The 72,089-nt window shown below is 40.8% G+C and overlaps 1 protein-coding gene and 1 pseudogene across 2 annotated transcripts; one reads left to right on the forward strand and one right to left on the reverse strand.

The window, feature by feature from the left end:
- Window positions 1-2,341: 2,341 nt before the first annotated feature.
- LOC309821507 (RE1-silencing transcription factor-like) lies at window positions 2,342-26,578 on the reverse strand. Its single transcript, XM_082652877.1, has 4 exons — window positions 26,444-26,578; window positions 17,846-18,749; window positions 13,743-13,826; window positions 2,342-7,928 (listed from the first exon to the last, which is right to left on the reverse strand). Exons 2-4 carry the CDS (start codon window positions 18,738-18,740, stop codon window positions 5,977-5,979), a joined length of 2,931 nt encoding a protein of 976 aa, XP_082509003.1. The 5' UTR covers window positions 18,741-18,749; window positions 26,444-26,578; the 3' UTR covers window positions 2,342-5,976.
- Window positions 20,105-20,624, forward strand: LOC309822006 (EKC/KEOPS complex subunit TPRKB-like; annotated as a pseudogene). The gene has a single exon. The product of its transcript is annotated as an EKC/KEOPS complex subunit TPRKB-like (transcript).
- Window positions 26,579-72,089: the final 45,511 nt, after the last annotated feature.

A 72,089-nucleotide genomic window follows, 5' to 3' on the forward strand; every position in this document is an offset into this window, starting at 1 on the left:
AGCCGGCGAGCCGCAACTAAAGAGCACACATGCTGCAACTAAGACCTGGCACTACCAAATAAATAAAATTAAATTAAAATTTTAAAAAATAATAAGAGGTACACAAGAATTCAGGGTACCATTTCTGTAACTTCTCTGTAAGTCTGAACCTTTCTCAAAATAAAGTTTCTTTTTTTTAACTTATTTATCTGGCTGCGCTGGGTCTTAGCTGCAGCACACGGGATCTTCATAGCAGCATGTGGGATCTACTGCCCTGACCAGGGATCAAATCCGGGCCCCCTGCATTAGGAGCACAGAGTCTTAACCACTGGACCACCAGGGAAGTCCCAAAATAAAGTTTCTTCACTAAGTCTCTTTCTCAAAACTTACTATTTCCTGCTACTTGGGTGAACTCTCCTTGACTTGTTAATGCACCCAGAAAAAAAAATCCTACTCTATGAACAGAGATTTCTGCATTATCAAAATCTTAAAATTACCACTACCATTGTATTATTAGTTGAAATCAAGGAAACACACACACACCAAGACACCACACACATAATTATCCTTGGCCTGGGCAATTAAAAACTATTTGCCTTTCCACGGGCCAGATACTGTTTTAGGTGCTTGAGGAAAGCAGTGCACACAAAAGCATTCTGACTGTTAATGAAGATTACAATATAGTTGAGTAAAGTAGCGGACACAAAAGCCCACATATAACATTAAAACTCCACTATTTTGCAAGACATGAAGACAAGCAGGTGGATTATACAATTTAATAATGTCAAATACAGGAAGCACACTATATATTTAAGGATACTTACTCTGTTATCTAGTGGAAAATGTCTTAATATTAAAACTACATGCCAAGCACTAGGCTAAGTGCTCAATAAGCATTTAACACTCAAAGCCACTCTATGGACAGAAGAACCATATGCCCCCATTTTCTGGATGAAGAAAGAGGTTTAATAAAGTTAAAAATGATTTGCCCAGTTATAGTAGTAAGGAAGAGAGGCCCATTGTGAACCCAGCTCTAATTGCAAGGGCCACAGAGCACCTCATACAGCAAACATCGAAATCCTTTAAAAAGGAAATTTCGTACCACAAACCTTCCCTGATTACTAAACATTAGCACATTGTTTTAGCAGCTTCACCAACCTGCCTTTTTGGAGCTGAGGATGAGAGCTGTAACGTACCCTAGAGATCATACTACTGTACCGTTAACTCTACCTACAAACTAGTGTTAAGCCCTGACTGAGACCATGGGCAGAATACAAAGAAAGGATGGCCAAAAGTTAAGCGTAAACGGATGATACATATAAAAATCATAACAGGGTGAGCCTCTGAGAAAGGAGTAGCAAGGGACTGGAGAAACACACTAATAACAATTCTTTCATTCCTTAAAATAACAAACCAAGTCACACATCAGTAACATTTATATATTCATAATAAATTTCCCATATATCCTTGCATTAGGCAGAAACTTACAGCTCCTCATCACTGATTCTACCATGCCAATAAAACAAATGCTTGGAAACTCATTTTGCTTTGTTCATGATAAGGACTCTTGCAAGAGGCGGAAGCAAGAGGGGGAAGAGAGTGAATCACACTCATCGGTTCAACAAGAAACATCTATCTTTTCCTGACAGCTTCCAGGTCACTTGCTGCATCAGGACAGGATGCAATCCAGTTGTTTTGATGCTTTGCATCGCTTTCCCTTTTCCCTAAAGTCCACAAAAACACCTAAGCCTTCAACATACAGCACCACTGTTCATGTGAACTAACAAAGGAAAGGGAACCTTACTAGAATGTGGCTTATCACTTTTTCATGGGTTTCATATTCTTCTCAGACTTCCACTGAATACAGTAAAATCCTTAAAATAGTGCCCGGGCTTTCTGTGAACATTCAGTGTAACTCATTTTATTTTCTCTTCAGTGCATCTTTTTCCAATTATGAGTCAAAATTTACTAATAGCAGGCCTGCAACTGAGAACGGATGTGTACATTAAAACTGTTAAAGGGACCTGTAGTTGGGAAGGAATTACTACGTAAAATCTCCTATAAACTGTCTGCAGGTTGTTTTTTCCCAACCTTCACCTCTGCCTCCCAAAAAGCAAATTATAGAAAGATGGGCTTTAGACTACTACCCACTGGGATTGTTAACTCAAACAAAAACATCTGCCACAACCTTTCTACCTACCATGGGTTATCTGGGGTAAAAGATTTTGAAAATTAATACACTTGCAATTCCAGCCAAATAAATTGACTTCCTTGATACTTGATGTACCAATAATAAACAAAGGCATAAAATGCTTTTTAAAACTTTATTTCAACATAACTATACTTACAGAAATACACTCATATTGGTTATTAGAACGCAATTTAACTTATCCTACACAATTTGGACCAAAAAACTTGGTACATGGTTTGCTTTAAAAAAGAAAGAAAAAGCATTTGCAATCTGGTTTATTTTTCCATCTATTACAAATGTATATAAAAGATCCACCATCAAATGCTGCTAAAGCAAACAGCATGAACCTTGAGAAATTAAACTTTGGTTTGTCTCTGAAAAATAACACGTATTGCACTGTAAAAGTTTATAAAATTGGTGCAACAAAACATTGTTGTAATGTTTCAATGCCAGTTCACAAAGTTCGATAACTAATGGATGTTGATGAGGGTGGGGAGAGCCTATGTGTACGTGTGAAAATATAAAAGCAATCCAATCTAGTTAATATTGCATGTAGATCACAAGTTTACTCAAATCAAGATTCAGATAATTTCTTAAATCTGAATTAACACTACCAGTCCAGTTCATCTGCTGAGGTCAACAAGGAAACTGCACAGTAGCTGTTTTTCTGATTTGTGCAAAAAAGAAAATGAAGTTTCTTCCCCCAGGTTTTCAGTCTAGAACTGAAACTACAGGAAAGGTATTCCTTCCACTGTCAACATTCATGGGGTGATAGGCGATGACTCAAGCTTAAATCTGAATTAGCACTCAGATGAGAAATAGTTCCCAAAGTTAAAGACCACATGACTTTAGAAGTGACTCTAGAGGGAATCTAAAGTCATGACAAAGATAAAATGGCCCTTCTTGGGAGACCAGAGTAAAACACCCAGCCATAGTCATAAGAAACCTTAACAAAAAATGCAGCCCTTTGTGAATGACACCTCAATTTAACTTTAAAAAAGAAAAAAAGGCAGCCCCATAGAAGCAGCTCTGAAAAGAGGAAGAAAATATAACTTAAAATACCTTGAAAACCAATGTGAATATAGGTTCAGAAGATAGTTAAAAGATATATTTTTATAAGACTACCAAGGATTAGGCTTATATTCTAATATTTCAACTTTTGCTCTAGTACTAAACATCAATCTACAAATAACATGTTCACTTTTCATTCCTTTATCAAAAGGGAAAATTCTAGCTTCAATCCTATCCAGTGGAGGGTATACTGAGAAAATAAAAAGATTCAAACAGTTCCATGCAAATATCACATTTTTCAAATGGAAGAACTCCCAACTAGACCAGAAGTTCTTATTACTAATGCACTTTTCATTGAAACAATTTTTAATAAGAACAAATACATGGCATTAAGGTTCAGAACCTAATATAGGCCTGACAATCAAGTCCTTGTTTTCTGGAAGAAAGGCCTCAAGTTCATTCAATTTCCAGTAACAATGTTTTCACAGATCATTTTCATAATAAGGAGTTTTAATTTCCTTCACATTTTTGTTTTTGGCATTCTAGTCTTAAAATCTAGACAAGAAAATTAGTCCAATTCCCCAGAAGTCAGATTTTTTTCTTTTGAAGTATCAAAAGAATCCACAAAACCTCTTCCCAAAACTGATTCCCAATCTGTAATTTGTACTTAACATGAATCTTTTCATGTATACTGTAAAAGGTAACTTATATAAAATGTACCCATGAATATTAAAAAATAGTTGTTAGAAAGATTTAACTAGCCTTATAATTTAAGTTTTAAAACATAAATATTTGCAGCTTAATCTTCCATTGACAATGATTGTCGGAGCTTAGAATTCAACATCATTTACAAATCCCCAACGTGCACACAAAACACACACCAGTAACACAACTTACTCCTCATGTCTTGAGAGAATCTTCCGCTTCTTTAAATCTTTGGCCTCCCAGTCAATTCCAAGTTCCAATGTCTTTTAACTTGGACTTCTCAGAATTTTAACAAGTTTTCCACCCATACTTCAATACTTTTCCTAATCTTTCCTGTTGCATTGCCAAACTCTGAAACCTGCTTCAGAGGTCATCAGACAGAAGAAAATCAATGAAATATAAAGTGGTTATTTCAGAATAGAACATGGGAGAACTGGAATTGTTCAGGGTTCCCTATGGGGATCATACTTTATTGGACTACAATGAATAACTGCTGTCAACAAGAAAAATCCTTTACTGGATTCTTTCACATTCTTTGGTGACTGGCCAAAGAACCTACCAACAAAGTTTGGAAGTACATACTCTTCCATACAAAGTGCCCCACAGGAACACGAGAATAGCTGCAGCTCATTTGAGTCCTCGCCTGTAGAAAAAGGCAGTCACAGGAACAGCTAGGACACCCACTAGTTGGTGGAGATCCCTGAGAAAGTGTGATTTTTTAAATCTGGACTGAATTTAACTTTCACCAGCCTTTTTCACTGTATTCACAGGAAGTAGCAGCTGGTCTACCAGCACTCATACTACCTTTCTCATCATAGGTTTTCTGTAAAATCGCTATGGCTTTGGAATCTCACAAACTGATATTCTGTATAACTTGAAGGAGTAAATTATGCCTCCTAATTCCAGATTTGCAGTTTCCAAATAAAAATTACAGTTCTTTATTCAGCGGAGTAGACATAAAAACACCAACCATCTATGAAAGAGGTTTCCCTCTAAAATACGATTTAACACTGTACATTTAGGAAGTAGATGTACTAAGACAGGCCAAAAGTTTACTTATGGTTGGTATTTGAGATAAAAATCCATTCAGAAAAAAAAAAATCCATTCAGTATAGACCTAGTGGCTTATTTATTGTAAAGTTCAAACTGAGAGCTATGAATTCATTATACGCATTTAAAATAAATAACTTATGAAATGCAGATTCTGGCATAGATATGAATATCAAAATCAATGAATTTAACCTGCATGTTTCATTTGCTCAGAAATTTGCACACATTAATATTCTGCAAAAACGACAATTGCAGCAAAGGAAAAAAGAAAACTGCCCTTTTGCAAACAAGATTAAAAGCATCCCTCCAAAGAGGAAAAAATAAAATGCAAATATATGTATAAAGTGTTACTGTTCAACAAAAATGCTAGTTCTAGAAAAAAATGTAACTGCATAGATTAAAAAACAATGTGCAACATCTTAAGCTATTAAAGCACCGAATAAAAAAACACACCAAAATCAATGTTTTTATGACAATTAACATATACACAAATAAGAAATATGTATTGATCAAAACTCAGGAAGTAAATACCTGGGCTGATACACTGTCCATTGTTGGCAGAACTTCTCTTCAATTTAAATGTCTCTTTTCATTTCTAAAACAATTTTAAAGTGCTAACTTTATATAAAGCAGGCAAATTCTTCAAGTAATTTGCTATTTAAGTATGCCAATTTTTACAGAGCTAAACAAGGAACTAAGAATAAACTAAAGTGAAACAGGAGTAGACATGGGGAAAAAACTCAATAGTTATAGTTGAACAAATCGACAGAATGCTCTAATACCACCTTGGCCCTCTTGGTTCAATTAAAAGCAAAAGCTAATAGATTTAGCTGGTTTATTACACTAACTCCCTTGGATTTGCTAAAATTTGTACATCATTAGGTACACGGATTCCTAAGGAAAAGAATGCCACTTAAAAATCAAGATTGGATACTAATTAAAGCAATTTTTTAAAAACAAAAGGCTGTCTACTACTACAAATGAATACAAAATGTCACAGACCTTACAAACTAAGAACTGAAGCCTTGCCCAAAGTTTATTTACTCCTGCCCTTGAGCTGCCTCTTCAAGGAAGTATACATTAACCAAATGGCGATTGAGGTGTTTGCTGTAATCTTTTTCCTTTCTAAAAGAACGATCACAGAAGATACAAACAAAATCTCCCTCGGCCACTTTGACTGCCAAGGCTTCCTTTCCATTTTTTCTACTAGTCTCTTGTGGAACTGGCCGAGCCCCATTCAATCCAGAGTCATCACTATCCTCTGACATGTTGTCACTTAGGTCACTTCCATCATGACTGTGGATGCCTTCGTCTTCATCCATTTCCTGAGACTCATTTACTGCCACGGTGACAGGAGGTGATGCCACAGTAGCTGTGGACACTGCTTCACATTTTTCTAGCGGTAGAGGAAGAAGTGGTGGTGAAGCTGGTTCTTCAACCGCCGAGTCTCTGCCGGGGGGATTCTCTGTTTTCTTCTCATCAGCGTCCATCTTCATTTCACAAAGCATAGCGTCAGCCTGATGTTTACCATCTGAAGTTTCACCCTCTGGCATATTCAAGTTTTGTTCAGAGGATGAAATACTGGCAGATGCCTTGGTAACAGCAGCAAGACCAGCTAGACTCTTATCTGCCTCTTCTGCTTCCACTTTTTGAAGAGGAGCTTCTTTATGTCCTTCCCCTGCAGGGACTAATTTTTGGTCTTCTGACTCTTCCTCTTTTAAGTCTTCCTTTGGCAGAGGTGGTGATGGTGGTAAGAGATCCTGTGCACCGGCACTTTCCTTTAGAACCTGCCTGTCTTTAACAGGCACTAAGCCAACTTCAATAAGGACTTGCTCCTTCTGCGCCATTTCACTCTGCATGTTGGTCTTTTCCTTGCCATTATCTTTGTGAGGAGACCTTTTGGGGATCGGCTCCACGGGAGGAGGAGGCTCCGCATGAACAGGCCCCTTCTGAACAACCTCGACCTCAGCATGCCCCCCGGGGGGAAGAGGTGGAGGAGGGGATGGGGGGGGAGGGGGAGGAGGAGGCGGCCGCTCCGTCTGAACAACCTCGACCTCAGCATGCCGCTCGGGGGCAAGGGAAGGAGGAGGAGATGGGGGGGCAGCGGGAGGAGGCTCCGTCTGAACAGGCCCCCCCTCAGCAGACTCCATGGGAGGAGGAGGCTCTATCTGAGTGGGCCTCCTCTGAGCAGGCTTGTCGCTTTTTTTACATGATTTACTTCTCAGAGTTTTCTTCTTTGCACTGTTTTTCATGCAACTACTTTGCTTTTTATTCTCCTCTACTTTGCTGTCACCCTTCAGCACTTCCTGACTATTTCTGGATTTGCTTTCTGCCTTCTTTTTCTTTTTTGTCACAGGTTCCTCATCATTCACACGTTCTTGTAAGGAACGGGCTTCAGCTTCTGTCTTCCTTTTGCTTTTCTTGCTTTTACAGCTTTTTTCTGCATTATTTCCTGGGTGCACATCCATCTCTTTAGCTTCCAGTGCCGATTTGCGAGTTCTGGTAGTCACTTGGCTTGAGGCATTACTACAAGGCTTTTTCTCTTTTGAAACATTATCTTTTTTCTCCACTTTTACAGACCTCTCGTTTTTCTTCCCAGTCACATCGCCCTTCATTTTTGTCTGCTCTGTTTCTGTTTTCTCATTGGTGATTTTGTTATCAGGCAAGTCGGCCTCTCGCTTTTTGGTTTTCTTTAGCTTCACTTTTGAGACATCCATGGTCTTATTAGGACAAGTAGGATGCTTAGATTTGAAATGATACTGCAGATTACACTTCTTGGAAGCTGCGTACTCGCATACAGGGCAGTTGAACTGCCGTGGATTAACATGTAGCTCCACGTGTTTTTTGAAGTTACTTCTATCTGCTGTTTTGTAGTCACAGTGTGGGCAGTTAAGAGGTTTAGGCCCATTGTGAACCTGTCTTGCGTGACGGGTTACTTCATGTTGATTAGAGGCCACATAACTGCACTGGTCACACTTAAATGGCTTCTCACCTGAAGGTAAACAAAAGATGTTGCAGAAGGCATACATTAAGAAATGAATTCAAGATTTACTCAAGCATACTTAAAAGGAATTGGATATATATTGAAAAACAAAAAACAAAAAAAACTGACAGAAACTATTTCTTGAAGACTTTATCATGCAACTCATATTTACCATATTTATTTGTATATCTTTTCTCTATCCCTTGACATAGATTCTCATATCAAATGGAGGAATAATTATCTCAGTTAATCATCATCTTCTAAAAAGTTCATCAAATACAGATTCATCAAGAAGTACACAACAGGACTTCCCTACCATTCCAGTGGTTAAGACTCTGCGCTCCCAATGCAGGGGGCACGGGTTCGATCCCTGGTCGGGGAAGATCCTGCATGCTGAGTGGCGTGGCCACAAAAAAAAAAAAAAAAAGAAGTACACAACAATTACTGGCAAAGTGACTTGCGCTCTTGATGTTAATTTGGGGACAAGGGCACTAAAAAAGAAGGTAATTTTAAAGTTTTCATGTTTAGATAAAACAAATGTATAATGGAGTAGAACATAAAACTCCCATACATTTCAGATAAACCTTGAGACTTCAAAAGAAATATTATACACTATAGGCTACACTCCCAGACCTTCCATGTGAAAGTTTTAAAACAATTCTTGGCCTCAGGGAACAAAAGGCTTTTTCTTTAAATTTAACCCTTTTGTCCATCGTGGCAAGAGCTGAGTCAAGTTTCACTCAGCAAACTTTTCCACTGCCAGAGTTGCTATTCCACAGCAAAAATAAAACAAGTGAGAAATCTTTTCTTGATTTTCTCTCACCTTCTTCTAAAGAATGGGCAAAGAAACTAGGTAAACGAAAAGGGGCATACAAATATATATGGTATATAAAATAAGCACAAAAAGTCATAATCACAGATACATACAAGACCAGAAGCCCACCCCCAACCCCCAAATTAAAGGCATTAAGATTAACTCATTCCACCTGAATACATACCCATCTAGATCACACTCTAGCAAATATTACCAAATGGTATCCATACCCCACTGGTCCAATGGAATGCATAGCAGAAAAATGGAAATTGACATTTATGAAAATTCATCTCTCAAACATTCTCAAATTCACATCAAATCTTATTTAATTTTTTTCATAAAGCAAAACTACTCAGACATGAAGTAAAACCATATAGATGGTAAGCTTTACATGATTAAAAAATGTCTGATGATAGAATACTCGATCACAAAAACAAAAACTTAACCACGTATGTCAGATTGTAAACGTAGCTAACTGGACAACTCTTCTCCACATGAGTCCACTAATAGATTCATAAATGGAGGTTTCTAACAACATGCTGCATTAGTCTACACCTGGCCCTATCTTGTCCTCTCCATTGAATGACTTCAAAGGAGACAAACATTTACTTAACATATATAGACACAGAATGGGGAAAAGATATGTGACATAACAGTTAGGAATTTATTCTACAGTAAGAATATCTGGGGGGATCAAATATGGGCTCTGCAAATTACTGTGAAGTCTTGAGCAAGGTACTGAAAACTCTGTAAGGCTCAATTTCCTCATCTGTAAAATATTCTTAAGTGTTGTGAACTATAAATAATCTAATCCACATAGAGCTCTTAGCAAAGGATAGATAGCCAAGCAGTCAATACACATTACCTGTAATGCATCACTTTTGGAATGGCTGGTAAGTTTTAGAATGGGTAAACAAAAGAGAAGATTTCACGTGTTTATCCTGCCTTACCATATAAACCCTACCTCTCAGTAAACAAAGAGCTGATGAATGGAGCTGATCTCTTTAGGAAAGTATTTGTGCTCATAAAGTAATTAAAATGAAAATGGTCATTTTTAAGTCCTAATGAATGAGGGTATTTACACAGCCAGCATCAAGCAAGGTGCAAACCTCCATCTGTGAAATGGTCAGGGAATGGGAGTTCGTAGGACTCTCTTTAAACAGTGATGGCATCATTTAGTTGCTTCATTCACCCTACCCACATTTTTGCTTTGTTGCCGTTAACCTTTCTTGTATTGAAAGATCTATTCATCAAGTTTAGTTTATTAATACCTAGCTGAATGAAAATTCTTTTGCCCTGAACCAACAGTAATATTTACCTGTTTTTGATCTTTATAAATGTGTCAGATGTCTATTTTATTCTTCCTAAATTAATTTACAGAGATAAGGGAAATTCAAAAAGGGAGTTTTACAAGCTTTACACATTCTTATCAAGAAGAGCCCAGAAAGAGTAACAAGGGAACTTTTAATTAAAGAGTAATAGGGGGATATTACTCAGCAATAAACACAAAGTTCTGATAATGCAGCATGGAATGAATCTCAAAAATACTTTACAGAAGGATGTTACATTTAAGTCAGAGTATCAGTTGAGGGGAGACTATGGGAGTATTGACTAGAAAGGGTAAGGAGGGAACTTTTCTGAAGGTGGTAAAACATTTCATGTCTTCACCTAGATGGTAGTCAAACAAGAGAAAACATACATAAGGTCACTGACCTGTATACCTAACATGTGTGCATTTTCATGTGTATTAATTAAACCTTAATACTATTTTTTAAATTATTCTAAAATTCACAAAAAGACCCTCAAACCATAACATGTTTCAAATACTTGGTGAAAGGAAAATAATTTTTGCCGAAAAAAATATTTTTCCATCTTAAAGAGTAGTTGATGGAGGTGGAACTTGGCAAGTTGTTAGTTTCCTTTAACAAACATCCATTATACTCATAATGGGAAAATAATCAAAATGAACTCCTATGCTGGCAGGACGGGAGAACTATCCAGTGTGATATCTACAAAAACATCATAAACTGGATGTATTTCCTCCAGGATGAAATGGTAGCATATCCACTCAGAATAGGAAATGGAGAGCTGTGGATTATGTCAGTATCTCTAGACTACCCAAGTGAGGATACTTGAAAACCATTAGTTACAAACACCAATAAAACGCAGAATAACACCAGATTAGGTTAGTGTGTCTGTATATTTCACCAAACCAATACTCTGATCCCTTCTTACTTTAGCCTCAGAAGACTTACCCTAATGGAAGTGCTCCAAGGAAATAACCAATGTGGTTTTGCTTTATAAACCAATTTGTCATTTTAGCTAAAATGTACCAACTCAGCAGAGCCTAGTCTCTTCCAGAAATAAGAGACTGAGCATACACTTCTCTTCCCTAAAATACATTCACATGAACAAGGAAGTGAATGCACAAGATGATCTATAAAGATCAGACTCAAGACCACAGAGAAAGCATCCAAGATATTCACTCCATGCAACCCAGTCAGAAAGACTACCTACCCAATTTGACCACACTTAGCCTCACTTAATTTGCAAGTGTTATCAGCAACTTCTAAGAGAAGTACTAAAACATAGGATCGGCTCGAAATAATTCAGCACACTTATACACAAAACAAACTAACCATGTTTGTGACTCACAAATTATTGGCATACAATAAAAGACAATGGCTCTGCTCTCTCCATACTCTGTGCTATGCTGTAGTTTCTTGAGCCATTTTCTGAGCCATAATATTCTTTAAACACTGCTGATGACTGAAAATGAGGGTGGGGGAGTCGAGGCCAAACTCGAGCTCTTCTAAATTGGAAGAATGACAATTAACCTTAGATAAAACACTTATCTTCTCTAAGCCAGTGTCGTAATCTATAAACTGGGATTTAAGTATTCTAGAGGTACTAAGATTATAGATAACAAATTCCAATTTTTCAGTACCCAGCATGCATACAATAAATAGTAACTGCTACTCATTATTATGACACTTTTTAAATACTTGCTGTACTATAACAGCAACTACTAAAAATCACCTTTAAAATATAGCAGACAAAAGATAACAGTAACCAATGCAAAATCATTCAGGCAATCATTATTGTCTGGTGTAAAACACCATAGATAAAAATTTATACAGTGACAAAAGTATTATCGATTCAATGAAAAAAATACAAGTGTGTTGTCATTCTGATCCAGTGACACTAATATTAGGTCAACCAGATATGACTTCAAGTGAGACACATTATTATCTACAATTCAAGCATTTAGATTTAATTTCCAGTGTACAAGTTATACAAGGCACAGGGACAGAGGAAAAACTAAATGATACCATGAGAAAGCAAATTAACACAAATCCAGAAGAGGGGACATTCCAGAGGAAAAATGGCCATATTTCTCCAAGGCCTTAGTTTCCCCATTTGTAAAATGGGGACAATAACAGAACTTACTCATCATGAGACAGTTATGAAAACGGAAATGATCCAACTCATGAAAAGCTCTTAAATATTTTATTTAAGGGTTAGAGCACAAGTATCAGTAGGATATGATGGCCTACCCTCAATAAAGCAACCATATTACCCACAGAAAATGAAACCAGGAAGCACCCAAAAGTAATACTAAAAACAGGTTTCTGGTTAAGTGACTCAATAGTTTAGGAGATTGAGAAGGAACATTCAAAGTATAAAACTTGACAAGCATGTAAGGTCAAGTTGAGCCAGTAAGCATGCTGTGAGCCCTCATAGCTGCTCAAATTAGAATTCATACTATAATCAAGTCTTACTCAATCACTGACTTAAAACAGCAATACCCAATAGAAATAAAATGCAAGCAACATAGGTAACTTTAAATTGTCTAGCAGTCACATTACAAAAGTAAAAAAGAGGTAACATTAACTTTACTACTTATTTAACCCAATATATTCAGTATCATGCCAACGTGTAATATTAAAAAATAGATATTTTACATAATTTTCTTCATACTGTTTAAATTCAGGTGTGTTATTTTATACATCTCAATTCAAACCGGCCACATTTCACATGTGGCTAGTGGCTATCCAATTAGACAGCACAAACTGTTAACTTAAGGTAATTGGTAATTGTTAACTTAAGGGAGTTGGGTCTACATACACTTTGGTAAACAGCAAGATTTTAGCATACCTCCCCCACAGGGGTATATATTCTAAATTTAGGAAGAGAGTACTCTGATCAGATGTGACTGTTCACCCAGGGTCAGTGTGGCCAAAATGAAATAATTATCCATTCAAGACCACTATGCTTTTTAACTTTGCCATCTACCTACATATTTCGACTTTTTACCTTTGCCATTTACCTACATATTTTGATAATGGGGACCAATTCTGGTGGTGATCATGATAATTTCAGTCACTAGAGGGGATATAAATCTCCCACTTGTTATAGCCCTGCATTTTATCTATTATAGGTTAATAAAATGGGATCCTGGATTATTTATCATTCTTTAAAGTTTGGCTTTTATAAATCAGTCCTCAGATGCCCTATCAATTGTCAAGAGAATAAAGCCAAATTTCAGGACCTGAGCAGGTAGCTAATAAGGAACCCCTGGAACCTGGCAACCACACACTATGAAACTTGGTGTTATACTTTGTTGGGGATGCGGAGGGAGAGTCGGGAAGGAGTATAAGAAGGCAGAGGTTGCTCTAAAAAGGATAAACCAGCCTTGGTCTATGATAGCAGTTCAACTTTTATTACATCATGGAACTTGATGAAGGTCTGATGAAAATTAAGGACACTCCTCCCAGAAAAAGTACACACATACATTTACATTTAGTTTTGGACATTCCACCTACAGACTCCCTGGTTAGGAATCTCCATTTAAATACAGCTTCACACTAGTAGACCACGAATTTTTAACTCTAATTTCAAAATCATATTATAAATGAACTATAAATAAGGAACCAGTTCCAAGTCTAGAAGAACTTTCTTATAATGGTAGTTTACCAATGATAGAAACGTTCCCATTTCTTACCAACCTGAATGAGTACGCATATGTCTGGTTAAATGAGTCTTCTGAGAACTTGAGTAAGGACAAAGTTCACATTTATACGGACGTTCTCCTACAAAAATATAATGATTAATGTTCAAATATGATAAAATAATGCAATTACGATTCTCACTAACAATATACACATCATTCAGTATTGAGCATTTTTTAACAAGGATTTCTTTTTTCCTGTCCCTGGCAAAATGATCGATTTTTATCATGTATTAGAAAGATTATTCAGAATACAACTAACTACATTATTTTAGCTTTGCTGACAAAAAATACCATTGGCTTTCTGAATTCTCACAGCCCTTTTAATTTTCACAGTAATGCTACATGTTATTACATTAAATATTAAGAACTGAAAAAGTATCTTAGATCAGGTATAAAATTAGAATTATCCTTTTAAAAAAATCCACAACATTGTAAATCAACAATACTTCAATAAAATTTAAAAAAATAAACTACCCAAATTTTCTGATGCTATGACTTAGGTAACTTTTTTTTTTTTTTTTTGCGGTACGCAGGCCTCTCACTATTGTGGCCTCTCCTGTTGCGGAGCGCAGGCTCAGCGGCCATAGCTCACGGGCCTAGCTGCTCCGCGGCATGTGGGATCTTCCTGGACCAGGGCACAAACCCATGTCCCCTGCATCAGCAGGCGGACTCCCAACCACTGCGCCACCAGGGAAGCCCAGGTAATTTTTTTGATCCTTATAAATGATAAATCTACCATTTGAAATTGTTAGCTTAAAGCAATAACATTTTTGAGTGGGGAAGCTGTTGTTGTAAGCTAAAAATTTCAAGTGGTAGATAAAACTTTTATAAAATAGTCAGCTCAGTGTTAAAACAAATTATAATCATAAGGCCACAGGGACTGAGAGCAACTGAAGATGAGAGGCCAGTGATTTAATAAAGAATTTAAGACTGAAAGGCAGGAAACGTGTATTTTTTGGAAACACGTGTCAACCACAAAACATATCAAAAAACCAGCTTGCTAATTTGTTTTCGTATATTCTTTAACCACAAGGTAATAATTATGACCTCAGGCAAGCTTCCTCATCTGTAAAAGTAATAGTACCTTCACTTCCTAGAATTGTGAGAATTTAAATCAAGATAATATATCCAGAGCATTTAACGTAGTGCCTGGCACATAAAAGCCCTCAATAACCATCAGTTATTATTTTGTCTACACTGTAAGTTACAGTAATAGATGTGTCTAAAAAATGGGATAAGGAAAAGACGAGTACAAAAAAAAAAAGAAAGAAAAAAGAGAATGTGTTGATGATGGGACTTCCCTGGTGGCGCAGTGGTTAAGAATCCGCCTGCCAACGCAGGGGACATGGGTTCAAGCCCTGGTCCGGGAAGATTCCACATGCCGCGAAGCAACGAAGCCCGTGAGCCACAACTACTGAGCCTGTGCTCTAGAGCCCGCGAGCCACAACTACTGAAGCTCGCGCGCCTAGAGCCCGTGCTCCGCAATAAGAGAAGCCACTGCAATGAGAAGCCTGCGCACTGCAATGAAGAGTAGCCCCCATTCATTGCAACTAGAGAAAGATAGCGAGCAGCAACAAAGAACCAATACAACCATAAATAAATAAACAAACAGAATGTGTTGATGACTGTGAAATGTGTTCCTAGTAACTATTCAGCTGTAACCTAGTAACTATTAATCTATAGCCAGCAGCTATAGATTAGCTGTAAATACATTATAGCAACAAAATGCCTACTTTGACCTAGAATAATTTTAAAACAGCTTAAAAATTGTTGAATGTATTTCTGTAAAGAAGATACATACGGACTTCCCTCGTGGCACAGTGGTTAAGAATCCGCCTGCCAATGCAGGGAACACGGGTTCAATCCCTGGTCCGGGAAGATCTCACGTGCCGCAGAGCAACTAACTACGCCCCTGTACCACAATTACTGAGCCTGCGCTCTACAGCCCACATGCCACAACTACTGAAGCCCGTGCACCCTAGAGCCTGCATGCCACAACTACTGAGCCCACATGCTGCAACTACTGAAGCCCAGGTGCCTAGAGACCGTGCTCCAGAAGAGAAGCCATCGCAATGAGAAGCCTGCACACTGCAACAGAGTAGCCCCCACTCACCGCAACTAGAGAAAGCCCACGTGCAGCAACAAAGACCCAATGCAGCCAGTAAATAAATAAATAAGTTAATGGAAGAAAAATTTAATACCCTTACAGATTAACATGAAGAATCCACTAAGGACAATTTACTTTAAAATTCTTCATAACAAAATAGATTGCTTCTATCTGTGCAACTCACCAAAAAAGGCATAAATACTCTAGAAACACTAGTAATTTTTCAGTCATACATATAGGCAAAAATGTCTTTTTTTTTTTAATGTCATCTTTTAAAGTAGAATTTGTGTACTCCAATAAAAACTGATTTTAAAAAAAGTAGAATTTGTGAACTGGTTAAATATCGAGACTACAAACTGAAAAATCTTTTGACTGAAGACTCAAATGAAAATCCTCAGCCCCCTACCATGATAACTACCTATAGAAATGAGATTTGGAACTTTGAATCTTAGTTGTATGTGACCCTGAGCACATCACTTTAGGCTTTCAGTAAACACTTACCCTGTTTTCCTCAGTAAATTGTTCTGAAGATTAGCAGAGAGTAGAAGAAAGCACCTAACACTGAGCCCTCAATACAGGAACATAAGAGACCCACTAAGTGAACTTGAAAAGCAGGCTACCTAAGTAAGAAATAAGAAACAAGCAATTCCTGTTGACGATCATTTCTTATCTCTGCTCTTCAGCACTAGCTGAATTTTTCAATAAATACAACTTCAGAACCATGCATTTAATACCACTGATACTCTCAGAATTTACATAATCAAAATACTATCCTTCTGTGTATACACCAACAACTTGTTTTGAAATTTTTTTCTTTTAAAAAAACCACAAATTAGGTAATACCGGGGGGAAAAGCTTTTAAAAAGTATTAAGACAGGGACTTCCCTGGTGGTCCAGTTGTTAAGAATCCACCTTCCAATGCAGGGGACATGGGTTCGATCCCTGGTCAGGGAACTAAGATCCCACATACCACTGGGCAACTGAGCCTGAGCTCCACCAACTAATGAGCCCGTGTACCACAAATGCAGAGCCCACGTGCTCTGGACCCCTGCACCACAACTAGAGAGAAGCCCACGCATGGCAACGAAAGATCCCACATGCTGCAACTAAGACCCAACACAGCCAAAAATAAGATAAATAAATAATTTTTTTAAAAAATGTATTAAGTCCAAGTAAGTTTAACACTAAAATGTGAAATGAGATATGTACAACCAATGTTAGCTATGTAAGTCATAACCTTATTGTGGAAATATCAACTTTAATGTGGAGAAAAAAAATGAATGATGAAGTATATAAAATACAGCTATTAAAATTAGTCACCTGGACTGTAAGTAAGTGAAAATAAACCACTATAAGAAAAAAAATTAAATGGCAAAAAGTAGAGATCCTATTTTAAAAAAAAAAGTATACATAAAGTATACATAAAAAATTGGAAATATACAACAAAACCGAAATTTTTCCAGTTCTCTCCATTTTCCTTTTTTTTAATTCTAAAAATGTCTTACAATTCTAAAAAGTCTTACATTTTTAAAATCTAAAAATATCTTACATCTAAAAATATCTTACATTACATTACATTGGAGTACATCTCAATAAAGCTGTTATTTAAAAAACTGAATTGCCAAATATGACAAAATATTAATAACCCTTGAGTATAGGTGATGGGGACCCATGGGTGCAGTGGGGCATTCTCTTTACTTCTGAGATGTTTGAAATTTTTCTTTTTTTTTTTTGCGGTACGCGGGCCTCTCACTGTTGTGGCCTCTCCCGTTGCGGAGCACAGGACGCGAAGGCTCAGCGGCCATGGCTCACGGGCCCAGCCGCTCCACAGCTTGTGGGATCTTCCCGGACCGGGGCATGAACCTGTGACCCCTGCATCGGCAGACGGACTCTCAACCACTGCGACATCAGGGAAGCCCTGAAATTTTTCATTTTTAAAGTGTTTTATTTGGGGGGTAGCATACACTTATAAACAAGAAAGGTCCTCTTACCTGTATGAGTTCGAACATGCTGAACATAATTGTTTTTTCTGTCTGAAAAATAGTTGCATTTTCCACATGTGTATACTTTCCTTGGAAAATGGTTTCTCAAGTGTTTCCTCCAGTGATATTCGCTTACTGTGGTGTACGTGCAAATGATGCACTTGTAGACTCGCTCATTGTCCCCAGCTCGGGTGTGGTGTTTCAGGTGAGCAGTATAGTGATCATAGCGATTGGTATTGTAGCCACAGCGGTCACAGCGAATGGGGCCCTTGGAGAAATCTCCCTCTTCCCCAGTGGAAGAGCCACATTCCCTGGCTTTGGCTTGCTTCTCTGCACTTTCCTCCACAAAAAATTTCTTGGCACTATGAACTCGGATGTGATGCACAAACTGTTCTTCAGATTCTGCTTCATACTGGCATGGTTTACAGCGAAAGGGCTTGGTCTTCAAGTTCTTGCATTTGTCCTCTGCTACAGGTGTTTCCCGAGGAAGATCTTTATTTGCGCTGTACGGTTCTGAGGCAGCTGACACCTCAAACACAGGCCGCGGTTGCACAACACTGAGTTCCAAACTCTCCAGTTCCATGTTTTCCAGCCCACTGGGCTCGCCTTTTACCTCAGGAGACTCCTCAAGTCCTTCTCCGTCACTATCTGAAAAGTTGTTATCCCCAACAGGCATCAATTCTGCCATCTGTCTTTCTTCGCCAACCAGGTAATCACAGCAGCCGCCGTTTACTTCCCCAGTTAAGGCCACATTTGCCAACATGATGAGCTGAGGCGCAGCCAGTTCAGCTCTGGAGAGATCAGGCAAGTCATACATGTCGTTAGGCAAGGCCATGCCCATGGTGCCACTGCCGGTGAACAGACCTCCTCCTCCGGAAGACTGCCCCATTACCTGGGTGGCCATAACGGTGTTCTGCATTCAAAACAAAACAAATAACACGAAAGCACCACTTTAAACACAACTTTTACTGGTCTAAAACCACAACATCACTGTAATTCTTTGTAATTTAAAAAAAATACATTTTCCCATATAATCTTTAAATTCAATCAGCCTCATTAACTACTGAAAATAAGCCTTTACAATATTTTTGTAATTCCAAATTCTCTTTACTGCAGTCATCAAAAAAATTTCTATGACCCCCTACAAAAAATTCTATCAAGCGTTTGACACAACTCATCCATCAACTAGGTTTACCACTAGTGTGCCTTCCCTCAAGCACTTTTAATTTCTCTGGTAGAAAAATATAAGTAACCTTCATTTTTAGTGTTAATTAAAATTATATTTTATATTCCATACATGAATTCCATACATAAATTCCAAACATGCTGTCCTCCCATCTCCTGCTTCAACAGCTTACTGGTCTGAATCAGAAAGGGGAAAAATTCAAAAGCCAACTGTGCACTTATTAAGTATAGTCTGGAAAGTAGAAGCCTGTAATAATTGGCCAGTGGATTAAATCTCATATGAACTCAACTACCTCCAAAAGAATAAACTACAGTTGACCCTTGAGCAAGGAGCTAGGGGCACTAACTCCCTGGTGTAGTCTTAAATCTGAGTATAACTTTTGACTCCACAAAAACTTAACTATCAACAGCCTACTGTTGACCAGAAGTCTACCGATAACATAAAGAGTAGATTAACACATACTGTGCATGTTACATGTATTATATATACTGTATTCTTACGTACTGTATTCTTACAATTAAGTGAGCTGAGAAAAGAAAATGTTATTAAGAAAATCAGGGGCCTCCCTGGTGGCACAGTGGTTGAGAGTCCGCCTGCCGATGCAGGGGACGCGGGTTCGTGCCCCGGTCCGGCAAGATCCCGCGTGCCGCGGAGCGGCTGGGCCCATGAGCCATGGCCGCTGGGCCTGCACGTCCAGAGCCCGTGCTCCGCGGCGGGAGGGGCCGCAATGGTGAGAAGCCTGCGTACCGCAAAAAAAAAAAAAGAAAGAAAATCAAAAGAGGGGCCAGGCCGGGCTAGGCTGAGCGGGAATAGGAGACTCAACCCCAGCACCCATGACCGTGATTTTCCAGGTGATGCCTGTGATTCTTGACGCCTTCATTTATCCAACACCTTCCGAGGCCTGGCCCTGGGATGCAGCCTGGCAATAATCAGCTCAGTCTCTCCCTTTGAGGGCTGACAGCATAGCAGCGATACATCATCCTGATAAGCCTATTGACTCACCAAAGTTGTGACAAAGTAGCCTGCAGAATAGGGAGCTAGTCCTGGGGTTCTGGGCCCGCTGAATCCTGCTTATGTATGAAATGCAGTTAACACATCAGCTGGACCTATTTCCCAAACACAGGGTGACCCTTCTGTTATTTAATGATGTAAAAAATGCTTGAGAATAAAGGCCATGGAAGGCGACATTGATGGCTCGTTAATAAACCCTACAGTGACTGTCGATCCATTTCAGATACTTGTGGCAGCAAACAAAGCAGTTCACCTCTACAAACTGGGAAAAATGAAGACAAGAACTCTATCTACTGAAATTATTTTCAATCTTTCCCCAAATAACAATACTTCAGAGGCCTTGAAAAAATTTGGTACCTCGGCAAATGACACATCAATTCTAACTGCTTATACTGAAGAAGGGGAAAAACAAATAAATCAAGAAGACCTAATATCTCTGATAGAAGGTCAAAAGTTTCTCTGAAAAATCTCCCAGAAATAACACATATTACAGAAGTCAAAAAGATATATGAACTATCTTCACAGGAAGAAAGTATTGGGACATTATTGGATGGTATCATTTGTAGAATGTCAACAAAAGATGTTTTGTGAAATGGGGACTTCCCTGGCAGTCCAGCGGTTAGGACTCTGCGCTTCCAATGGCGGGGTGCGGAGGCGCGTGGGTTCAATCCCTGCTCGAGGAACTGAGATCCCACATGCTGTGCAGCGTGGCCAAAATATAAATTGGAAAAAAAAAAAAAAGATGTTTTGTGAAATGACAGAAATATTAAAATTTTTCAGCACTAAAAAAAAGAAAATCATAAGTGAAAATATATTTAAAGTACTGTATTTATTGATACCATAAGTTTGTGTACAACATGTGTATAAGACATCTATCTTGTCTTATACGATACAAAATACTGTTGATGTTAAACATATTACTAACACTAGACATCAAAAATATGAAAAAGAAATTCATACTTATTTACAGGTATAACATTTATGCATTGACAACAAAGAAGCAGCAATATGATTGCTTTATGGTAACCTAATACCATCAACACGATTGCATCCCGGTAGTCTAGTGTACATGCAAATGAATCTTTATTAAAATTTATGGCATATAGTATTACAGTTATATTCATCATACAGCATTGGAAATGTCACATTTTTTTTAAAAAGCCACTTACCTGAGATGACAGGCTGATACATAATCTGACCAAGTAGGAGAGAGAAAGGCATACTGTATGGTACTATAACTTTTGAAAGCAAAGTTACAAAACAGTAGGAAAACTAACACATAATTAATTTTATATTAAATATCAGTCACCTCATACCAATGTAAGGATAGGCTATCCACGTCAATACAGGTTTTGCACACCATGTTCTACACAATGAACCTGTAGGCGATAAAGATGATGACACAATAACGTCTCAGGGTTCTTGCCATAAAGTTACTAGATTTTCACAAGTCTCACACACAACAGATTAGTTCATTAACTGTACAGTATGATGATTATTTACTATTCATTAAGTGGAAGTGGATCATCACAAAGGTCTTCATCCTAATAGTTGTCATTCACACTGAGTAGGTTGAGGGGAGGAAGTGGAGGGGTTGGCCTTGCTGTCTAAGGGGTGGAAGAAGTGAAGGAGATGAAGGGTAAGGCAGGAGAGCCAGGCACACTCATGTAACTTGATGGAAATACATCCTAATTTTTCTGTCTGACTTTTTTGCTTTTTTTATTTCTTCTAAAATGTTTCCATGTGGTACCAATCCTTCCACGCTTTGCTTTAGTTTTAGTGCCTGTATCACAGAAGGTCCATGCTGTGAAAGGAGTCAAAAACAGTCTTGAATAATCAGAACCCTTCGGTCAGATTGTCAATTTGTTTCTGACACTGCTTCTTCTGCATCTTATTCCTCATCACCTGGCGCTGGTTCCAAAGCACTCATCTCCATCAAGTCATCTTAATGCCTCTGATGTGTTTATTAGCTCTTGAATTTCTCCAAGATCCCTATCTTGACACCCTTCACCCTCCACCTTTTTTCTTTTTCTTTTTGCCATATCCAGAATCTCATGATTTCCTTGATTGGCTCTGTTGTAAATCCTGTAAGTCATGCACAACATCTGGACACAGTTTTCTCCAGCAGGAATTTACTGTTTGGGGCTTGACAGTCTTCACAGCTTTTCCTATAACAACAGCCAACTTCAATCATGTAATCCTTCCAGACTTTCATGATGTTCTATCAGGGTTCCCCTTCCACAGCACTGACAATCTTTCCATAGACTACCATGTGTAATGAGCTTTAAAGACTCCCTAATCTAGAGGCTGAATTAGAGACAGTTCTGTCTGGGGGAAAGCAGACCATCATTAATGTTGAACTCATGGGGTTCTGGGTGGCCAGGGGTATTGTCCAAATCAAAACTACTTTAAAAGGCAGTCCCTTACTGGCAATGTATTTCCTGACTTCAGAGACAAAGTATCAATGGAATCAATGCAGAAAAAGGGTTCTCATTGTCCAGGCCTTCTTGTTGTACAACCAAAAGACTGGCAGCTGGGGACTTCCCTGGTGGCACAGTGGTTAAGAATCCACCTGCCAATACAGGGGATCCCTGTATTGGGAAGATAGACCAGACCAGATCGATCCCTGGTCTGGGAAGATCCCACATGCCGCAGAGCAACTAAGCCCGTGCGCCACAACTACTGAGCCTGCGACCTAGAGCCCGCACACCGCAACGAAGAGTAGCCCCCACTCACTGTAACTAGAGATAGCCCACACGCAGCAACGAAGACCCAACGCAGTCAAAATATATATAAAATAAATAAATTTAAAAAAAAAAGACTGGTGGCTGGTGTTTATGCTTTCCCCTCAAGGCTCGGGGGTTAGCAGCTTTATAAGGGCAGTCCTGATCCTAAACCCCACTGCATTTGCACGAAACAGAAGAGTTAGCCTAACCCCTCCTGTCTTAAATCCTGGTGCTCATTCCTCTTCCTAATAAATGTCCTCTCATTTTTTTCCATAATAGGGCACTTTTGTCTGCATTAAAAACCTTGAGACTTGTGGTTGCCAAGGGGGAGGGGGCGGTTGGGAGAGGGACAGAGTAGGAAGTTGGGGTTAGCAGATGTAAGCTATTATATATAGAATGGATAAACAAAGTCCTACTGTATAGCACAAAGAACTACATTCAATATCCTACGATAAACCATAAAAAAGAATATTAAAAAAAGAATTTATATATATGTATAACAATCACTTTGCTGTACAGCAGAAATTAATACAACATTGTAAATCAACTATACTTCAATTTAAAAAAAAGTCATTGAGGAAAAAGAATAGCAGCCTGAACAGGTTTTTTTTTTAACTGAAGTATAGTTGATTTACAATGTTGTGATCAACGACTTTCTTTTAATATTTATTTATTTATTTATTTGGTTGCACCAGGTCTTAGTTTCAGCTCTCCAGCTCCTTAGTTGTGGCATACAAACTCTTAGTTGCAGCATTCATGTGGGATCTAGTTCCCTGACCAGGGATCGAACTTGGGCCCCATGCACTGATCTTATCCACTGTGCCACCAGTGGATTGGGAACTTGTCTGCTGCGTCTTGATTGGCAGACACTACTTCTGTTATCTTGACATGTTTTAAGCTAAATCTCTTCCTAAAATTATCAAAACAACCTTTGCTGGCATAAAATTCTCCAGCTTTAGATCTTTCACCTTCCTTTTGCTTTAAGTCATCATATAATGACTTTGCTTTTTCTCAAATCATATTTAGAGTCCATAGGTATGCCTTACTTATAGCAATCCTGCACCAACGTAAAAACTGAATTTTTAATTCGAGATAAAAAGATATTTCCCAAAACATGCAAGGTTTTCAGGCCTGCTGGCGTAGATGCAGTGATGACCTCACAAATTTCCTTTTTTTTCTTTTTTAACCATTGGTCCTTAGGGTCAATTCATTTATCTTGAAATGGTGGGCAACCTCAAGTGCGGATATCAATCTACCCCAGTACACATCAAACAATTCAACTTTTTCTTGTAAAGTCTTGACTCTACTCTGCTTCTGGGGAGCACTTCCAGCATCACAAGTGGCACTATGGGGTCCATGATGTTATTCAAGATTTCTGGTATTGCACTGAACAGGATGAAAAATATGCGAGAACCGTGAGTGGTGACTTTTTATTGCCACACAATTTACTGGAGAGACTGCTCACGTGGAGATGATTACCTCACCTGGCATTTTAAGCAGATACTTGCAACACTTGAGCTCACCAAAATTAACAAGAGGTGGCCACAAAATTATTACATTAGTACAGTATGTACTACAGTTAATTTTAAGCAATTATGATTTAATAATGAATCTTTATGTTTGCATTTCTGTGAATGGCACTAGTGTGGTTGGTTATGAGTTTGTGTGCGTTAAGCCTTGATAAATTTTACCTTTTATTAGAGTTTTGTTATTTTATGGCAGTAAATGATAAGAGACTAGTATCTACATATATTTTACATATTAATAACATCTATTTCCTAATTTTTTATATTAATAGGGTGCATGGTTCATCTGTTAATTTTTTCAAAATATTGCAAATCTCCAAAAAATTACAATATATTTCTTGAAAAAAAGCCACGTATAAGTGGACCCTCAGAGTTCAATCATGTATTGTTCAAGGATCAACTATATTATAAAAGTACCACTTAGTTTCTTTCCCTTTCTCTTTTTTTTTTTGTGATGACGACCTGTTAAAAAGTAAAAAAAAATTACGGACCTTTCCTCCTGTGAAAAGAGAAGTTTGGTGTATTTAAGAGATCACAAATCAAAGTAAAGAAACTTTCAAATCCCCATATAAAACAGCCGATCAAGTCATCTCCGCAATCAGCAACTTTCTTGCATTGCGCTTGACTTGGCTCACTTGCCTACCGGAGCCATTACAAGATCACCTTGAAAACATATTGGGCTTTTTATAAACCGTCTTCACACTTTACTTTCCAATCTAAAAGGTGTTATTCACAAATTAGGTGTTCTCCTGCAAAATAGGTGGCAAAGGCTAAAAAAAAATGTTAAACCCAAAATACAAAAAGTAATCCTGTCTCACCCAAGTGCATAAACACAAACCGGTTGAGTCACAGGTACCAACAAAAGTTGGAATCAAATGCCATCACACAAAGCAAACGCTGTCCAAGGGTTTAACAGCCCAGACTACTCGGTAATTTCTAATTCTTCCCAAACCCTAACTACCATCCCCAAAGGGATTTTAACGTTGGTCGGGAAGACTGTCCAAGCACAGTCCGAAAGCCCAACGTGCTACGCGAATTCCTACGTGCTGCTGCCACCAGAGCCTGCCTCGGCGGCGGCATTCCTAACTCAAATAGGCATTCGGCCATTTTCTCAAAATACGTACCAAACACAAAGCAGCTCTTTGCAAACTCGGGAGCTCTCGCTTCCTCTCGGCTCGGCCTGCTCACTGCACCACTGACACACCAGTTGCCGCCACACTCGTCCTGAACCTTTCCCTGGGCTCCCCAACACTAAAGACTGCAAGACGGGCAAACTCGGGGTGCCGCTGGGCCAGGTCAAGTCTTCCCCAGTTCAGGCTGCCCCCTCCTGGCCCGCGCGCCCGAGTCCGGGAAGAGGGAGGAAAGTTACCGCGTCGCCGCCGTCCCGGCTGCTCGCCGGCCCCAGCCTCGCCCTCCGCAGGGGGCCGAGGAGCCGCCGCGAGCGCCCTCCCGAGGCGCCGGGCCCCGAGCGCCGGAGGGGGCACCCCGCGCCCCGGAAGTTTGCGGGTTCACTCCCCCACGGCGCCCCGCGGGACGCGCGCCCCGACCCCGCCGACGGCGGCGGCTAGGTGGCCCCACGCAGAGGGCCCCGGCGGCGGGGCGGCCCGATCGCTGAAATCGCTGTCCAGCCCCATTGGCAGAACCACCCGAGCCCCCAGGCTGACTCAACCCTCCCGGCCGCACTCAACGGCGCCTTCCGGCGAAAGGGAGAGGCCGCAGAGGGAGGGGGCGGGAGGACCGCCGGCAAGCAAGGAGCTGCGGCGGGACCTGGAGCAGGAGCACGAGAGGAAGTTTCAGAACTAGGGCCCCAAGCAGCTCCGCTCCTGGCCTCAGGACAAGACTCCCAGAGACGCCCGGGCCCGCGCGGAGGCGGCGGCCCGGCCTCAACTGGGGAGGGGGTCCCGGCGCCGCGCCGCTCCCCACCAACGCCCCCGGCCCAGCCCCCGGACCGCGACGGTGTAACCCGATCCCGTTCAGCCGCCACTCCCCGCCCGACGCGGCCGCCACCGCCGGAGCCACAGTATCTGCAAATCAGCCCTGGACAGCGCCTCGCTCCGCGTCCTTCCGCGCCCTCCCCCTCCCGCGGCAACCGCCGCCACGACCGCCCGGCCGGCCCGCCGCCCCCACCCAACCGTCTCCCAGACCGCGCCACGCTTACCGTCCTTCCTGGGCGAGGAGGGGCGAAGACCCGCGTCGCCGCTCCTTCTCGGACTACTTTTCTTTGTTGCTGGAGTTTCGGGGGAGGGGAGGGAGAGGGCGGAAAAGTTGGACGCTGGGGCAGTCGAGGCCCGCGAAGACCCAGGAGAGGGGCTGCAGAGAGTGTTCAGGCCTCCGGCTCTCGCCCTGCCGTCCCGGCCGCCGCCGCCGCCTGGGGCCCCGGGCCTCGGCGGCGCTTGCTCTGCTCCTGCGCCGTGAGCTCTCGGGAGCCGCACATTCCAACACAGAAGGCTGCAACGCGCACCCGGCCCGCGCCGCCGCCGCCGCCGCCGCCACTCCCGGGACACGCCCCCTCCGCCTCCCGCCCGCGCCCGCGGGACACGCCCCCTCCACCGCCCCCGCGCGTGGCCGCCTGGCGCGCCCCGCCCCTGGACGAAAGAGGTTGCTCTGGGCCCCGGCTGTGCTGGGGGCGCGCCAAGAGGTAGAGGTCCGTAATCTCCCCAGACCCCCAACTCTGACCCTTAGGTCTAAAGAGAAGAGCGCTCTGCTCCCATTCTTGATTTCCTTCATAAACTAACAACAGAAAAGTTATCCCCCAGCCCTGGAGTGCGTGCACGAGAAAGGCGCTGTTAAAAGAAAAATCTACAGACTTTGACCATTCTCTTTAGAAGGACTGTCACCCGCCCTTTCAAGTCTAAAGCGCTCAAAAATACCTTTCAGAATCTCTTCAAGTCTCCATCCATAGCCACCCTTAACCAATTAAGCTTTGTTTTAAGCTTCTTTAGAAAAAAACAAAAAAATTATATATATATATGAACTGATTGAGGTTTTTTTCTTACTGTTTAAAATTTGGAAGGCATATATATGTATATATGTAAGAAAAAAAACCTCAATCAGTGAGTTGTAAGAAGAAAATGTTTCGGGAAGATCGTGGACCCAAAATTCACGAATGAGGACAGAGGGGACAAGTCCCTAGACACAGAAAGTAGCAGGTCATTGCTGAACCTTCGAAGCACTATTTCAGTGTAGCAATTACCCTCAGATTATAGAGGGTAAAAAGGGTGTTAAACACATGGCGGCTGCTTCATGAGCAAGTGTCCCATAGTAACCTGCTTCCACGTTTATAAAGTGGGGTAACCATGCATGTTACCTGGTACATAGTAATATGCTGTAAAGGTAGCAGCAAGTACTAGGAGGCTTCAGAGTAGGAAGATAGTTTCTAACCAAGAGGATCTAGAAACTTCTCACCGTAGGTGATTATCCAGTCTGGTCCTGGAGAATTAGAATTTCAACAGGTGGAAAATAGAGGAAGGAACATTTCACACGGTGAAAGCAGCAAGCCTCAAAACCCATCCGCTGAGGCTTCCCTAACTCTTTCTGGAGCTCCCCCAGTTCCTTCTCTTTTCAAGTTCCTTCATTTGTCTGGCTTTTTCGAGAGCTTCCAAACTCCTTACTCCCCTGGTCTACTCCTCAGTAGAACTGTTTCCCTAAATCTAGACAATATATTATTAATTTTGCAGTGTCAGATGCAAGATGGAATGAAGGCCCCAATGTGTTTACCAAAGGTTTTGATTCTTAATATCAAATGCAAGCCCTCTCCATAAATCAAACTTGAGAACTATTCATTTTCATTGAACCAAAGAGAAAAAGAAATGCAGAAAGGAAGGAAAAAAGAAAGAAAAAGAGAAAGAAAAATGAAAGAGAGGAAGGAAGGAAACAAGGAAAGAAGGAGGGAAAAAAGGGAGAAAAAAACTTTTGTAGAACTGGTACAAAATTTTCAACATTTATTCTTTTTTAAAAAATGTATTCTTTTTTTTTAAACTAAAATCTAATTTGAGGTTGCATGGCTTTTTTAGATGCTGTAGCCCAGGGAACAATTCTGGCCTCAATCAATACCTCAAAGATATATACTTTCTTTCCTTTTTTCATGTCCAGAAAAGCAAAAATGTAACATCTTTTTTTTTTTTGAAACATCTTTTTAAACTTACTAGATAAATGTTCATTTCCTCAGTCTGACTGTTACTGGAAATGTTTTATTAATTGCAAATTTATTCCCACATATTGTGATGCAAATAAATGAATGGCAAATCGGCAGCTGCATTCATTTAAAATTAGTAGAGGCCCTTGTTCAAGAGATGGCATATTCAGAGTGACCCAAATTATCCTGACATGAAGGGGCCACAGGTCAAATTCAAGGCCAAGTTACAAATCAATAGGAACTCTCCTTGGGGGAAACTAGTGTTATAAACTTGAATTCTTAATTGTTTTTCAAGAGGTTGTATTTTACTTTGCTTCAAGCAAAATTTAAGATCTTCTTCAAAATAAAGACTTTAAAATGTCAATGAATTCTGGTTTTCTTATTTTGAGAATATGGATTTTTTCCCATATATTTAATTCATCATTAAAAAAAATTTAGGGCTTCCCTGGTGGCGCAGTGGTTGAGAGTCCGCCTGCCGATGCAGGTGACACAGGTTCGTGCCCCGGTCCGGGAAGACCCCACATGCCGCGAAGCGGCTGGGCCTGTGAGCCATGGCCGCTGAGCCTGCGCGTCCGGAGCCTGTGCTCCGCAACGGGAGAGGCCACAACAGTGAGAGGCTCGCGTACCACACACACAAAAAAAAATTAATTATCATATGCTCTTAGTAATATTTTTCTCTAGAGACTTATTTCATAAGTTCGGTTTAATATTGTTTTTGAGCTTCCATGTACTTTTTATTCCTTACCATGTTTCATTTTTTCCTTTAGAAAAAAGCTTATCTTGACTGAACTTATGTTAATGTTACACTGAATTACAACAATCTGCTTTAAATGTTACATATTACATAAAGTTAGTGCTATTTAAAAATAAGAGTACAACATCTCCATCCTGATGTTGTTGGGTTTCAGGTCTATTCTTGCTGTCACCAGCCAGAGCTGGCTTTGGTCTGTTAGGGACTTATGCATGGTGCCTTTCTCCCATTTTCCCTACATTTCCAATAGTACCTATCAATGCTTGTCCCTCCAGGAATCTCCTCCTGATATAACTGATCATATAGGAATTGAACTCTGGCTCTGAAATTTTTGTCCTCTGAGTCAGCACAATTTCTATTTCTCATTTAGGTCACAGTGAACTTACAACATAATTTAGAATATTGCTTGTGCTCTCTACAACCTTATTCTGAAACTTTTGGTGAAGTTTAAAAAGTGGTGATAAATTAGACACTGTACTGGCCATGTAGGCTAGAGAACTGTTTCTCCTTTCCTCTGTTGCTTTGAGAAATCACTTCTCTTAGAATGGATAAATGACAAGGTCCTACTGTATAGCACAGGCAACTATAGTCAATATCCTGTGATAAATCATAATGGAAAAGAATATGAAAAAGAATATATGTATAAATGAGTCACTTTGCTGTACAGCAGAAATTAAACACAACATTGTAAATCACCTATACTTCTATAAAATTAAAAAAAAAAAAGAAAGAACATCTCTTGAGTTTTGTCCAAAAAATGAAGAGGTTGCACTAGTGATGTCTAAAATTCTCAGCAGCTTAGAAATCTGAGGTGCTTTTTATTCTGTTAAATTTTGAATCTCCTGCAGGTGTTTTCTAGAAAAATTATATATATATTTTAGTTCAATATACCCTAGTTTCTTCTCTGTAGCTTCTTTTGCCCTCTGTGGGGAGACCCACCAGTAGGTCTTGAGCCACACTGGCTTCAAGAATGATGGTGTCTGAAGACAGGGATTTACAGCCTGATCTAGTGCTGTTGATGGCAGCTTCATCTCCCCTCGCTGCCAGTTGGGCCTCGACCTTCTGTTCTGGTTCTGGCAACTGGAACACAGTGTCTTATCCATGACAGTATCTGCAGCTTGAGCCACAGAGGTGTTCCCTAAATGCTGAGGGACGGGAAGGAGGTGAGCAAGGGAGCTCCAGAATGAGCCGGGATCCTTCCTGCCTCCTCATGGAGCCCAGACCACATTTTGAACTACTCTCCCCTCGTTCCTCTTCCCTTCACCTCACTGGCCTTGTTGAACCCTGGCTACTCTCCCGACTTGCTGTTCTTTTTCTGAAAGACTATCCAGTACCTCTCTGTCCATCCCGCTCACTCCCTCCCCTCCTTGGTCCAATGTTATCTTCTCAGTGGTCGCACTCTTTAGAATTACAGCCCCAGTCCCTTTACACCCAATCCTACTGTCCTTCCCTGCTTTGTTTTTCTTATTAGCATTTATCACTAACAAACATGCCATGTATTTTATTTATTCATTTTATTTACCATTTTATTGTTTATCTTTCCTTACTAGAACCAAGGTGCAGAAGGGCAGAGAAATTAGTCTTTATCTCCAGTGCCTGTAACATGGTAGTTACTCAACATGTGTTCGTTAAGTTTACAGGATCCTAGCTTGGTGTCACAGTCTCTCAAAATGGGGCCCCTCATATCCCCATTGGTACCCCCAGCTCAATACCCATCACAGACTTCCCTCATGCTAAATGCTGGCCTGCTTCTTTGAATGGCCCCTAAAATATCCCCTTTTCAATAGCTGTTTGTTGAATGGACAAATAAATGCTCTCAGATCACCGGTCCCTGTGCGCTGCCTTCCTGTCAAAAATCTCCCTTCCTGCTCTTCTGCATATTGTATTCCTAGCACACTCCTAGTTCCACACACCAGTCTTTCCTTGGATTTTCCTTAGTGAAATTTAAGAGTCCGTTTGGGCCTCCAGGGTCCCTCCTTTTGCCCCTGTTTAAATACAAGCCATAACCCTCTCCCTGCACAGCCCTGCCCCTCCCCTGCATTCCATCTATTTGCTCTTGCCTTCCCTATTATCCTTCTTCCTAGGATTCTCCCTCCATATGGTATGCAGACCAGAAAATGTCACAACTGAAAGAGACCTTAGAGGTCCAAATTGTTTTGTAGATGAAAAGAAACAGGCCTGCAAGCATTTGGCTTGTCCAAGTTTGCACAACTAGTTAGAGCACCGCTGGAACTTGGATCCAGGGACACAGATTTCCAACTAGTCTGCTGACCTTTCTACCTCTCTCAAACTCTCCAGGCTTCCTCTGTTCTTTCCTGACCCCAGCAGCACTCCTTTCTGAAAACTCCTCTGGGCCTGTTGAGCTACTTTGTTCAATGGCTGTACAGATAGGGTATTTGAGGTAAGAAGTCTCTTCAGACCACATTTTCTTAACTTTTAAGTATAGTTTTATGTTAAAATTAATTATCTTCTGGCTAGGAGAGGCCTTATTGTCTTCTATTGCTTTTAAAATACTGAAGGGCCAGGATTGACATTTTAATGTACAAAGCTCATCATCAGTTTAGGGGAAAGGGGACTTGACTCAAAATACAACTTCTCTCAGCCTTTCTCTTACATTGAGAAACAGGCAAAATGTGCTCCCAAAGTGCCATGGGAAATGTACTTGTGCACATACTTTCTTTCCCATGTCTTTCTGACATGACCATGAGGACCTTGAGATAAAGAACTGTGTTATCCGTTCTCCACATGATCTTATTCCTGACAGTCAAGAAAATCAAACATCTGACAAAGTGTAGCAACCCAGCCAAAGTTAACTGGTTTTATCAATAAATGTTTCTTTGATGAGTGAACCTGTATGTTTTCCTTATTTGTCTTCAAATTATCACTTAACCTTCCAGAATGGCTGAAAGTAAAACAGCGGGCAATATAAAGTGCTGACGAGGATGCTAAGCAACTGGAACTTCATATATTAATGATGACAATGCAAACTGTTACAAATGAGACAGGAAGGGGACAGGGCACAACCTTTAAAAGAATGACATACCCTGAGAACACGACAGAAACTGGTTAGAACCAGCTAGGTCCAAGATGGCAGACAAGTCGACTTCCACTAGACCTTGAGCCGCAGTATATGCTCACTGTAACACATCAGCACGCTAAATGACACACCCACAGGCACTATGGGCCGACTAGAAGAGGTCATAAAGTGGGCGGTGGCCCAATTCCTGGAAATCCCCACCCCTTCCCCCAAATAGCTGGAAACTCCTCCCACTCATTAGCCTATGAGATTATCCACTCCTGTAAAAACTGACAACAGCTCTCCCCTTCTGAGATGGCCAACACTCTGTCTGTGGAGTGTGTATCTCCCTGAATAACCTTCTTTCTCTTTACTATGGCTCGCTCTTGAATTCTTTCCTGCACAAAGCCAAGAACCCACACTTGGTGGCCATCCCAGGGACTCGCCTGCAACCTGGAACATGACCATCCTCTCTTGCCCCACTCTCTTTCCTGCAATACAACCATTATGGAAAACAGTCTTGAAGTTTCCTATAGAGACATGTAGCATATAATCTAGATATCCCATTTCAGAACAGAACTGAAATTTCATGCTATGCAAAGACCTGGTAGGGAAGTGTCCAAAAACTGGGAACAGCCCAAAAGTCCAACTGGTGAATGGATAAAACAACTTTAATACACTCACACAATGGAATAAAGTCTCAGGGAATTAAAACTTTTCCTGTACTCTCTTTAGTGATTGGGATCTTTCAAATTCAACTGATAAAAGACAGATTAGCAAAAGATAACATTCAATCATCGTATTTTTGTTAAGGTATGTAGAGGGTGCAGAGAAAAGGGTGACTCAAGGGGTAGTTAGAATTTGGGGCTTATATACCATCTTAATAGGGGAAGGGGAGGGAGAGAAAGACAATTATGGGCAAACAAATGAGTTCTCAATAAGCGAAAGGGAGGGAGAAAGGGAACTCATGGGAAAACAAATGAATTTCTGGAAAGATAAATGGGCCTCAGGAGAACAGATGGGAGATAGGATAGTTTTGTGACAATGTCTGTTTACATGTGGTGTGGAGACTTCTCATGGCTCTTGATAAGAGTCAATCATCCCTGGCGGATCCCAGGGATGGCCTCTAGTGGAGGGGATTTGAGTTCATGTTAGTTCTGTTTTTAGGAAGATAAGTAATTTCAGGAACTCAAATGCCTTCTGCTAAAAGTAATTTTTATATGCCACAGTGAGTGGGTATTACTGACCCTTTAAATATCAATAAAAAGGAGCTAGCTATTAATAGAGGCAACTACACAGATGAATCTCAAAAGCATTATGCTAAGTGAAAGAAGCCAGATACAAAAGGCTACTTACCTTATGATTTCATTTATACAGCATTCTGGGAAAGGCTCTAGAGATACAAATGAGATTAGTAATTGCCAGGAGCTGGTGGTGAGGGAAATGGATTGACTATAAAAAGGCACGAGGCAATTTGGGGGGGTGATGTAAATGATCTATATCTTGGCTGTAGTAATGGATACCTAACTGTAAAAATTACTCAAAATTCATAGACATGAATAACTTAAAAGGGTAAATTTTGCTAAATGCAAATTATACCTCAATAAACCTAACTTGAAAAAATGTAACTATTAACAATGGAGACTTGATTTATTGGGGTGTTTTAGTTATTTGCATTATTTTGGTAAGTGTTCCAAATCTTTTCACAAAATATTGTATCCAAGAATGTTGATTTTCCTCCTGATAGAGTCTCTACTAATTTATACTATAAAGTTACTTCTTATCCTTAAAGCTGCTTTATTCAACAGGTATTTAAAAAGCATCTTCTCTGTTTAAGGTAAAAAGTGGTATGGGGGTGGAGGGCAAGTAAAGAAGTATAAAATAGGTTTTGACCTTCACCAAACTTATGATCTAGTTTGGGAAATAAAACATACCCTGCTTTAGTAAAAGCACAAACAGTAAGAGTTTTTAGAGTTTGGAGGAGAAATGGCTTCTAGCTAGGCAAAGCTTCAGAGGAGTATTTATTTCAGGAAAGTAAGCAACTCATGGGCAGTTTATAAGCAAAAACTCCAAAGTCTAGAGATCCGTTACCTTAAGGTCTTTTTTTTTAAAATAAATTTATTAATTTTTATTTTTTACATTTATTTTTGGCTGCATTGGGTCTTTGTTGCTGTGCACGGGCTTTCTCTAGTTGCGGCAAGCGGGGGCTACTCTTCGCTGCAGTGCACGGGCTTCTCATTGCGGTGGTTTCTCTTGTTGCGGCGCATGGGCTCTAGGCGCGCGGGCTTCAGTAGTTGTGGCTCGTGGGCTTCAGTAGTTGTGGCTCGCGGGCTTTAGAGCACAGGCTCAGTAGTTGTGGCGCACAGGCTTCATTGCTCTGAGGCATGCGGGATCTTCCCAGACCAGGGCTCGAACCCATGTCCCCTGCACTGGCAGGCGGATTCTTAACCACTGTGCCACCAGGGAAGTCCCCTTAAGGTCATTCTTAATGTGTCATCCGAGAGGAGGGGAGCCTGGTCCTCTGCTGAAAGATGAAGAGGCAGGAGAAGGGATGCAGGAAACTCAAGTAAACCAGAATGGCAAAGCACCTGGGGTTGGAGCAAATCAGGACTGAAGATAAAGTGTATGGCATCAGTCTAGAACAGATACCATTTTAAGCATAGGCTTGGCTTGCTCCAAGGAAGTCTTAAATAAGCAGTGATGAAGTCTCTTTGGAAAACAAAACCAGACCACTACAATCCAATCACAGCTGTGGTTGTCACACCATGAAACCTTATCCGAATTCAGTATACTGATTTGGACAAAAATGAAATCTAAATTCCTGTGTTGTGGAAGATAGATAGATTCTATCAGAAGATAGACTGTTTCCATAAGAAGCCAGTCTGCATGTAACCTAGAAAAGAGGAAAACAAAGGGGGGGAAACTGGCACTGTTTACCTAACACAGTCCACAGAGCATTGAGATACTGAATCTGGCAGATAGAGGTGCATCATCCAGGTTTAGGACAAGCTCAAGTTCACTTGGTTTTTTTGGCTCAGAATAGATGTGAAGATTATCTCTCCTGACATTAAGTCCATACTCACAAAGTCACTTAATAGCTAATAACATATACCGTCCATACTTTGATTTCAAGCGACAATTATGTCATTTAACAACTAGTATTCTCATTTTTGCATCTCCTCCTCCTACTCTCCCCCTAACGTCTCTTACTGTATCTCTTCCTTTTCTTACCCTCACTCACTGGGCTCCAGCCACACGTGCCTTGCATAGTGCTGTCTTAAGGCCTTTGCAGATGTACTTAAATGAAGGATCTTGAAATGAGGAGATCATTCTGGATTATCTGGTTGTGTCCTAAATCCAATGACAGGTATCTTTATAAAGCACACACAGAGGGGAAAACAGAGAAGGCAATGTGAAGACTGAAGCAGAAATTGGAGTGATGTGGCCACAAGCCAAGGAAGCTGGCAACCACCAGAATTTAGGAGAGGCATGGAATGGATCCTCCCCTAGAGGCCATTCAGAGGCAGCATGGCTCTGCTGACACCTTGGTTTTGGACTTCCAACCTCAAGAACTGTGAGAGAATAAATTTCTCTTCAATTCTAAGCCAGATCAACCAACACTACAAAGGTTTATGCTCCAAGCTTTGAAAAATGAATTCTAGGGCTTCCCTGGTGGCGCAGTGGTTGAGAGTCCGCCTGCCAATGCAGAGGACACGGGTTCGTGCCCTGGTCCGGGAAGATCCCACATGCCGCGGAGCAGCTGGGCCCGTGAGCCATGGCCGCTGAGCCTGCGCGTCCGGAGCCTGTGCTCGGCAGCGGGAGAGGCCACAGCGGTGAGAGGCCCGCGTACCGCAAAAAAAAAACAAAAGAAAAAAAAGAAAAATGAATTCTAAGACAAATTGACAATGGTTGAATGAAAAGACTATAAATACATTATGTCAACTTAATGCATAAATTTAGCATTTATTAAATGTCATTATATCTTTTAAAAAATTTATAGGCTAGATTTTCTTACTTTCCAAAAAACCCTGAGTATGCTGAATAATTATTGAAAAATCATAGCTGATAAATAAGTTACTTATAGTCAAGTAATTTTCAGAGAAAAAATGTTAAATTATTACTCTTTTGTATTATATATATTTGATGTGGGTGCATTTGAAGATGATTGGTAGGATGTAAGGTAGGGTTTTCCTTTTCAAAATGCAAGAGTGCCTGAGACCTCAGAGGTCTAGGCTGCTCTTTCCCAGAATTCCTTAGGAGTGACATAAGTTGTTTACATGTGCTGGAGGAAAAAGAAGAAAAAAAAACTATAATTGACTTTGGGAGGTTACTACATTGACCATATTGTCATCTCATTGTAAAATTATTTCAAAAATTGGATAGAGGGTGGGAAATACTTTAATTTTCTACTTTCTATGCTCCCAAATTATTCAACTCTTCCTAAAGGATGTGTGTACTTTTATAATTTAGAAAATAAGAATTTTTCAAGTAAAATAAATTCATCATGGAACATTTTACAACACTTTGTTTAGGGAAGTCAAAATTGTTACAACTTTTTGGCGAATAAGTTGGCACTACCAGAATACACACACACACACACACACACACACACACACACACACACACACACAGAGCGAGAAACCTTTTCACCCAACATAACCTCCTACGGTGCAAAGAGATAAATAAGAATGCTCAGTTCAGTGTTTTTAGTAAAACTAGTGGTCAAAATATTAACCAGGATTATTTTGTGAAATGGGCTTATGGCAGGGTACTTTCAACAATATGCATTTCTATATTATGCAGCTTATAATGTTATATTCAAATTATAGGGTTCAAATTTGCTTATAAATTGCCTCATTCACTTAACAATTATTCGGTACTTACAGTGTGTCAGGTTTTACTCTTTTGAATCTTCTCTCACCAATCTAAGATTGGGATGAAAAAATAATTTGTAAAAGGAGAGAAAATAAGGAGATGACTAACTGAATGTTTTGTGGGTACCAAGGAATCTACAGGGTGCAGAAAGACAGGGTAGAAGATAAAATAGAGGGTGCTATTTGAAGAGATCCTTGATCACAATCCTAGGGAAGGCCTGCCACACCAGCTTCTTCCGAAAAGAAACTGAAAGCTAAAGCTAGTTCCTTTAACTGTCAACCACCACCCTCCAAGATCCAGAGGTTTCAGACTGAAAGTCAATCGAATTACCTCACCACTCACTCACCTTCCATATAATTGTTTTAGTGAATATAAACTGTTATCTTTGCTTTCTATATTCGGAAGCTATTAAATGAGTAACAGTCCCCAGCTTAAATAAAACAAACCCGGAACTTCTTCAAGTTTATTTTTAACATGTAATATAACTCAAAAAGAGACAACTATGTGGTCACTCTTGGTGGTTTATGCAGACAGCTGTGGTGACATTGATTACTCAACGTCAAGGAACAGTTAAGAAAAAATAACGTTCAGTGATTAGGGAATGTGGGACCAACACAGACTCACTTTGTTCTCACAATATCCCCTGTATAGGAAGTATGGATAAAGATAATTCATGTATGGGGACCCAGAAAATGGAGGCCGCCCCAGCAGCCCGGCCCAGGTCACAAATCTAAACCTGAGTCAGCCTGCACTTCCAGGAAACGCCGCACTCTCAAGGAAACCTAACACACACAGATCACAGTCCTCTAGCTGAGCTTTAGCTAGCTCACCTTACCCTGGAAAATAGGACCCTCTAGACTTATAAAGAAATCGCTGACCTCCTAGGCAATCTTGCTTTGTTTCCTGTTGCCTCTTCTAAGCTCTGTAAAACTCACTGTAGCCCAAAATTCCTTGGGAAAAGTGCTCCACTCTCTGTGAGGCAGTGTACTCCCCAATCCAGGGATGGTTTTCCCTTGAATACAGTTCATCGAACTCATTACTAAATTGTATTATTTTTGTCGTTTTGTTGCAGGAAGGGGGACCCCTTCTAGGGCCCAGGAGTGGGTTATTGTTTAATACTCAGAAATGAATTGTCCGAGGAGACACATGTACTGACGAAGCAAGAGACTTTATCGGGAAGGGGCACCCGGGCGGAGAGCAGCAGGGTAAGGGAAGCTAGGAGAACTGCTCTGCCACGTGGCTCGCAGTCTTGGGTTTTATGGTATTGGGGTTAGTTTCCCGGTTGTCTCTGGCCAATCACTCTGACTCAGGATCCTTCTTGGTGGCGCGCATATCGCTCAGCCAAGATGGATTCCAGCCGGAAGGGTTCTGGGAGGTTGGTAGGACATATGGACTGGCGTCTCCTGTCTCCTTTTGACCTTTCCCAAATTCTTCTGGTTGATGGTAGCTTGTTAGTTCCGCATTCCTTACCAGGACCTCCTGTCATAAGATAAATAAAGCAACCTAAATAAAAGGTATGTGTCAATGGTATATGGTAGAAGAAATATGAGCTTTGGAATAAAAATCCCAGTTCTGTCCATTTATTATAAACTGTGTGCTCAAGAAAAAGTGTGTGTTGGGCTTCCCTGGTGGCGCAGTGGTTGAGAGTCCGCCTGCCGACGCAGGGGACACGGGTTCGTGCCCTGGTCTGGGAAGATCCCACATGCCGCGGAGCGGCTGGGCCCGTGAGCCATGGCCACTGAGCCTGCGCGTCCGGAGCCTGTGCTCCGCGACGGGAGAGGCCACAACAGTGAGAGGCCCGCGTACAGCAAAAAAAAAAAAAAAAAAGAAAAAAGTGTGTAAAGATTCTGATACTTGTTAAGAAAAATTATCCAAAACGTGGAAATAAGGCAAAAAGAAGGTTGTGTATCATTCCAATGTCACACTTCAGGTCTATCTTAACAGGCCCACCCAAGGATGATTTAATTCTTTAGGGAAATGGCCAATTTTTGTCATGCTATTTTATTTTGATTAGGCCCAGGCTCTGGGTAATTACATGTTAATGTGAAGACTTTTGCCTGATAGAGGGGCAAATGATTCCTCTCCAGCTGAAACAATACCTCCAAATGGCTACAATTTTAGTGCCCTGTAGGACATTAACTAGTTGTGTCTGTCATCTAGCAAATTTATTTAGCATGTCTTTCCTGGCTGACTTTACAAATCTGTATTCTTCAAATGGTCTTTGAAACAGCTTTATTGTCTGCCAGTTCCCTTGCTGATAAGTTAAACAAATCTCTCTCTCTCTCTTTCTCTCTCTCTCTCTCTCTCTCTCTCTCTCTCTCTCACACACACACACAAACACACACACACACACACACACACACACACACACACACACACCTCTGGGAGTCATATTTTAAATTTGGGCAAGTATCTAATAAACATCATTTTCCTTACCCCTTGGTTTCCTCTTTGTAGTCAATGTCATGTGAGAAAAGACCTTTTCTTTGGCACAAGATTTGCCCAGTCTCCACAGCTTATGGTGCTTATTTTTTCTTCTTATACAATACAATCAGGTTTAATTTTGAACATGCGAGGTTTAAGATGCCCATGAAACACGCCAGTGGAGATGTTAAGGAAGTTCTAAGCTTAGAGTTCAGGGAAGAGGCCTGAGTTGACAATGTAAGTTTGAGAGTCATTTGCATCAACAAGAAGGTATTTACAGGGTTTCCCTGGTGGCGCAGATGGTTAAGAATCCACCTGCCAATGCAGGGACATGGGTTCGAGCCCTGCTCCAGGGAGATCCCATATGCTGTGGAACAACTAAGCCCACGTGCCACAACTACTGAGCCTGTGTTCCAGAGCCCAGGAGCCACAACTCCTGAAACCCGGGCACCTAGAGCCCATGCCGTGTGACAAGAGAAGCCACTGCAACGGAAGCCCGCGCACCTCAACGAAGAGTAGCCCCGTGCACAGCAACAAAGACCCAATGCAGCCAAAAATAAATAAATAAAACTAATAATTTTTTTAAAAATAAGGTATTTACAGTCATGAGGATAAACAGAGAGGGATGAAGGAGTGGGGAAAAGAATGAGAGAAGGAATAAAGACTGACACAGAGTAGTTGACGTGATACAATATCAAATTGGAACTCCAATATTTAGAGACCCACAGAGGATGAAGAGGTAGCAAAGGAGACTGGAGAGGGAACAGAGACATCAGAGAACAAAACAGTCTAGTGTCAGGGAAAATAGAGGGCTGGGTCAAATGCTGCTGAGAGGCTGTGTCAGATAAGGAGTAGAATGCATGTATTAGATATGGCAACATGGAAGACAGCCAGGACTTTAAAAAGGTCGCTTAGTGTGGAATGATGAGGACAGATGCCTGGCTGGATGTGAATGGAAGCTGAAGATGTGGAGACAGTACAAGTAGAAAACTTATACTACAGATGTACCTGAGACTTCTGGAAGAGATTTAGACTCTACAAACAATAATTACGTTCCTAGCAGGATCTTGATGATCTCACCAAAGTGAAATCCAACAAGATTAGATGCCTGGTACACACCACACTGTGCTATGTTATAGAATTCTTGAGAGCAATACTTGAGGAAGCTTCTACTGAAGTGGAATGTGGGTTCTAGACCCTGACTGCCTGGGCTCAAATCTCAGCCCTTTCACTAACTAGCTCAATGACTTTGGCAATTACTACAACTCTGTCTCAGTTTCTTCATCTATAAGTGGGCGTGGATAACAGCATCTACTTCATTAGCCTGTTGTAATGATAAAAAGTATTTAGAATATGCCTTCACATAGTAAGTGATGAATAAAGGTTACCTTTATTATTATCTTTTCCAAGGAGACAGTTTAAGTAAGGAGATTTATATAAAGAGATTTATAAATACAAGGTATTAAGTGTCATGATGAAAGCAGGCATTGGGCTTGCAGGATCTTAGTTTTCTGAACTGGGATCAAACCTGTGACCCCTGAAGTGGAAGCACAGAGTCCTAACCACTGGACCACCAGGGAATTCCCAAGGACTATATGGTTTTGTCTCATGATGACCCTATGAGAATATACTGCAAAGATATCAAGGCTTAAAAAGAATCAGAGGAAAGATGTTGCAGTTTGTTATGGAATCCAGAAAGCTTCCTTAAATAATTTTTCTTGTATTTTACAAAACTGTAAAGCCCTGGGAGTTTGTAACTTTGAGATCATATGTATCTTGAGCAAAGTTTATTATCCTATGCTTGATGAAATTTCTCAACTTGCATATAACTGCCATGAGGGAGGGAGAAAGAAAAACTTCGCTAGGGCCTTTTTGCAGTTTTCTGGCTACTTCCCCCAGTGGGGGCTTGTGTGTTGTTAATGTAGACTCCTACTTAGCAAGAAAGGAGTGATAGTAAACCAATCTAACCAAGTTCCTCCTTGTTTAAAACCTATCATTGTTTCTCCACAGTAAAGCCCTCACTGAGTCCTGGTTTAAGATAGTTTCTATTCATATTCTTTTCATTCTTAAATGTCCCCTTATGAAAAAAAGTCTTCCATTTAGTCCCTGCTTTTGAGAACTTGTCCCACCAAGTTTTAAGAATTCTGTGATCTAAAGTCTCACACAGAATGTATTTCATGGGCCAGCAACACTGTTATCACCTGAGAGCTTGTTAAAAATGCGAAATCTGAAACTCAACCCACACCTACTGAATCAGAAGTTGCATTTTGACAAGCTGTCCATGCACATTAAAATTTAAGAGGCACTGTTATAAAAGAGGTAAAAGGAACTTAGAAAAACTTCAGGCGAATTTTTCTGTGCAAAATCTCTTAAAGCAGGGCAAATTAAAACTAAATCTACCATTGAAATTTTTCCAAAATCAGATTTTTTCAAAATCAGATTTTAAGTTCAAAACAGAATTTGTGACATGTGATATACTCATACCAGTGACTTGCTAAAGAGCTGAAGCTCCTTTTAAAGTATTCAACTTTTTTCAGAGAGCTGGACTTTCATATTCGTAAGTAGGACTTAAATAATGACAATGGAAAAGACACATTCTTTATTTTAGACTCAGCCCTGGGAAAAAGTCATCTCCAAGAACACGATTCAAGTAGAAGATTTGAAATGGCTTCTCTTGCCATATCTTCTTTTTTTCCTTCCAGAATCAATGGTATCTACTTTTAAAAACATTTTCTATTTCTAAAGAACTCATCTTTCACTGCTTGTAGACAACCTAGCATTCTCTGTGACAATTTGTTCTTATACTATTCCACACAATCAAGAGTTTGATAATTTTGTTTGTTTGGTTTTGGTTTTTTGGCTGTGCAGTATGGGGATCTTAGTTCCCCGACCAGGGATTGAACCCGCGCCCCCTGCAGTGGAAATGCGGGAGTCTTAACCACTGGACCACCAGGGAAGTCCCAAGAGTTTGATAACTTTTAAATTTCCTTTCTATGAACTTCTGGGTTTCAAGGAATTATTTGTATCCACTTCTACCTGCAACTCTATTTGTCAGGTTTGCAAGTACATTTTTTTTTCTTTTTTTATAGATTTTATTTATTTATTTATTTATTGGCTAAATTGGGTCTTCCGTTGCTGTGCGCAGGCTTTCTCTATTTGCAGCAAGCAGGGGCTACCCTTCGTTGCAGTGTGAGGGCTTCTCATTGCGGTGGCTTCTCTTGTTGCAGAGCACAGGCTCTAGGCGCGCAGGCTTCAGTAATTGTGGCACAGGGGCTCAGTAGTTGCGGATCACAACTCTAGAGTGCAAACTCTGTAGTTGTGGTGCACAGGCTTAGCTGCTCCACAGCATGTGGGACCTTCCCGGACCAGGGCTCGAACCCGTGTCCCCTGCATTGGCAGGTGGATTCTTAACCACTGTGCCACCAGGGAAACCCGTGAGTACATTTTAATTTCATGTCTAGGAAACATTTTGTCAATTTTAAATAATGTTGGTGGTAGGCTCAGAAAGACATTGAGAAGTTCATGATGATGAGCATAGCTTACACTAACATGGGCGTATTTGAAAAGTGATGAATTATGGAAGTCAGCGGGAGCCCAAAGTACAACTTTATCCCAGTATGGCTGGCATCTTCCTTTATCTTACTGGGAAATGGCCAAGAGTGGAAACCTGGAGCATTAGGATCTGAAAAAGGAGTCCTTGATCCTTGACTCATTGTAGAGGTGTGATGGGCTGGGGATCAGGACACCTATTAAACTGTTTAAAAATTCATAAAGAGGCACTTTCAATTGTCTTAAAATTTCAGTTATTTCCCCCAAATCAGGATGCATTCAAGGTGAGTGTTTTATTCCAATATAATTAAACTAATATGTTGGATTAGACTACTTTATGCTCATCCTTGTGAAGCACTGTCCTGGTGTCATTTACTGAGCATACTGCCCCAAACAACCCAGTAATCTTGACTCCCGTCCCCTACTCTCTCAAAGCTCCTTGTAAGTAGAATGAACATGATTTTTAGAGTCAAGAAATCTGAGTATACACCCTAAAGGAGACTCATTTTTCTCATTTGTAAAGTGGATTGATAATACCTCTTAAATAAGGTAGAATTAAAACTGATCCATACAGCCAACAGCCCATAATCATTACTCAGTAAATGTTAGTTCCTTTCTCTGGTAGTGGTAAAACATCTTAATCCTTCAAGAAAGATGCTGGTTGTGGAAGGCGGAAATGGTTTATGAAAAACAGCCCCTGGGGCACTGTTAACACCCTAGGGATGATCTTTTTTCTCTACCTGCCCTCTGAATTCTCCAGATGCAGCCTTGCAATATTAAGAATCACTTTGCCCACAGCTTGTGAAGAGTTGAGATGAAACTGCTACCCAAAACCATGTGACGATGGGCATAGGTTTTAGAAAGGAAAATCATATATTTCAGTGTAAGCAAACACTTGGAAGTTCCCTTTGCACTCAGTATAGCCTTCAGCAGTGCCTGCAGCCTCTGGCACCATGGATACCGCCTTTACTGAGGCAGTAGTCTCCATTGTTATGCACAGCATCCCACCGTAATTGACAGCTACACGGTTTAGGAGAGGGAGGAAGGCCACAGAACAGACATCAAAGGCAATTATCACGAAACCCAGCTTGCTCTGAATGGAAGCGGTCACTCAGAATGTCATTTTGGAAATAAATTCCCTGGACAGATTAAAAATTTTAATAGTCACCAAAGTAAAAATGTGACCCAGGGCTTTCTATGAAGATGTTTTGACCAAAAGCATACTAGCACATGCTTCCTGGGGTTGAGTATTTCCTGATTTGCAAATATGCTCCTTCCTGGTACCTCAAAAGCTGTTTGATTACATTTCCAAAATAGTGACATCTGTTTTTCATTCCATAGTAAGTTCATACATTCCTTCCTGCCAATTTGCAGCAAATAGCTATGAAGCACCTACTACCTGCAAAGCATTTCTTCAGGTAATATGAAAATTTGACCATAGGGAATTCCCTGATGGTCCAGTGGCTAGGGCTCTGTGCTTCCACTGCAGGGGCGCGGGTTCAATCCCTGGTGGGAGAACTAAGATCCCACAAGCTGCATAGCACTGCTAAAAAAAAAAAAAAAATGACCATAGAAGTGGGCAGGGGAACACATTAATGCAAACAAGAGATCTTAAATTATCACCCTGTCAATAATTTTTGTCAGTATGGCTCCAGACCATTAGGAAAAATTTCTCCCTAGGTGGCCATAAAATCTGATAGATGTTTTGAAGGTCCCAGAGAACTCAGCTCCTCCTATTTTCTTTGTTCCTAATATTGGGAAATAGATCCCTAATTCAAATGGTCTCTTTTTTTTTTTTTTTCAGTATCTTATATACTTATATATTAGTGTATATACTTCTCAACATTTTTTGGTAAGACACCTACATATGCCTAAAACTGAGATCCCTAAAACTGAGATCCCAAAAACCTCATTATTTTGCAACTCTCATTTTTCATTTACCAGTATATAGTTGACCCTTGAACAATTCTCAGGTTAGTGATACCGACCCTCTGTGCAGTCAAAATCCGTGCGTAACTTGAAGGCAGCTCTCTGTATCTACGGTTCCACATCCATAGATTCAACTAACCACGAATTGGGCAGTACTGTAGTACATGTTCACTGAAAAATCCACACCTAAGTGGACACGTGTTGTTTAAACCTGTGTTGTTCAAGGGTCAACTATACTCTAAAGATCTTTTCAAATCAATAAATATCCAAACTTGTATTTTTTTTTCATACTACATATCACTAGCTAAAATGAAACATTCTATTATGTTGCTTATCCATCCTCTCCCTATTTCTCTTGACTGTCATGTTCTCTCACCATAATGCAAGCAGAGAACTTGTCGGCTGCTCCCCAGGTCTGAAACACTGCCTGGCAAATAGTAGGAACTTCATAGATATTTGTTAAATTAATGATTGAATGAATAACAAAAAATTCACTTTAAATGTTAAGGTATACACAACACTGTAAAGCAACTATACTCCAATAAAAATTAATTTTAAAAAAGTTAAGATATAACTACTTTATTTAAATTTTTATTATTTTACTTTTCTGAACTTGTGGATTACTCCATTTTAAAATAACATAGGGGGGCTTCCCTGGTGGCGCAGTGGTTGAGAGTCCACCTGCCGATGCAGGGGACACGGGTTTGTGCCCCGGTCCGGGAGGATCCTGCATGCCGCGGAGCGGCTGGACCCGTGAGCCATGGCCGCTGAGCCTGCGCGTCCGGAGCCTGTGCTCCACAACGGGAGAGGCCACAGCGGTGAGAAGCCCATGTACTGCAAAAAAATATAAATAAATAAAAATAAATAACATAGAGGAGGGGCTTCCCTGGTGGCACAGTGGTTAAGAATCTACCTGCCAATGCAGGGGACACAGGTTCGATCCCTGGTCCGGGAAGATACCACATGCCGCGGAGCAACTAAGCCCCTGCACCACAACTACTGAGCCTATGCGCTAGAGCCCATGAGCCACAACTACTGAAGCCCGCACCTAGAGCCTGTCCTCCTCAACAAGAGCAGCCACTGCAACGAGAAGCCCGTGCACCACAAGTAAGTGTAACCCCCACTCTGCCGCAACTAGAGAAAACCCGTGCACAGCAACAAAAACCCAACGCAGCCAAAAAAATAATAATAATAAATTAAAAAAATAAAGGAGGAGTCAAGATAGCGGTGTGCAGAGATGCAGAGTTAGCTCTCCCCACAACTAGGGCGCCTGCTGGACGCTACTGTGGGACTCTGACCCCCAAAAGGATGGGAGGAACCCCAGAGTGAACCGGTAGGATGTAGGGAGACAGAGCGAGGAGGAGAAGTGGAGGCCAGACAGGATTGGCACCCCTGAGGTGGAGGGGATCAGGAGAGGCAGGTGGGAGGGACTCTCCGGGAAGAGCAGGAAAGGAGCGGCAGGCGATCACCTGGCTCACTCGGGCTGGGGAGCCTGCTGAGCTCCCAAGCCAGTACCCCCAATCCAAAGCCCCACCCAGGCTGCGTCGGCCCTGGGAGCATAAGAGGAAGGCTGGGGAGATCAGGAGAGGCAGGCTGGAGGGACCCTCGGGGAGGAGCGAAGGGCAATTGCCCCACCCTCTAGGGGCCCAGGGAGCCTACAGAGCTCCCAGGCCGATCTCCTGCCCTCCAAGCCCCCTCCAGACTGCGTGGGTCCTTGGGGGCATAGGAGGGAGGCCGGGGGAGATCAGGAGAGGCAGGTGGGAGGGGCCGTCGGGGAGGAGCAGGAGAGGAGTGGAGGGCGATTGCCCCGCCCACCTGGGCGTGGGGAGCCTGCTGAGCTCCCAGGCCAGTACCCTGCCCTCCAAGGCTCCCCCTTCCCCTTCCCCTCCAACATCGGTCCTGGAGGCATAGGGGGGAGGCTGGGGAGATCCGGAGAGGCAAGTGGGAGGGGCCCTCCCAGACCCCAGGCCAGAGGAGCAGGAGAGGAGAGGAGGGAGTTTGTCCAACCCACTCGAGCCCAGGAAACCTGCTGGGCTACCAGGTGAGGTCCCCTGCCCTCTGAGACCTGGGGTGGAGGCACGCCTGGGCCCCGTCTGATCCTTGAGCCTAAGCCCCACCCCACAGAGCCCCAGGGCCTTTTCCAGCCCTGTGGGTCCTGAGCACTGGCCCTGCCCACCGTCCAAACCTCGCCCATGCTTAGGCCCCGCTCTCCACAGCCAAGTCCCCCCCCCCCTTTTTTTTTCCTTTCCCTCCTCCTCTTTTTTACTATTCTGGTACTGATGTACCTTCCAGTTGTTGATTCATTTTTATTTTTACATTCTTTCTAAGATATCTGTTAGTTTCCTAGTATAATTTTATTTTTTACTTTGTTATTGTTTTTGTTTGTTTGTTTTTTTGCCACCCTGTGCGGCCTGCGGGATCTTGATTTGTGAGCCCGGGGTTGGGTGGAAACTCTGGCGATGGGAGCTCTGAGTCCAAACCACTGGACTAACAGAGAACCTCAGACCCCAGAAAATATTCATTGGAGTGAGGTCTCACAGAGTTCCTGATCTCAGCACCAAGACCCAGCTCTACCCAACAGCCTAAAACTCCAGTGTTAGAAGCCTCAGGCCAAACAACCAGTAAGGCAGGAACACAATCCCACTCATAAAAAAACAAAAAATGAGACAGCAAAAAAATAGATCACAGATGAAGGAGCAAGGTAAAAACCTACAAAACCAAATAAATGAAGAGGAAATAGGCAATCTACCTGAAAAAGAATTCAGAGTAAGGATGATCCAGAACCTTGGAAATAGAATGGAAGCACAGATTGAGAAAATACAAGAAATGTTTAACAAAGATCTAGAAGAACTAAAGAACAAACAAACAGAGATGAACAACACAGTAACCAAAACGAAAAATACACTAGAAGGAATCAATAACAGAATAACTGAGGCAGAAGAACGAATAAGTGAGCTGGAGGACAAAATGGTGGAAATAATTGCCAAGGAGCAGAATAAAGAAAAAAGAATGAAAAGAATTGAAGACGACCTCAGAGACTTCTGGGACAACAATAAACACACCAACATTCGAATTATAGGGGTCCCAGAAGAAGAAGAGAAAAAGAAAGGGTCTGAGAAAATATTCAAAGAGATTATGGGGGAAAACTTCCTTAACATGGGAATGGAAATAGTCACCCAAGTCCAGGAAGCACAGAGGGTCCCAAATAGGATAAACTCTAGGAAAAACACACCAAGACACATATTAATCAAACTAACAAAAATTACATTCAAAGAAAAAATATTAAAAGCTGCAAGGGAAAAACAAAAAATAACATACAAAGGAATCTCCATAAGGTTATCAGCTGATTTGTCAGTGGAAACTCTGCAGACCAGAAGGGAGTGGCAGGATATACTTAAAGTGATGAAAGAGAAAAACCTGCAACCAAGATTACTCTAACCAGCAAGGATTTCATTCAGATTCGGTGGAGAAGTCAAAAGCTTTTCAGACAAAAAGAAGCAAAGAGAATGCAGCACCACCAAACAAGCTTTACAACAAATGCTAAAGAAATTTCTCTAAGTGGGAAATACAAGAGAAGAAAAAGACACACAAAAACAAACCCAAAACAATTAAGAAAATGGGGACATCCCTGGTGGCACAGTGGTTAAGAATCTTCCTGCCAATGCATGGGACACAGGTTCAAGCCCTGGTCTGGGAAGATCCCACATGGCACAGAGCAACTAAGCCTGTGAGCCACAACTACTGAGCCCAAGTGCCACAACTACTGAAGCCCACATGCCTGGAGCCTGAGCTCCGAAACAAGAGAAGCTACAGCAATGAGAAGCCCGTGCACCACAACGAAGAGAACCCCCTGCTCACCACAACTAGAGAAAGCCCATGCACAGCAATGAAGACTCAACAACGAAGACCAAACACCACCAAAAATAAATAAATAAATAAATTTATTAAAAAAAAAAAAGAAAATGGTAATAGGAACATACATATCGATAATAACCTTGAATGTAAATAGATTAAATACCCCAACCAAAAGACACAGACTGGCTGAATGGATACAAAAACAAGACCCATATATATGCTGTCTACAAGAGACCCACTTCAGACCTAGGGACACATATAGACTGAAAGTGATGGAATGGAAAAAGATATTCCATGCAAAGGGAAAGCAAAAGAAAGCTGGAGTAGCAATACTCGTATCAGATAAAATAAACTTTAAAACAAAGACTGTTACAAGAGATAAGGAGGGACACTACATAATGACCAAAGGATCAATCCAAGAAGAAGATATAACAATTATAAATGTTTATGCACCCAACACAGGAGCACCTCAATACATAAGGCAAATGTTAACAACCATGAAAGGAAAAATCGACAGTAACACAATAATAGCAGGGGACTTTAACACCCCACTTACACCAATGGACAGATCATCCAAACAGAAAATAAAGAAACACAACTTTAAATTACACAATAGAGCAGATAGATCTAATTGATATTTATAGAACATCCCACCCAAAAGTGGCAGAATACACTTTCTTCTCAAGTGCACATGGAACATTCTTCAGGATAGATCACATCTTGGGTCACAAATCAAGCCTTGGAAAATTTAAGAAAATTGAAATCATATCAAGCATTTTTTCTGACCACAAAGCTATGAGATTGGAAATCAATTACAGAAAAAAAACCCTGTAAAAATCACAAATACATGGAGGCTAAAGAGTGCACTACTAAATAACCAAGAGATCACTGAAGAAATCAAAGAAGAAATTTAAAAAATACATAGAAACAAATGACAATGAAAACACAGACGATCCAAAACCTATGGAATGAGGCAAAAGCAGTTCTAAGAGGGAAGTTTATAGGAATTCAATCTCACTTCAAGAAACAAGAAAAATCTCAAATAAACAATCTAACACTACACTTAAAACAAGTAGAAAAAGAAGAACAAAGAAAACCCAAAGTCAGTAGAAGGAAAGAAATCATAAAGATCAGAGCAGAAATAAATGAAAGAGAAATGCAGAAAAGAACAGCAAAGATCAATAAAACTAAAAGCTGGTTATTTGAGAAGATAAACAAAATTGATAGACCCTTAGCCAGACTCATCAAGAAAAAAAGGGAGAGGACTCAAATCAATAAAATTAGAAATTAAAAAGGAGAAATCACAACTGACACTGCAGAAATACAAAGGATTATAAGAGACTATTACAAACAACTATATGCCAATAAAATGGACCACCACAAAGAAATAGACAAATTATTGGAAAGGTACAATTTTCCAAGACTGAACCAGGAAGAATTAGAAAATATAAACAGACCAACCAAAAGCACTGAAATTGAAACCATAATTAAAAATTTTCCAACAAACAAAAGTCCAGGACCAGATGGCTTCACAGGCGAATTCTATCAAACATTTAGAGAAGAGCTAACACCAATCCTTCTCAAACTCTTCCAAAAAATTGCTGAGGGAGAAACAATCTCAAGTTCATTCTATGAGGCCACCATCACCCTGATACCAAAACCAGAAAATGATATCACAAAAAAAGAAAATTATAGACCAATATCACTGATGAACATAGATGCAAAAATCCTCAACAAAATACTAGCAAACAGAATCCAACAGCACATTAAAAGGATCATACACCATGATCAAGTGGGATTTATCTCAGGGATGTAAGGATTCTTCAATATATGCAAATGAATCAATGTGATACACCACATTAACAAATTAAGGAATAAAAACCATGTGATCATCTCAATAGATGCAGAAAAAGCTTTTGACAAAATTCAACACCGATTTATGAGAAAAACTCTCCAGAAAATGGGCACAGAGGGAAACTACCTCAACATAATAAAGGCCATATATGACAAACCCACAGCAAGCATCATGCTCAGTGGTGAAAAAGTGAAAGCATTTACACTAGGATCAGGAACAAGACAAGTATGTCCACTCTCTCCACTCTTATTCAGCATAGTTTGGGAAGTCCTAGCCACAGCAGTCAGAGAAGAAAAAGAAATAAAAGGAATAGAAATTGGGAAAGAAGAAGTAAAACTGTCACTATTTGCCAATGACATGATACTGTACATAGAAAATCCTAAAGATGCCACCAGAAAACTACTAGAACTAATCAATGAATTTGGTAAAGTTGCAGGATACAAAATTAATGCACAGAAATCTCTGGCATTCCTATACACTAACAATGAAAATTCAGAAAGAGAAATTAAGGAAACCCTCCCATTTACCACTGCAACGAAAAGAATAAAATACCTAGGAATAAACCTGCCTAAGGAGGCGAAAGACTTTTACTCAGAAAACTATAAAACACTGATGAAAGAAATCAAAGATGACATAAACAGATGGAGAAATATACCATGTTCTTGGACTGGAGGAATCAATATTGTGAAAATGACTATACTACCCAAAGCAATCTACAGATTCAGTGCAAGCCTATCAAACTACCAATGACAATCTTCACAGAATTAGAAGAAAAAAATCTTACAATTTGTATGGAAACACAAAAGACCCCGAATAGCCAAAACAATCTTGAGAACGAAAAACGGAGCTGGAGGAATCAGGCTCCCTGACTTCAAACTATACCACAAAGCTACAGTAATCAAGACAGTATGGTACTGGCACAAAAACAGAAATGTAGACCAATGGTATGGGTTAGAATGCCCAGAGATAAACCACACATATATGGGCACCTAATTTATGACAAAGGAGGCAGGAACATACAATGGAAAAAAGACACCCTCTTCCATGAGTGGTTCTGGGAAAACTGGACAGCTACATGTAAAAGAAGGAAATTAGAACACTACCTAACACCATACACAAAAATAAACTCCAAATGGATTAAAGACTTAAATGTAAGACGAAACACTATAAAACTTCTATAGGAAAAACACTCTTTGACATAAACCACAGCAAGATCTTTTTTGACCTTGAGTAACTGGAAATAAAAACAAAAATAAACAAATGGGACTTAATTAAACTTAAAAGCTTTTGCACAGCAATGGAAACCATAAACAAGACAAAAAGACAACCCTCAGAATGGGAGAAAATATTTGCAAATGAAACAACAGACAAAGGATTAATCTCCAAAATATACAAACAGCTAATGGAGCTCAATATCAAAAAAACCAACAATCCAGTTAAAAAATGGGTGGAAGACCTAAATAGACATTTCACAAAGGAAGACATACACATGGCCAAGAGGCACATGAAAAGATGCTCAACATCACTAATTATTAGAGAAATTCAAATCAAAACTACAATGAGGGGCTTCCCTGGTGGCGCGGTGGTTGAGACTCCGCCTGCCGATGCAGGGGACAGGGGTTCATGCCCTGGTCTGAGAAGATCCCACATGCTGCAGAGTGGCTGGGCCCGTGAGCCATGGCCGCTGAGCCTGCACGTCCGGAGCCTGTGCTCTGCAACGGGAGAGGCCACAACAGTGAGAGGTCCGTGTACCGCAAAAAAATAAAAAATAAAAAATAAAAAAATAAATTAAAAAAAAACTACAATGAGATATCACCTCACACTGGTCAGAATTGTCATTACCAAAAAAGCTAGAAACAATAAATGCTAGAGAGGGTGTGGTGAAAGGTGAACCCTCCTACATTGTTGGTGGGAATGTAAATTGATACAACCACTATGGAAAACAGTATGGAGGTTCCTTAAAAAACTAAACATAGTACTACCATGTGACCCAGCAATCCCACTACTGGGCATATACCCTGAGAAAACCATAATTCAAAAAGAAACATGCACCACAATGTTCATTGCGGCACTATTTACAATAGCCAGGACATGGAAGCAACCTAAATGTCCATTGGCAGATGAATGGATAAAGAAGATGTGGCACATATATACAATGGAATATTACTCAGCCATAAAAAGAAACAAAATTGAGTTATTTGTAGTGAGGTGGATGGACCTAGAGTCTGTCATACAGAGTGAAGTATGTCAGAAAGAGAAAAGCAAATACTGTATGCCAGCACATATATATGGAATCTAAAAACAGAAAATGGTTCTGAAGAACCTAGTTGCAGGACAGGAATAAAGAGGTAGGCATAGAGAATGGACTTGAAGACATGGGGTGGGAGGGCGACATGAGAATAGCATCGACATATATACATTACTGAATGTAAAATAGTTGTCTGGTGGGAAACAGCATAGCACAGGGAGATCGGCTTGGTGCTCTGTGATGACCTAGAGGCGTGGGATAGGGAGGGGATATGGAGACATGTGTATGCATATGGCTGATTCACTTTGTTGTGCAACAGAAACTAACACGGTATTGTGAAGCAATTATACGCCAATAAAGATGTGTTTAAAAAAATAAAATAAATAAATAAATAAATAAAATAAAATAGGGGAATTCCCTGCCGTCCAGTGGTTAGGACTCTGCGTTTCCACTGCAGGGGCATGGGTTCAATCCCTGGCCATGGAACTAAGATCCTGCAGGCCACACTGTGTGGCCAAAAAAATAAATAAAATAATATAGAAGATATACTCTTGGGACTTGCCTGATGGCATGGTGGTTAAGAATCTGCCTGCCAATGCAGGGGACACAGATTCGATCACTGGTCCAGGAAGATCCCACATGCCTCGGAGCAACGAAGCCCGTGCGCCACAACTACTGAGCCTCCCCGCCACAACTACTGAAGCCTACCTACGTGCTCTAAGGCCTGCATGCTGCAACTACTGAGCCTGCGTGCTACAACTACTGAAGCCTGCACACATAGAACCTGTGCTCCTCAACAAGAGAAGCCACCACAATGTAAAGCCCGTGCACCACAATGAAGAGTAGCCCCTGCTCGCCGCAGCTAGAGAAAGCCCAAGTGCAGCAATGAAGACCCAATGCAGCCAAAAAAAAATACACTCTCAAAAGCATAAAATATTTGAGTAATAAAAATTGGAGAAAAATATTATTTTCGCATGTAGGGGACATGGATTAGAGAAAGACCCGAATGATCTCCAAATATAAATTTGGAAAAGTAGAGAATTTGATTTTATATAAGCTATTCTAAAAAGTTAACCAGAACAACCTGAAATTTAACTTTTATTTTTTTCAGGAAATTATGGTAAATCTTCCCAATGACTGAAATTCAAGGAACATCCAACACGTGAAATGACCAGAAGAATCACTGACGGATGTATGGACAGATGAAAAAATTTGAATATCTTAGTTCTAAGCTCCATTACATATTCACTCATTCCTGCTGTCTGCTTGCCTGCAAACATGAACTTCATTATGCCTGACTCACAATCCTTCTTTGAGTACAGATATTGTGGAAACATGGAACTTATAGGCTGCAAGGGGCTGAAGTTCTTTCTTCTTGAGAATGTGTTTATAGATCTCTCTAAATGAGAAACAGAGAACAGCATTCTTCTTTGTTCTTTGCCTGGAACAAATGAAGTTCAGAGTAGCATGCAAAATCAGAGAGAAAATGGGACTCCACCTCAATAATAAGAACTTTGGATTCTTCTGTGCTTGTTGATCATCATTAAAGATATCTGTGTATGGCTGCACAAAACAAAACAAAAAGCAAAAAAAAAGTCCTTCAGAGATAAGAAAATTTCCCTTCATATTAACAAATATTTACTGTGGGTATTCTCAAGGTGCTGTGAGGAATTCAAAGATGTCCATGACAATATTGCTGCCCTGGGTCCCTGTCTTTGTAATCTTGGGGAAGATAAATCTGAAAACCAGGCACATACGAAAGGAAAATGTGCGGCCCCTTGTTACAACATTTTTAAGAATTTCAAATTAGTGACAACAGAGCATAAAATCAAGCTTAGGCTCTTCTAATTGCGGGGCCCCATGTGATTGCACTGGTCATACAACCATGAAGCTGTCCCTGAAGAAAACAACAAATCATTAAGACAAAATAGAATGAAATAAACTCTTGAGAAATGCACAAGGTGCTGAGGAAATAAGAAGGGAATAAGCCATTAGGCAGCCATGCTACAGAAAACAGGCTGAAAGATTATACACAAAAATGCCAATACATCCTCTAAGGGCAGTGGATGTGGGGCTGAGGAGGGCAGTGTCAAATGAAAAAAATGCGCAACCAAAAAGTTGAGAATTATGTTTTATTCGGTAAATTTGCTGAGGACTTAGGCCCAGGAGACAGCCTGTCATATAGCTCAGAGGGACTGTTCCGAAGAGGTAAGGGAGAAGCCAGGATATATAGGAGTTTCTGCAAAAAAAACAAAAACCAACCGACCAACCAAACAAAAAACCCCAGGTAGTTGGAACATCAAAAGATTACTGTTAATTAAAGAAAACCTGACAACTCAAGTTAATGAATATGGTGCTTTTCTATGTATGGGAGGATGCAAGAGTCTGGGCTCACTGAAATCATTCCTTTGATATGAACCTTAGCTATCTAGGGCCTGGATTCTGCTTTTCTCCATCCTGAATTCCCTCAGGGTCCACAGTGGGGGGATGGCTGAAGTGGCTGATGGCTTGATGGCCCCAACATCCTTTGTTTACTGATATGACAAGTGAAATTCTTCATTCACAGTTGGGAGTTGATACAGAAGGCTTTACTTGTTTGGTCTCTGTACTTCTGTATTGTTTGAATCTTTTACCATGAGTGTGTATTTATGTATTTGTAATTCAAATAAATGACTTAACTAAAGGCTACAGCCGGCCTGTTCCGTTTCCTTTCTTTTCATTGAAGTATAGTTGATTTACAATGTTGTGCCAACAGCCTACTGTTTCTTTTTTTTTTTCTTTTTAATAAATTTATTCTTATTTTTTGGCTGCATTGGGTCTTCGTTGCTGAGCGCGGACTTTCTCTAGTTGCGGCGAGTGGGGGCTACTCTTTGTGTGGTGCGCAGGCTTCTCATTGCAGTGGCTTCTCCTTGTTGTGGAGCACGGGCTCTAGGCACACGGGCTCAGTAGTGTGGCTCGCGGGCTCTAGAACTCAGGTTCAGTAATTGTGGCGCATGGGTTTATTTGCTCCGCAGCATGTGGGACCTTCCCAGACCAGGGCTTGAACCCATGTCCCCTTCATTGGCAGGCAGATGCTTAACCACTGCGCCACCAGGGAAGCCCAGCCTACTGTCTCTTAATGGTTATCTCAGGAGTCAGTAGGAGGACAAATCTTTGGTATTAGTTCTCTATTTCTGCACAAAGTCAAAACTTAGTGCCTTAAAACAACAATAAATACAAACTAGCTCAGACAATTTCAGGAATTTGGGAGAGCTCTACCTGGGTGCTTTTGGCTTGGGGGTCTCTCATGAAGTTGTGGTCAAATGTCAGCTGGGGCTGCAACCTCATCTGAAGGCTTGATGGAGCTGGAGAATCCACTTAGAAGATGGCCCACTCATATGAGTGGCCCACTTGGTACTGGCTGTTGGCAGATGCACTGGTTCCTCACCTACTCAAACATCCTTATGACATGGCAATTGACTTCCCCCAGAGCAAGGGATCCAAGAGAGCAAGTCAAAAGCTGCAATGTGTTTTATGACCTAGACCAGGAGTTGGCAAACTACAAGTGATGGATAAAGCCACCCTGCTACATTTTTGGAAATAAAGTTTTATTGGATCACAGCTGCAGTCATCATTTACTTATTGGTTGCTTTCATGCTAAAGTGACAGAGGTGAGTAGTTACAATAGAAACCCTATAGCTTGTAAAGCTTAAAATATTTACTACCTTTACAAAAACATTTGTCAACTTTTGACCTAGCCTTGGAAGTCATGCACAATTACTTCCATGGTATTCTATTGGTTATAGAGATAAACCCTGATACAGTGTGGGAGAGGACTATACAGAGTATGAATAAGAGGAGGCAGGGATCATTGGGGACCATCCTGGAGGCTAGCTGCCACGTACTTCCCCTCCTAGGGACTCTCTAATAACTGTCATTGCACTTGCCACCTCATATGGTAACTATCTGTTTATGAGTCAGCTTCTCCCACTATGATACTAAAGCACCTGGAGGCCTGAGCTATGCCCTGTCCTGTCTTTGGGCCTCAGTGCTAGCACGACGGTGCTTAAGGTAGAAGAGTAGCAAGAGCTCAATAATGTTTGTGGGCTGCATTCATGTAAATTGGGAGTGTCAGGAAAGTTTGACTTCATTGGGCAGGGGGCATTCAAACAAATCTTGAAGGAGGCGTTTGGTTTAAGTAGAGAAAAGAAGACAAAATAAGGAAGACAGATAAATAGAAGACAGAAAAAAACATTAGATAGAAGCAGCAGCACAGCTATTGATTATTTGCCCGATGAATTATCATAATCTGCCCTTCTTAAAAGCCTGTGCACTAATCAGGATGCTTTTGGTTGCAAATGGCACAAGCCAAAGTGGAGGAGAATCAGGGAAGGGTAGAGGTGCAAATGTGTCTCAGGGCTGCCTTGGAACCAAACTGTAATGTCACAGGAATCCCTTTCTCCATGTTTCTCCTGCTCTTCTCTCTTTATGTGGTCTATACAGCCTCTGGTTCAGTATTGTAGTGTGGAGGCTGACCCAGGAAAGGACTTTTTCTCTAATGCTGAATAGAAAAATTCTGGGAAGGGATTCTGATTGGCCTGGATTAAGTCACAGACCCACTCCTGTGATGGTGGCAGAGGATGGGGGTACTTAAATTGGATGTGCCTACAAGAACCCCTGACTTGAGTGAGAGGTGTACTACTTCCGCCAAAGAAGCAGGATGCTGTCAAAAAAGGAAGAGAGGAGTACTGGGTGGGCAAAACAGTAATATCTACTCTATCAGTGGCTTCCATTACCTTTTTGAGCCAGCAAGAAAAGGCATTTTATCATTAGGAAACACTACATGTATATAGTACTTTGGGTTCCCTGGGAAGCAGATTCTGGATCGAGAATTGCATGCAGCTTGTTTATTGGGGAGTGCTCTAGAAGCAGTACCTGTGAAAGAACAAGGGACACAGGATTGGGCAGAGGGAGAAATTGAACTGTGATGCTCCTGCAACCTAAGTGAAGCTTCAGTTGATTACACAGAGTTCTGAAGTTGGCTTGTCAGTGGTGTCCCACATTGTGGCAAGAGTAGGGTGACCAACCATTCTAGTTTGTCCAGTATTGAGAGGTCTCCCAGGACACAGGACTTTCAGTTTCAAAATCCCCAGGCAAGCCAGAATACATCTAGAAGGCTGGACCTCTGTACCTACCTCCCAAATTGACCAGTCATTGGGTGTGGGCTTTCCTTGGGGAGGGACCTTAACCCTGGGTAACTCAGCTTCCTCAGACCAAGGGAAATTTCTGGGGAAGGACGCAATTCTAAGCAGTGAGTCAGCAGCAGGCAACATTCCTGGGAACTGGGGAGTGTGTGTTTAATCACAGATGGAAAAATCTGGGGAGAACACTACAGCACCTACTACAATATATGAAACTAAAACTATGTTTCAGGAAAATATATCTACTCTTGCTATGTGTGATATATTCTGATATTTTCTATTCTATTCTATTAAAAAATATACTGGACCTCTGAACACGCATTTCGCAAAAGAAGATATTCAAATAGCCAATAAACATATGAAAAGTACCTCAACTTCATTAGTTATCAGAGAAATGCAAATTTAAACCACAATGCAAAATACCACTGTATACCCAACCAAATGGCTAAACTGAGAAAAACAATGCTAATTGGGCTTCCCTGGTGGCGCAGTGGTTGAGAATCCATCTGCCAATGCAGGGGACACGGGTTCTAGCCCTGGTCCGGGAAGATCCCACACGCTGCGGAGCAACTAAGCCTGTGCACCACAACTACTGAGCCTGCGCTCCAGAGCCCGCGAGACACAACTACTGAGCCCACATGCCACAACTGCTGAAGCCCGCGCACCACAACAAAGAGTAGCCCCTGCTCTCCGCAACTAGAGAAAGCCCGTGCACAGTAACAAAGACCCAATGCAGCCAAAAATAAAAATAAGTAAATAAATTTATTTAAAAAAAAACAAAAACAATACCAATTGTTAGCAAAGATGGAGCAACTGGAATTTTCATACATTATGGGAGTATAAATTGGCACAAGCCAAAAACAACTAGCATTATCTACTAAAGCTTAGTACACATATACACTTTGACTCAGCAATTGAGCTCCAAGGTACATACCCAACAGAAATGTACATAGGGTTACGAAAAATATCCCAGAATGCTCATAGCAGCTGAGGCAGATCTTATTTTCCGAAGACGGCTGTAAAAATCTCTCCTGTTGCATATGCGTTCCTATATGTGACCTGGAGACTCTTCCCTAGGAGAGGTACGGTCTCTGCCTCCTCCCTTTGAACCTAGGCAGGCTTGTGACTCATCTGGAACAATAGAGTGGTGTGTAGGTGATACCATGTGACTTCTAAAGTTAAGTGAATGGAGGGTAGAAGAATATGCCACCTAACAATGTGCCACTGGACATTAGGATTCTTTGAGCTGAAAGTAATTGAGAAAAAAGCAAATATAAGAAAAGCTCTCTGTCTTTTACTTTCATAGGACACAAATTTGTTTTTGTTTATTTTATAAATTTATTTATTTTTGGCTGAATTGGGTCTTTGTTGCTGCGCATGGGCTTTCTCTAGTTGTGGTGCGTTGGCTTCTCATTGCGGTGGCTTCTCTTGCTGCAGAGCACAGGCTCTAGGCGTGCGGGCTTCAGTAGCTGTGGCTTGTGGGTTCTAGAGCACAGACTCAGTAGTTGTGGTGCACAGGCTTGGTTGCTCTGTGGCATGTGGGATCTTCCTGGACCAGGGCTCGAACCCGTGTCCCCTGCATTAGCAGGCTGATTCTTAACCACTGTGTCACCAGGGAAGCCCAGGACATAAATTTGTAATGATGTCCTCTCTCTCCTCTCTACCAGGAAGAACAGAAGTTAATAATCACCAGAGACAATGGTAGACCTATCAGTCCAGCCCTTATCTCCCATTAGTTCCCCCATATATTTACGTTCCCACAATTTGCTGTCCTAAAAACCTGAAGTCCTTTTCATTTCTCTTGTCACTTCTCTAAAAATTTATTGTTCTTTTGTTAAGACGCTATATAACCCAAGTTCCAACTGCCCTTTAAGTTGCTCTTCACGGAGTGTTCTCATGTGTATGTGCGATGCACGTGATAAAAAACTTTTGTTTTTCTCTCTTAATCTGTTTTTTGTTAACCTAATTTACAGGGTTTCAGCCAATGAACCTAAGATGGGTAGAGGCAAAACAGTTTTTCCTCCCCTACATTAGAAAAAGCCACGCAGCTTCCTCCTTGTTCCTGGGGACGGTCATGCTTGGAATTCTGAGCCATTGTGTAAGAAGTCCAGCTGCTCTGAGGCCACCATGCTGTGTGGAAGCCAAACTACGAGGAGAGTCCACACATAGGTGACCCAGTTGACAGTACTCAGTCTTAGAGTCCTCTTAGTCCAGGTGCCAGATGTGTGCTGGTGCCACCATCAACTCACCCCCAACCATTGAGCCTTTATAGCCGAGGCCCCAGACCTCACTGGAGCAGAGATAAGCCATCCTCAGAGTGCCCTTTCCAAACTCCTGATTCATAGAATCTGCAAACATGATAAGATGGTCCTTCTTTTACACCACTATCTGTAATGGTCCCAAACTGAAAACAACGCAAATGTTCATTAATAGTAGAACAGATAGTTGCAGTATATTCTTAAAATGGACTACTCTATGGCAATGAGAACTACTGATACACACAACAACATGGATGAGTTTCACAAATACAATGCTGAGTAAAGGTAGCCAAATAAAGAGAATATATACCATAAGGTTTTATTTATATGAAATTCCAAGAAGACAAAACATATGTTTAGTGCTAGAAATCAGCCCAGTGGTTAGCTTTGGAGGGAGGCAGTGACTGGCAGGGCACGTGAAGAGGGTTTCTGAAATGCTAGCAATGTTCTGTTTTTTCACGTCCAGTTGGCTACACGGGTGTGTCCATTCTATAAAAATTTATTGAGTTCGACACTTTTTTGGTTTTGTATTCTTCTGGCTATTTGTCTTTTTTTTTTTTATTGAAGTATAGTTGACTTATAATGTTGTGTTAATTTCTGCTGTAGAGCAGTGATTCAGTTATACATATATATATTCTTTTTCATATTCTTTTCCATTACGGTTTATCATAGGATTTTTTTTGAATTTTATTTTATTTTTTTATACAGCAGGCTCTTATTAGTTATCCATTTTTTGTTTTGTTTGTTTGTTCGTTTGTTTTTTGCATTATGCGGGCCTCTCACTGTTGTGGCCTCTCCCATCGCAGAGCACAGGCTCTGGACGCGCAGGCTCAGCGGCATGGCTCACAGGCCCAGCCACTCCGCGGCATGTGGGATCCTCCCAGACTCGGGCATGAACCCGTGTCCCCTGCATCGGCAGGCGGACTCTCGACCACTGCGCCACCAGGGAAGCCCTAGTTATCCATTTTATACACATCAGTGTATACATGTCAATCCCAATCTCCCAATTCATCACACCACCACCCCCCACCACCACTTTCCACCCTTGGTGTCCATACATTTATTCTCTACATCTGTGTCTCTATTTCTGCCCTGCAAACCAGTTCATCTGTACCATTTTTCTAGGTTCCACATATGTTAATATATGATATCTGTTTTTCTCTTTCTGACTTACTTCACTCTGATGACAGTCTCTAGATCCATCCAATCTCTACAAATGACCCAATTTCATTCCTTTTTATGGTTGAGTAATATTCCATTGTATATATGTACCACAACTTCTTTATCCATTCGTCTGTCGATGGGCATTTAGGTTGCTTCCATGACCTGGCTATTGTAAATAGTGCTGCAATGAACATTGGGGTGCATGGAATTCGACACTTTTTGATGTGTTCACTTTTCTGCTTTTAGGTTATGCTTCAACAACATTTTAAAAGATGCCAGCCATGATCCACAAATTGATTTCCCAACCTACAAACAGATTACAACTCACAATTCTATATGAATGGTGCCCAATGGGGTTGTATAAGACAGTGGCTGGTGGTGATCTTGCCTTAGACAGCCAGATGGGTATCTCAGATCAGCTGCTTGTGAATAAGCATCCCTAAGATAAAGGTTCCTGCATAGAGCATAGAGGGTTTCTGAAATGCTAGCAATATTCTGTTTTTTCACATCAAGTTGGCTACACGGGTGTGTCCATTCTGTAAAAATTTATTGAGTTCGACACATTTTTTTTTTGTATTCTTCTGGTTATTTGTCTTTTTTTCTTTTTAATTTGGCTTCTGCAGAGCCAACTGTTGGCTGCCTCCACTGACCAAGGCTCTGGGGAAGACTATCCTTTCCCTTTAGATCAGGATTGAATTGGAGTGTGACCCTAAAGAAGGCAGAAATATCTCGGTGTTTTAAGAATATGGACTCAAGTATTTGATAGACATGCAACAGGTTAAGTTAAAATTAATAAAAACATTTCTTTAGTACTTATGTTGTGCTAGCATTTTATGTGTACAACCTCATCTATCATCAGAACAAACCTATGAAGTAACTTAGTTACTAGGACTCTTTCCATTTTTAAAGAGGAGGGAATTAAGAACTGGAGAAGTTAAATAACCTGCTGGAGTTCCCAGTGTTTATAAATATCTAAGGATGGAGCCTGACATATTACTGTATTTTTTGAGTTGCCTGAATACATGGGCAAACATCATATTGAAGACTGGGAGATATGAAACTAGTCAGCCAAGAATGAAAGAGTTTACTGACACTGCTAAGTTTCTTGGCCCAAGGCAAAGTTAGGTTAGGAATACATAAATCTGGAGTTTGAGTTTCACATCTCTTTGACTCATCTTTGACTAAGTTATGTCATTTCGGTTTTTCCTTTTGTATTATTATGTTTGTTTTTCTCCTACAGGTCACTGAGTTTACAGAAATGATTCAGTTCTTTGTCCTTTTAGATCTTTGTATGACTGGTTTCTTTGTATTATTTAGGTCTCTGGTCAAATGCTACCTCCTCAGAAAGCCCTTTCCTAACCACCTTGTCTAAAAGATCCTCCTTGTCACTCTCACTTTTTTTTTTTTAATTCTTTCTTAGTTTTCTTCTAAGCAATTTTCAACACTTGAAACCATATTACTTACTTATTTATTGCCTGTTTCACCCATTATAATGTGAGCTTCTCAAGGGCAAAGGTTTATCTGCTTTGTTCACCCAAATCCCCAGTGCCTAGAATAGTGCCTGGAAGGAATGTACTAGTTGCTCAATTAGTACTAGGGAAGGGAGGGTGGGATGGGAAGGAGGGAGGGAGGCAGGAAAGGAGAGGTGGAAGGAATCAAATTCCAAAGCTCCTTAATGTTGGTCTCTAGCTCAACACTACATAAAAAAGGGACTGGTATAAAGACATTTGAGGACTTTGAGATGGTATTTTGTGTTTCAGACTGTATTGGTAATACTAGCTGCTATAAGAGATAAACCTCCCCAAATCTCAGTAGCTTGACACAAAGAACTTATTTCTCACTCACAAAATAGTCTAATGCAGATGTTCCTGGTTGGGCAGTTTTCCTCCAAGTATCGATTCAGGGACTCAGTCTCCTTCCATATGTGGCTCTTTCCACATTCCAAAATGTGGTTCCCAAGGTTGCCCTGGGAGTCATCTCCCTTCCCATCACCTGGGAGGGTTCAAGGGCATAGAGGATAACACATGGAAGTTTTAATGGGCCAGGCCTGGAGGTGCTACATATCACTTTTGACCACATACCACTTGGCATACCTAAGGGCAAGGGACGTTTGGAAATATAGTTCAGGGGTGTATCTAGGTGGAGAAGGAAGAGGGTTTAGTAAACAGCTAGCTTATCTTTGCCACTGTGGTTAAATAAGTTGGTCTCTGTTAGATATCTATAAATAAATAGTTCAGAGTAAAATCATTCACTACTGTATATTTGTGTTTATAAAATCTGGAAACCATTTATTTCAGAGAATTTCCAAAGTCTCCATCTATGATAAAACCATTCCCTATTCTTAAGATCTGCCTTCTATATTCTCTGGGGAGAGGAAAGAAAAGAGAAACTTGAATATGATTTTTGTAAAAATTCCATTTGTATCTAAATTGCTTTACAAGATTGTGAAATGTTTACATATAAACTATAGTTTGACTTGATTACAAAACCTGCCAGAGTTGCCCCCAAAGGTGTGGATTTTCTAACAGTGTGGCTGTCAATGCTGCAAAATGCATTTCTGAGGGTTTGAAACTTACCACCTAGAAAAGAATGGATATCTAAAAAATTTCTAAATTCTAAGTTAGGCCCAGATAAAGCCTGGAGTTTTCACTCAGATTGTCTTACCATAACGTTTTTCTTTTCTTTCTTTTTTTTTTTTATTATTAGGATATAGTTGTTTTACAATGTTGTGTTAGTTTCTACTGTACAGCAAAGTGGAGTTCCCAATAATGTTTCTTTTCTAATAATTTAATACTGGTTAAGACTATGAACTCCAGAAGAATGAGTTTTAATCCATTGGTGAGAGGGGTAGAAAGGTGATACTAGGAAAAAACTAACATTTACTGAGGCTAATTTTTCAGGACTGAGCTAGGCACTGTGCCCATACACTTGACTTCCTTTAATCCTCACATCAACACTGCAAGGAAGGTAGTGTGATCCCAGTTTTATCGGTGAGGACCCTTTGTCTCTGGGAGGCTAACTAGCTCACCTGTGGTCCCAAGCCAGCAAAGGACAAAGCTTGGATGTGAGCTGAGGTGTATCCACCACCAAAGCCCACACTCTTGACTAGAGCAGAGTGGGAAAAAGAATGAAAATGAAGAACTTGGGAAATGGGCTAGAGACCAACACTAAGGAGCTGTGGAATTTGATTCCTCAGTCTTTTCTTTCCTAAGAAATCCCTGGAGGTGATTAATTCCTTTGTATCTCTGTTAGTCACTAGCTCTGTAGAAAGACTGAAGTCACATGTAAGGTTAGAACTTCAGATCCTAGTACCAGCTCTCTGATATTTCTGGTCACTAATTGAAATCACCTTGCAAAAAAAAATAAAAAAAAAAAAAAAAAAAAAAAAAAAAAAAAAGAAATCACCTTGCAGGGAGTTTTTCCAAACCAGTTGTCTGTGGGGACAATCAAGTTCTAACTCAGATTCTGACTGGGAAGGTTTGGCCGCCCTGATCACACCTCCATGGGAAAAAGAGAAACTGACAGATTAAGGGAGCAATTCCAAGAATAATTTTGGCATTCAACTTAAGACTGGAAAACAATTTTCCTTCATATTTGGGCAGGGAAAATGCCTCAAGGACAGTAAAAGTCTGCAGAAGAATCCAGCTGAGAGCCCTTTTTCCTCTTTCCCTCTGCCAGGGTTCATGTCTGTAAAACAGATGAACTATTTGTTACCTTCCTGAGTTTTTGCTCAGCTGTTTACAGCAGACCTGGAAATATGCATCATAAAGTTAAAAATTAAGCCAATAGCAAGACTTCAGAGTGAGAGAAACAAGGAAATACTTGTACTTTACAAGTATAAGAATTAAACTAAAATTCCAACCTCAACTATAAGGTAAGTTTTTTGAACCCTAAGAATTATATTTTGCAATACTGAAGGTATCATTTTTGGAAAAGCCACACCTTTTGAATCTACTTGGGTTAACACTATTTTCAAATTACCTTTCTTACAGCCATTACGTAGAGTAAAAAAAAGATAAAGAAACAGCTGTGCTAGGGACTTCCCTGGTGGTCCAGTGGTTAAGACTCTGTACTCACTCCCAAAGCAGGGGGCCTGGGTTCCATCCCTGGTCAGGAAACTAGATCCAGCATGCCGCAACTAAGAGTCCGCATGCCTCAACGAAGATCCCACGTGCCGCAACTAAGACACTAAGACACTTAGTTGAGTTCTCTCAGCTAGGACACTAAGACCTGGCGCAAATAAATAATTTAAAAAAAAAAAAGAAAGAAACAACTGTGCTAAAATGTATTCCCTGTAAATTGGTACAGTCTCTGTGAAATCTTGATGAAGGATACACTGGAAACATTTATCAAAGTTATAATACAAAACTACAAACTTTTTGACTCAAATTTCATATTCAGGAATTTATATTATAGACATACTTGCACATGTACTGATATATGTACATGGTTATTCTGCACCATAGTTTATATGGAAAGAATGGAAACAACCTAAGTGTCTACAGAGGACTAACTTAATAAATCACAGTATATGTATACAATGGAATCGTAAGCAGCCATTGGAATAAGGAAGCTAACATATAATGTACTGATATTAATGATCTCCAGGATATATAGTTAAATGAAAAAAGCCAAATGCAGAACAGTGTGGAAAGTATAGACAAAAGTCAACTTATATGGGGTAGTGGTGGTGGGGATATATATGATTTTGCTTTATATGCAGAAACTATCTCTAGAAGGACACAGAGAAAATTACAGTGTTGGTTACTTCAGAGAACTGAGTAGCTGGTGAGGAGACTTCTCAGTGTATGCTCTTTTTATCTTTTGAGTTTTCAACTATATTAACAATTTTAAACTTATTTATTTATTTTTGGCTGCATTGGGTCTTGGTTTCTGCATGCAGGCTTTCTCTAGTTGTGGCAAGTCGGGGCTACTTTTTGTTGCGGTGCGTGGGCTTCTCATTGCGGTGGCTTCTCTTGTTGCAGAGCACAGGCCCTAGGCATGCGGGCTTCCGTAGTTGTGACTTGCAGGCTCTAGAGCACAGGCTCAGTAGTTGTGGTGCACGGGCTTAATTGCTCCGCGGCACATGGGATCTTCCCAGACCAGGGCTTGAACCCGTGTCCCCTGCATTGGCAGGCGGATTCGTAACCACTGCACCACCAGGGAAGTCCCTATATCGACAATTTTAAAGGATTTGTGAAAATTGAAACTATTCAGAATTTTAACACATAACAAAATAGGCATAACCAACAGTTTCCTTAATAATATGATTTATATTTTCCTTTAAGGAAATAATAAACAAGAATTGTGGAGTTATACATTTTACCCTAACACCTGGACATTTTAAAGCTATCTTTACAACAACTTTGATTCAAAGAGAAATCTAAGACCAAACTGAAAAATGTACAGAACATAAATATAAAATTTCTAGATATTTACATGGCCTCAAAGTGGCTTTGCATGGATTGTTGATCTGTTGCCAAGGAGTGAAAGTATAATATCAAGTGGTGAAACTAAGCAACACCTTGACTGAATGATCAAAATTAAAATCACCAATGAGAGGCAGACAGACATATTGTGACACCATGAAAAGGACACAAATCACTTGTGGGAATGTAAACCCAGAATCTAATCATGAGGCAACCCAAACTGAAGAACATTTTCTAATAAGTGACTTGTATTCTTTAAAAAATTTCAAAGTTATGAAAGACAAAGAAAAGCTAACGACTGTTCCACATTAAAAGAAACTAGAGGTGCCTTCAAGATGGTGGAGGAGTAAGATGTGGAGATCACCTTCCTCCCCACAAGTACATCAAAAATATATCTACATGTGGAATAAATCCTACAGAACACCTACTGTATGCTGGCAGAAGATCTCAGACTTCCCAAAAGGCAAGAAACTCCCCACGTACCTGGGTAGGGCAAAAGAAAAAAGGAAAAACAGAGACAAGAGAATAGAGATGGGACCTGCACCTCCTGGAGGGAGCTGTGAAGGAGGAAAAGTTTCCACACACTAGGAAGCCCCTTCGCGGGTGGAGATGGGGGGATGGGCAGGGGAGAGGCTTCGGAGCCACGGACGAGAGTGCAGCAACAGGGTGCAGAGGACAAAGCGGAGAGATTCCCACACAGAGGATCGGCGCCGACCAGGACTCACCAGCCCGAGAGGCTTGTCTGCTCACCCACCGGGACAGGTGGGGGCTGGGAGCTGAGGCTCAGGCTTTGGAGATCAGATCCCAGGGAGAGGACTGGGGTTGGCTGCGTGAACACAGCCTGAGGGGACTAGTGCGCCACAGCTAGCCGGGAGGGAGTCCGGGAAAAAGTCTGGACCTGCCTAAGAGGCAAGAGACCATTGTTTCCGGGTGCACAAGGAGAGAGGATTCAGAGCACTGCCTAAACGAGCTCCAGAGACAGGTGTGAGCTACGGCTATCAGCGCGGACACCAGAGACCGACATGAAATGCTAAGGCTGCTGAAGCCACCAAGAAGCCTGTGTGCAAGCACAGGTCACTATCCACACCTCCCCTCCCGGGAGACTGTGCATCGCACCACTGCCAGGGTCCCGTGATCCAGGGACAACTTCCCTGGGAGAACACACGGTGCGCCTCAGGCTGGTGCAACGTCAAGTTGGCCTCTGCCGCCGCAGGCTCGCCCCGCATTCCGTACCCTTCCCTCCACCCGGCCTGAGCCAGAGCCCCCTAATCAGCTGCTACTTTAACCCCGGCCTGTCTGGGAGGGGAACAGACGTCCTCAGGCGACCTACATGCAGAGGCGGGGCCAAATCCAAAGCTGAACCCCTGGAGCTGTGTGAACAAAGAAGAGAAAGGGAAATCTCTCCCAGCAGCCTCAGGAGCAGCGGATCAAATCTCCACAATCAACTTGATGTACCCTGCATCTGTGGAATAACTGACTAGACAATGAATCATCCCAAAATTGAGGCGGTGGACTTTGAGAGTAACTGCAGACTTGGGGTTTGCTTTCTGCATCTGATTTGTTTCTGGTTTTATGTTTACTTTAGTTTAGTATTTAGAGCTTATTATCTTTGTGTTTATTGATTTGGTTGCTCTCTTCCTTTTTATATATATATATATTTTTTTCCTTTTTCTCTTTTTGTGAGTGTGTATGTGTATGGTTCTTTGTGTGATTTTGTCTCTATAGATTTGCTTTTGCCATTTGTCCTAGGGTTCTGTCTTTCCTTTTTTTTTTTTTGAAGTGACACAGAGGTTTAGGATTTTATTCACGTACATACAAAAATATCAATAATGTTATATCACTACTTGGAAAAAAGTTCAACATTCATAATCATTTAAGAAAATGCAAATTAAAACAACAACAAGCAACAAATTTTAAACTAATTCCATTAGGGTAACAAAATTATCCAAATTGGTAAAACTGTAGTGAAACAGGCACTATACTAAGTTAATGGCCCTAATGCTCTTGTAAAATGGTATTACTCTTTTGGAAAGGAATATTGCAATCCTACCAAGACCCATAAAAATATTAGCACACTTTCATTATTTTAACCATTAATACAGCTTCTGGATATTATAAGAAAAAAGATACAATTCTGAATTATAGTAACTTTGTATAGGTTTCAACCGTAATACTTTTTCTGTTGCTCATCTTTATGTGAAATTAATGTTTTTGAATTTTTAAGATAGAAATGTGAATCAGGATATAGTTTTAGGTATATAAGTCCCTTTTCTGTTATTTTCATGAAGTAATTAAAAATCTGGCCCCTAGGATACTTTCAAGATCACTTGGCTCTGGTCCCCTCTCCCACGCTTATCTGGTTTCTTTTTCCTTTTGTCTTCATTGTCCTTGTCCTGCTTGACTTGTCCTGCAGATTCCTCTCAGTGTGAGGCTGTGTACTGGAAGGGAAGTTTTGGCTGCTTAATTTTGGAACTCTAGAGCTCCAGACAGCTCTAGAAAACCTTACCATGAACCCCCTGTACTCTTCACCTGTGGACAATTTTAGGCTTCTGCCATTCTCAGGTCAATTAGACTCCCTAGTGTTTCCTCTGCTTCCTCCCACAGAGATGCCAATGCTACACAAATCTTGGAGCTGTTGATAGTTTGTCTCTAGTTTCTCTGATCAACTAGGGTTTGTTACAGATATTGCCCAAGTGCTTTTGGTTACGCTATCTTAGTTATTCTGTTAAGGATTCGGGAAAATTCAAAAACTGTGCTACAACCACTATCATCATGGCCGAATTCCAATAACTCTGAATGATTTTTGACCTGGACCTGCCGAAGAGGCAAGAGACCATTACTTGGCAAGAGACCAAGCTTTCCATGCTTCCCTGAATGGGAATACACAAATGAATAGATTAGTATTGCTAAACTGTTTCCATTCCATTCTCTTTTCCATTACTTTTGCCTCCATTCAACCAACTATCTTAGTAAAATGGATGATTTCATGAAAAAGAGGTGCAGAGACTGATAAGGCAAGACAAGTTTAGTGAATAAGGACTTTAAATTGGTAAAGGAGTGAACTACTCAGTTAACTGAAAGAAACAATTCCTATTCATTCCTCCTTAACGTTATTCTGCAATATCTGCATGGATCAGAGACAGTTACTTAAGATACTTTTGATTATTGTCGGGGGTCTAAAATATACTCCCTGGGGAAATGTTACTTTATTTATCTTTCTATGCCCCATGTATTGCAGTCCTGAGATAAACCGTCTGTCGGTCTGTTTTTAGCTTATACTTAAATAAGATTAGCCTTACATAGGCAAGGAAATTTTTATTTTGAGCCCTTTCTTTCTATTCATCAACATCCTGTTTGATGAAACAAGAACAAATTCGTCCTTTTTTTTCAAGTGAAAAGCCACAGAATCCAGTAAAAGTTAAGAATATATCTGGATATTTATCCTCAGTAAGTTTCTTCTTGAGTGGTTTTTTTTTTTCTGGCTGTGTTTGGTCTTCGTTGCTGCGCGCGGGCTTTCTCTAGTTGTGGCAAGTGGGGGCTACTCCTCATTGCGGTGCGTGGGCTTCTCATTGCGGTGGTTTCTCTTGTTGTAGAGCACAGGCTCTAGGAGTGCGAGCTTCAGTAGTTGTGACACGCGGGCTTCATCAGTTGCGGCTCACGGGCTTTAGAGCTTGGGCTCAATAGTTGTGGCGCTTGATCATGGTGTATGATCCGTTTAATGTGCTGTTGGATTCTGTTTGCTAGTATTTTGTTGAGGATCTTTGCATCTATGTTCATCAGTGATATTGGCCTGTAGTTTTCTTTCTTTGTGACATCCTTGTCTGGTTTTGGTATCAGGGTGATGGTGGCCTTGTAGAATGAGTTGGGGAGCGTTCCTCCCTCTGCTATATTTTGGAAGAGTCTGAGAAGGATAGGTGATAGCTCTTCTCTAAATGTTTGATAGAATTCGCCTGTGAAGCCATCTGGTCCTGGGCTTTTGCTTGTTGGAAGATTTTTAATCACAGTTTCAATTTCAGTGCTTGTGATTGGTCTGTTCATATTTTCTATTTCTTCCTGATTCAGTCTTGGCAGGTTGTGCCTTTCTAAGAATTTGTCCATTTCTTCCAGGTTGTCCATTTTATTGGCATAGAGTTGCTTGTAGTAATCTCTCATGATCTTTTGTATTTCTGCAGTGTCAGTTGTTACTTCTCCTTTTTCATTTCTAATTCTATTGATTTGAGTCTTCTCCCTTTTTTTCTTGATGAGTCTAGCTAATGGTTTATCAATTTTGTTTATCCTTTCAAAGAACCAGCTTTTAGTTTTATTGATCTTTGCTATCGTTTCCTTCATTTCTTTTTCATTTATTTCTGATCTGATTTTTACGATTTCTTTCCTCCTGCTAACTTTGGGGTTTTTTTGTTCTTCTTTCTCTAATTGCTTGAGGTGCAAGGTTAGGTTGTTTATTTGAGATGTTTCCTGCTTCTTAAGGTGGGCTTGTATTGCTATAAACTTCCCCCTTAGAACTGCTTTTGCTGCATCCCATAGGTTTTGGGTCGTTGTGTCTCCATTGTCATTTGTTTCTAGGTATTTTTTGATTTCCTCTTTGATTTCTTCAGTGATCACTTCATTATTAAGTAGTGTATTGTTTAGCTTCCATGTGTTTGTATTTTTTACAGATCTTTTCCTGTAATTGATATCTAGTCTCATGGCGTTGTGGTCAGAAAAGATACTTGATACAATTTCAATTTTCTTAAATTTACCAAGGCTTGATTTGTGACCTAAGATATGATCTATCCTGGAGAATGTTCCATGGGCACTTGAGAAAAATGTGTATTCTGTTGTTTTTGGATGGAGTGTCCTATAAATATCAATTAAGTCCATCTTGTTTAATGTATCATTTAAAGCTTGTGTTTCCTTATTTATTTTCATTTTGGATGATCTGTCCATGGGTGAAAGTGGGGTGTTAAAGTCCCCTACTATGAATGTGTTACTGTCGATTTCCCCTTTTATGGCTGTTAGTATTTGCCTTATGTATTGAGGTGCTCCTATGTTGGGTGCATAAATATTTACAATTGTTATATCTTCTTCTTGGATCGATCCCTTGATCATTATGTAGTGTCCTTCTTTGTCCCTTGTAATAGTCTTTATTTTAAAGTC

Source organism: Grampus griseus (genome assembly GCF_964374135.1).
Source record: "Grampus griseus genome assembly, chromosome: 4".
Lineage (NCBI taxonomy): Eukaryota > Metazoa > Chordata > Mammalia > Artiodactyla > Delphinidae > Grampus > Grampus griseus.

Bases quoted from the DNA above. Each gene is read 5' to 3' on its own strand.
- LOC309821507 (XM_082652877.1), bottom strand. From the start codon at position 18,740: ATGGCCACCCAGGTAATGGGGCAGTCTTCCGGAGGAGGAGGTCTGTTC. The intron at 13,827-17,845 runs GTAAGAGGACCT...ATATTTTTGTAG, and splicing joins GCATGTTCGAACTCATACAG to GAGAACGTCCGTATAAATGT. The intron at 7,929-13,742 runs GTTGGTAAGAAA...GTTTACCTTCAG, and splicing joins ACATATGCGTACTCATTCAG to GTGAGAAGCCATTTAAGTGT.